The sequence below is a fragment of the Saccostrea cucullata genome, unplaced genomic scaffold (genome assembly GCF_032062105.1).
Source record: "Saccostrea cucullata isolate Sc308-1 unplaced genomic scaffold, CSIRO_AGI_Scuc_v1 ctg4900, whole genome shotgun sequence".
Classification (NCBI taxonomy): domain Eukaryota; kingdom Metazoa; phylum Mollusca; class Bivalvia; order Ostreida; family Ostreidae; genus Saccostrea; species Saccostrea cuccullata.
Window position 1 is genome coordinate 4,630 of NW_026936041.1, and position 63,322 is coordinate 67,951.

Sequence of the window (63,322 nt, forward strand, 5' to 3'; positions counted from 1 at the left end):
GGCGGAGATAAATGCAGATAAAGGATGTTACAATTGATCCAAATACCACTCCTCCTAAGGCGGTCCCCACATATGCTAACGATGAATCTGTATTACAGTAGATAAGGAAAAAATATCAGTCTTGTTCTCTGTAATGTATTGTGCCTTAGTTCTTTAAAAATTATTTCGCAGATTTAATATAGTATCATGTGTAAACATACATTAAAGACCAACCTGTATTGTTATTCTTTATCAAGAGTGAAGAGTCTTTACCTTAAAAATTCCATTAAGTACAACATTTAGTATATATCAATCAATATAATTATTAGATATTTTGTAAACTGTAAATTGGTATAGGTATAGATAACCATCGAAACGTTTCCTTAAGGACCGGCATTCAGATTTTGAACAACGTTTTGTTGTTGTCAACAAAGAGGTATTCAACCATCAAATTTGTACACTCAAAAGACAATGAGCTCTCAACATACAAATGATACATGAAGCAATATGCATAAAAGTGATTGGTCTCAGTCTCTTCGAAGCCTAGGATCCATTACTATTGCAAGAGATTTTGAAGACAAGGATGAGCAGCGACAAACCAAAAATCTTGTGTATCACTATGTTAGTATGTTAGTCTCTTTTCTAGACTGACCAATCTTCTAAAACAATAACAACGAAAAAATATGTCTAAGGGTTTGTTATTTCATTGGGTTTTTTTTCTAACCTATAATTCAACCAGAGTAAAATCAAAAGCTCCGGACGATCATGAAATTTTACTGCTACGGAATTAATAACATCACCCTTGTTGCATAGATCGGCACAGTGACTACATGATGCCAAGACATCCTATATGACGCATGAAAAATAAGATGTGGTTTCAATAGAAATATTGCCCTGTGATTTTATAAAATAGGGAAGTGATGTAAAAAATTAAAATTTCACCCTTTCTGAATTATTAAAATTCCATGCAGTTAAAACCTACAAATTGTTTTTCTTATATGACCGGCTAAATGCTGAATGTGACATCAAGAACTTGTACATTTTCCCGTATTTTCTACAAAAGTTGCAGAAAACAATAATTTTCAGTGGATTTAAAAAAAAAAAAACAGCACATGTATCGCTACAACATTTTTTATTTATGTTATTTTCAAAGCATTTTACAAAAAAATACATGTATTGAAAAATTAAAGTGGCCGACAGCTGTGGACATAAATTTCTAATAATAATAATAATAACCACAGAATCTGAATGAGTCAATTTGAGGCTTTTCGGCAGAACACTTAGAAATGTACTATATTAATGACGTCATATCACAGAATGATCTTCCATTATGCCAATTTTTAATGATATATTTTTATTATATTCATCTATTCAACTCATATTAAAGACAATTTCGTAACTATTTAAGAATATTGATTTTTTAGGGAACAATGAAGACGAAACTGTACCTTGTTCTTTACACTAGTGTAGCAACAGCACTCATTTTATTTGTAAAGAATCATTTGAGAGAAGAGACAGTTTGATGTTTCAGTGGTATATTTGATAACGAAGAAAGCAGAGTAAACCCGATCGTTTCACATGCAAAACATCTCCGGATGACGTGAGGCACCGATGCTCCGACACACAAATGTTTATAATTTCACCGAAAATTATCTAATTATCGTATTAATTAGAAATTTTGTACATGTATCACTGTTTCATTTGTTCTTTATAGAATGTTGACGAATTTTCCCTGAATTTGTCTCTTTTTTGGATTTGAAGTAATTGTCTCAATAATTTCTTAACAGCCCTCGTATTGTTATATCAGGACGATAAAAATGTAAAATAATATATGACGCGCAAAACATACTTTCGCTATAAGGTGGTGTATTTCTGGAACTCTTCTCTTCAGTGAATAACGAAGGGGATGCTGTCGACGAAATCTGTGTCACAATTAGCTTGTCATCTATAAAAAAAATAGGAGAAAGTTATGTATGTTACAGTTTTTACTATGATGTTATATTTTTTATTCCAAAAATTAAAAAAATAATGATATTTTTAGAGTTCAATTAATGAGGGATATTATCATTTGACAAGGTTAAACTTACCTGGTAAAATAGAACTAAAATCCTTTTTGGACATTTCTGTGCATCTACTTGTTTGAGGTGAAAAGAATCTCTCAAAGCACACTTAAATATTCAAAAGAACTTTTTAACCATATGCCTTTCGCTACGGTTATAATGTAATTAATAATTAATAATATAATTAATGCCGAACTCCCAATTAAATTGTATTCTTAATACAGGAGCATAAAATTATTCTCCTTAAACGGATTGCCAGTATTAGTATAACGTTTATTACAACAAACTGTAAAATATGTAGGCGTAATTTGATGCTCATTTTAATGTTAATGTTTAATTGTATTCAATTGTGAAAAATTTAAGCACACTGTTGAACGCAGCATAATTATTTTTCTGGTATCCAAAACAGTCTCATCTTAAACATTACTTGATAAAGTCATTGTTTCGTGTAACTGCAGAACTGTGGCGTTATGGTCAAAGACTGATATTTAAAACCATAACGCTACAGTTCTGCAGCTATGTTTCATGTTATATTATATATATCTGATATTCCAAAATCAAAGAAATCGTATTTCCAAGTGCTCCGTGAAATGCAATTTTAAATTTCTTTTTGTAATTTTTTTGTATAGATATTTTGTATATATATATTGATTGAGTCTATGCTTGGAGTATTTTTATTTTCTGTTGAATGATAAAAGAAAAATATAAAGAATTTTAGATACACCTTTTATATTACTTTTGCCGTTTTGATACATAATAATCTATCACAATGCATACTTTAAGATGTTGGAATGCTATAGCTAGACTTGACCTTGTTTAATTTTTACAAACCATATTTCGAATCACAAGCAGTGCACTTTTGACATTCTACATGTACATCGCGATCGTCTGTAAAATCGTCTGTGAAATCATCAGTAGACCCTGAGTCTTCTTCGTTAACATAATTGTTCGGAGAACAGACTGAAACACACACGTGCATTATATATACAAACATGTAAGTCTCGGTAAAACAAATTATCATCTAATAATACTCCAATATCGTTAATAATACCCAACAGAACATTCGTATATATCAGAGATTAATACATTACTGCCTCTCTCCAATTTTTTTTTTACAGAACACAGAGAGATAGGTACAGTGTATTAAGAATATTTTTTTAAATATGCTAACGATAAATATGGGCAAAAATAGAATATTTGAATCGGAAAAAACTTGCATTATGTTCACTGATGGGTATAGAATTTGGCATTGAATTAGAATCAATTATTTTTATCTTTTTCTTTACCCTTTGTGGGAATGCAGCTTTTACAACATGAATCCCCGTCGGTACATTTCACACATTCTATATGAAGTACATATAGGATAATTATAAGTACATGTAACATATACTTCTAAACTAATTTACATATGTAATAAACATAAATATTAAAAACTAACAAAACCATCAAAGCGTGTCATTATATTATATGAGAAACCAGTTTAAACTCCTGCATGTCCTGATTTGAATTATTATTAAGGATGTTTAACTCTGAATGCAGATCATTATCTTATATTACATGCACAGTTGTACTTCTTACCGCTGCAAATGTGGGTAATAGTTAAGGCTGCATCGGATAAAATCAGATTTCCGCACAAAATAAGTAATTTCACTACAAAAGATATTTTGTGAGGTTAAAAGTTGAAGCATTAAACAATAATATTTTTTTAAATTTTATTTGAAGGAATGAGGTTCAAAGAGGTGTATATATGATGTTATCTCAGATTGGCTGTTTTTGTTTAGAACAGCTTTGTTTTTCTGAGAATATACAGTAAAGTAGATGTAAGTAGTTACAAGAATGAACTAGAATTGAAATATATATAGTTGTTTCATCTAGTCAAGATCCTTATTCGGGTACAATTATTTGAACGTTTCATTTATTTATTTACTTCAATGTTGTCTTCGTCATTCTATTTATGAGAGGATATAAACTTACTTTCATGATAAAGAAAATTACCAAATGAATTAAATGAAATACTTAAATTGAAATTAGTCTTGAATTTACGTTCTATAAAAATATGAAAAATTCATCTGGATTTTTTTTTGTTCTTTTGTATCGCAATTTGCTGTGTTATTTGCACGGGTTGTAGGATTTCGAAGCGAAAGAAACTGAGTCAAAGTACGTTTATCTATGGAATCTGGATAGGGCCACGCAGTTTACTATCGCATCATCACACCGTCGAGGTTTAGATCGATATTGAAATGAAGTGATAATGCGATGACGATGAAGCGATGGTGCGACAATGCCATGTCGATGTTGCGATAGCACGATGGAGTAATAGTGCGATGATGTGATGGTGCAATAGTGATGACACGATGGTGCAATGAAGATGGCATGATAGTTCGATGACGATCGATGAAGAGATATTCACTGTCGTTCTATCGTGTTATTGCAACATCGTTATCGCATTATAGCACCATCGCATCATCGTCATCGCGCTATCGCATCATCACTTCATCGTTATCGCACCATCGCATTTTTAAGCTATCGCCCTTTAAGTCGATGCCCGATGGCGCGATAGTGAACTGCAAAGCATTGCTCTATCGTGATTCCATACTTTTCCCATTTTCTCATCTTAATATTTTTTCGCCAGAAAACATGTACCTACAGAATGAAGTATTATTTAAATAAATACCGGTATATGGATACCTATGAATCCACTTTACACTTTCTTATTTGATCAAACACCTTAATACCATTCCGAGGACAAGAGCAAGATTGACGCCACATTGCGTTTATGATCAAATATCAGAGTAAATCTTCGCTTTACATGTTTTATCTTTTTTGTATTGCCATTAAATACATGTAATCTATATAAAAGTTTTACAAATTGTCTGTAAATAAACAGTTTGTATTTATGCTAAAAATATTGATGAAAAATCAATGTTGTGCCAGGGGAGTATGCAACATGTTTTACGAGGAATGTATACTTCCTATGATCAGATCCTAAGAGGATGACCCTTTATTTTGACATATTATTGGTAGACATTTATCAGCAAACCAGTATTCAAGTGTATTTTACAAAGCATTGAAATATTAATTAGCCTCAATATGTTCCTTTCCTCGGAGTTGTGGTACGCTGCAGTGTTTGATCAAACTATAAAACGTAAAGTAGATCCATATACTCTATAGATAATGCTGTCGTCCGTAGACACATGTACACTGGCAATAAATATCCGTAATTTGAGAAAATGGAAAAAGCATGCACAATTATGTACCTTTACCCCGTTTCTTTCGCTTCAAAAGTCTATACACCACTTGCACAACGTACTGGTATTTTATAAATTTCAAATTATGAGGAATTAAAAAGCATTCAAATGCCGACAAAGATGCTTAAAAGAATGATAATAATTTTGGTTTTTTTATTATTATTATTATTTTTTTTTTTGCGCATACCATACACAGTTCAGTGACGTTTTGAAAGAAAAAAAGCTTATCTTTTAGATAGATTTTAGAGCATTTTTTCTACGTTTGAAAGCGACTAAAACTAATAGAAGATGAAAGCCATTGTTAAACGACATACAGATTAAAGTTAACTTTTCTCTCAGCACTTAAACACAAGTTAGCGAGTAAAATTTCAACAGACTTCCTCAAAACCGCTCAAATAAGCCAAACAGGCACCCTGCTAAAAATTCCCGCTTTATGGTTAGTTATGCAAGTGTATAAGAATCGATGCCACCAATAAGTTTATCGTTACTTGTCTTTGATTAAAAGTGCAAAAGTCATGTGTGTATATGGAATCCGGATAGGGCCAAGAAGTTCACTATCGCACCATCGAGCATCAACTTAAAGGTCAATGGCACGAAAATGCGATGGCGTGATAACGATGAAACGGTGGTGCGATAACGATGAAGCGATGATGCGATAGCGCGATGACGATGATGCTATGGCGCGATAATGCGATGACGATGGTGCGATAGCACGATTGAGCTATAGTGAATATCGCTTCATCGTCATCGTACTATCGCACCATCGTCATCGCACCATCGTGTCATCATACTGTCCTTTTTGACATAATTTATTTTATCAAATAAACTCTGCAATATGACTATTTTACTTTGTTACTTGTGATCATGGAACCACTATATTATGCAATTCCAATAGGGCCTTGGCCCCTATAACTGAACTCGATTGCACAATGGCTTTATACTCAAATGATGTTAAGCAAGTTAAAAAAATTTTGTGACTTTAGATTTATCCCCACTTTACTGAAATCAAACATATTTGAAATTACATCTACTTCGGTGTTGTTGTATAATTCACCAACTTTGGTCTTAGATTGTCCATAAGAGCAAAAGGTTTTGAAAGGGTGTGCATTATGTATCATTCATATTCCTTGTAGATGTTCATTGTCAACCCAATCTCTGTTTTATGCACCAAGATTAGTGGATTGCTACAACTCTTCTTCAAATTTTTCAGTGATTTATCCTGTAAATTTGGCATTATTACGGGAATTCTTTGACGATTCTGAATTAGAACATGTTTTTGGGGATAGTTTATTTCCTACAACAGTAAATATGTCCATTCCAGAATTGAAATTTTACAATCATTCCATAAATCAAATATTGGTAAATGATCAAAAAGCCCATTTGAGTTTGAAAAAAAAATGCTAAAGCAGCCAAAAAAGATGAGAAAATTTTCAAAACTTTGGCAGAACCTTTGATTGATGGTCAAATTGATATTCAAGATGATTGGTTAGGTACTTCTGACATTTTAACATATGTAGCATTACGTATTGCAGCACTGTGTTTAGGATGTTGTATTATGTTGGTTTTGAAATTTAGAAAACTTTCAACATCACTGTTAGTTCTACAACAAGTACAAAATGCTACCTCTGAAAAAGTTCCTTCTTTCATCTATGAAAAACTTGTAAATTCAACTCCCAATCAAAAAGACTTAAGTTCAACTTGGTTCTCAGAATTTACATGGATTCATGCTTTGGTCATTTTAAGTACAGTCCTACTGGCCATTTTAGGAATTCTTTTATACTTGGTGTACAATTCAAAGTCATGCAAAGGATCCATTTTAGCACTAGAATTAACTACATGTGGTGATAGTGTTATGGTCTTTATTACTAGATTGTCCTTGTGTCCTTCATTTTATACTATTACAACACCCCAAGTTGCAGATATTTCAATTACTCCTTTACTCAGCATGCAAATTATAGCCACATGGACAAATTTCAAAGTCACGGACAATCGAACCGACATGACCATTTCAATTCCAACAACCTTTACCCTTAACCCACTTACTCATCACAAACTCAAATGAATTTAGAAAAAGCCATTCAGTGCATATGTCATCTTACTACATAACAGTTATGCTTTCCATTTAAATAACCCACAAAAAACATGCTTGTTACTCTTAAATTTAAATGATGCAATGAAGAAAAGATTAACAATATTTTAGATTTTTTTTTTTTTGCATGTTTTAATTTTTTAAAAAAAAAACTTGTCTTGTCAACATTGCAATGAATCGCACAACTCAGTAGATTTTTTTTTTACCTTTTATGGAATATTTTCATTACAATGATCTCATTTATTTTTTGATTCTCTATTATTTTTTTTTTTGTCTTGTTGACTATTTTATAATATTAGTACATGTGTGTTTGTGTTAGAAAAAGCTCAGGGATCAAAATGAACATGAGATTATATGAGTTTAAGTATTGACTTTATGTATATGTACATGTAAATATTTGTCTTTTTTTAGTTCATGTTTTTTTTTTCATTTCCTTAGTTATTGTTTTAGACTAGTTTATAATGGCATAAAACAAATTATATTCACATATAGGTAGATTTTTTCTGTATAATACAAACAATTTTTTTATCCACGATGAAAATTTGAGCTTTCAGGGACGAAAGCAATGGTAGCAAGGGGGAAAATAGTCATATTGCAGAGTTTATTTGATAAAATAAATTATGTCAGAAAGGACAGTTATGATTAAAGATAAATTTCAACTTTGAATTTTAGTCAATATTTCAATTTTGTTTAACATGTATGTAGATAATGTAATATGATATTTGATATTATCATTTTATTGTTTCATAGGAATTATACAATCAAGATTTTATTTTATTTCCTGATACAATTTGAAATGTAAGTTGAAAAGTTGCTAATAAGTATTTTATTTGACAAAAAAGGAATGTCTTTGAAGAAAAAAATGAATACAGCTAATTGTCCAAAATAAATAAATCGTGTTACTCAGAATATTTGCCATGATGGATTGGTAAACTGTTGAAGCCTTTATATATATACAATTATGTCATTTTGTTGGAAAAAGAGTACAGCAGTAATTTGTAGATAGGTGATGTGTTTGTTGTACAATTCTTTATGGTTTCTTTTATCTTTTTTATCTAGTGTCAAAAATGCTATCACATAAAGTAGAATCCACTAACCTATTGTTAGGGGATTCACTGGTTAAGTGACAGGTCAAATACTAAGGTAATGGTCAGTTCATGTCACGTGATTTTTCAAAGTACGAGTTTTCGACTATTATTAATACAAATTAACAAAGAAAAACTAATTTGATGGATTAAAAATAATTTACGGCAAGTGTGGGTCTCCGAATGGAATTGCGCCCGCTCCTCGGCCATTTTATTCGGAGACGTTAATGAAGTTGTATCGTTTTTAAATCCATCCACGCTTTGCTTTTCCATATTACAGGTATGGTAAAATGTTTTATTTAGTTAATTTGTTTTTCTTAAAATTATAAAAAAAATTCTTAAATTATCATTTATTAACATTTAGCATTAATTTCTGAACTTTACAAAATTTGAGCTTTCATAATAATTATTTTAATACAACAATCTATTTTATAAGGAGATCAGAACAATTATATTTGCTAGTTCTCTATTTAGTTTCGTTGTATTTTTGTAGTTAGTATATATATAGTAGATATGTAGGTTTAAAGTTTGGCATGTTTTACGTCAAAATGGTTTTATGCCGGAAATATAATCATTATAACTCTCTAGTCGAAGGAGATAAATTTAAATGTATCCTGTATAAACAAATTTTCATGTTTTTAGTATTTCGGTTGGAAATTACATTGTTTAGATTTTTATGATACAGAGTGAGTATTTTTAATATTGCTTTATCACTCTATGAGTCACCAGATGTTAGGTAGGTTAGGGCACGCTTGTTTGTAATGCTTCGAGCAACTAACGATCATTTATTTTATTGTGCCTGGTGACTATTTACAATACATTCTATTCGGAGACGTTAATAAAGTTGTATCTTTTTTAAATTCATCCATGCTTTGCTCTTCCATATTACAGCACACCCAAACCTACATTGGACCTAGTGGCTGAAAAGCAGAATTATATTATCTTAGGGTTTCTCACAAGCCAGCGAGTTACATAATTCCCAAAATAAGTGCGGTCACCCAAAAGGGAGACACGACAGCACCATCGCGTCATCGCATTATCGCACCATCGTCATCGCATTGTCGCGCCATAGCATCATCGTCATCGCGCTATCGCACCATCACTTCATCGTTATTGCACCAACGGTTCAACGTCATCGCACTATCTCTTCATCGCACTATCTACCTAAATCTTGATGGTGTGATGATGCGATAGTGAACTGCGTGGCCCTATCCGGATTCCATATGTATATGATATTCGTGACGATTTTTTTTTTAGTTTTTGAATGCAAGACAGGACAATATTCTCTGTCACTGATATTACGCATGACGTAAAGTATTGAATGGCTTTAATATGACTGAGGTCAGCTTTTAAAATTGATTTTCAATGTTTCCAATGTTTTGGAGGTCCCTGTTTGCTCTGTTCCTATTTAGCATTGTTTAATTTTGGTCTTGAAAACTGTTCGTTATCTCCATATAATATTTTATTACATTAATTCTACGTTTACGTGTAAACTCATATGCATAGTTCCCCGTTCTTCATTACAAATATAACATCTAGAGAGAAAACAAGAAAAGGAATCAGATACATGTATTATCGAAAACCTACCTTGTATTTTGTTCATATTCGGTTTGTTGAAATTTTTTTCATATACAAGTTTATCTATCTAGTATGTACTTTTCCCTTCCCGTATGCAGACGATCAGTAACAATCAAGTCTTTATTAGTATTTAATGCACCAAATTATTTATAAATACATGTATAGACTGGTTTATCTAAAAAATAAAATTGATACATTCTATTTATCCAGTAAATTGGATTTGATTTAAATAGAAAGATATCCAAGTGCCTCTTTCCTTTCCTTTTCTTTAGCGCTACTGGTCAGATGCCAAAAGAGCTTATGCGATACTAAGCTTAAGGTATCCGGCGTCCGTTCGTCCCTCTTTCTGTCTGTTAGCTGTGTGTAAACATTTGTACTTCTCTTACATTTTTGTTTGATTTCAATATTACATGTACTTGGCACACAGGTAGATTACATTAAGATAAATAATTCTATTTATCGGTGTTTGATTTCGATGAATGGTGTTGACTTTTTTATGAAAAATAGAATTTTTTTGTGAAATACTTTCAAAATGCTATTCCCAATACAGTTTTAGTCTGATTCAGTGTTTCTTGGCACAGAAGTAGACTACACTTATATACATAATTCTGTTTACCGTTCTTTGATTTGGATGAATGGTGTTGCCGGGGTTACTAATAATAAAAAATTAAAATCTTAAATCTTAAAATGTAACTTCTTATACAGTTCCAGTATAATTATAATATAAAGCGACACGCACGAAGACTACACTGAGATGCATAATTGTATTTTTTTTTATTTTGATGAATGGTGTCGCCATTATAACTAAAATTGAAAATTCTGTAAAAAGTTTACTAAAAGCTACTTCTACAGTTGTAGTCTTCTTGTAATCTTGCCTCAAAAAGGGACTTGATCAAGGATCATTATTCTTTATTTATTGCTGTTTTAAAGTTTCAAGAACCAACGTTAACAGCTATTTCTTAACCTTTTTGTTAAAAAACAGTAGAACTACAGTTTCGACAGAGACTTCAGGTTATTAATAAACCTCCATTGGGCTTCCAATTACTAACATTAATAGAGAGCCAGTAAATGCGTGAATATTGTTTAAATAGTCGCCTTTATTTAAAAAAGTGATAACTTTTCATAAGAATGTAAAAATGATATAATTGAAACATCAGTTCATAAATATACATGAACTGCAGCATTATTCAACAACCTCATCTTCATCATGAATTGTATCAAGGCCTAGCAATAATAGAGATTTCTTTAGAAAAATACTAATTTTTTTTCATTCGAAAGAAGAACAAATTTTATTTTTAGAAAAGAAATCTTTTCTTGTTTCCAATTTTAGATCAATGGAAATTCTTCATAACCATCTGTCAGTGTTAAATATTCTAAATACATCCAACAGTCGATATGAAATTGAATTACAATACTCGGTTCCTGGATTCAAAAAATCCTTACACACACAGATTCACTGTACATATTAGGTTTTGGTAAATGCTCTATCAATTCTCTTTTTTATTTCTTTCTCCTTAAATTATTTCAGAAGAAAACTTTAAGAGTACTGCACAACAGAATTTTTGAGAAATGGTGTAAACTAGACATTGATGCTTAAATAACTTTCTAAGTAATTGAGGTTTTGCCATGTGACACTGAGCCGAGAGGACGTGTTTTGTCGAAGATCCGTGTGTTTTGGCTTATTTTTGGAAGTTTAGGTGCCTTTGTAGTGAATTTGAATTCCTACACTATTCCTATGCTTTCTACGCTTCTGTATATATGTTGTTCTTTTTGATTTTCGTGAATTTGATGGAATTATCTAACTTATTTAACTATTTGCTTGGATATCTAACTTGTGAGAACACCGTGAGTAGTGATCAGTGATTACCGTGTCCACTTGTTACCTATCCTGAACTGTCTATCACTCGTGCATGTTTGCAACGGTTCATTATCTTAGCAGTCTAGCCTGAGTGTTTGACCGTTATCTACTCAGCTGTAAAGTCATGGGGTTAATCAAACCTATATATTTAAAGGACAAGGAAGTGCAAGTGAATGCAACAAATGTTAACCGTATTTCTGATTATGACTAATCTGTTGAAGCTGATAAAATTGTGTCAGATATTCTCTGTGTTCAAAAAGACAGAAAGTTGTGGAGTAAGTCTATGTCAAAAACATTAAAGAGCAGATCGAAACTTCCACAGGAGGGTTTTGATGTTAGAACAAGCACAACAATGTCTATGACAACAACCCCTTCTCTGTGGGAATCAAGGACCCATCTGAACAGGTACTGAAGATAACTGTCAAAGGGGTCCTGCTGTCTGTAGATGGTGAGGAGATCATGAAAATGCTTAAACAATTCGATCTTAATTTCATAAGTGATCTGACGTTTGAGAAAATTGAACATACAGTAACACGGAAAATGACTGAGATTTTGAACGGAAATTGTTTAATTTATGTAAGTACGCTTTTAGAAGGAAAATTTCTCCCTCGTACATGCAGATGTGCTGGCTTGCAGTGCTTTATCTACCATTACGAACAGCCTTCTCATGCGTATTTTATAAAATTAATCAATATTAAGATCTCCGTGAATTCTTTATAATTTTTATGAGTTAACACGCAGATACTTTCAAATCAAATTAAAGGAATGTCCTATACACCAGTGGTATGTTTAACAAAAGTACGTACGACTTAGACCAAAAACTTTATAGATTGTAAATCTTTGTAAAATTGATAATTCTGTATAAAATTGGTGGTGTAAGATTAACTGCCTACATTCGTAGAAAAATATTGAATTCATTATCAATAAAATATACACATAACGTAAAGTATAAATAAGGAAGTTTTAAACAGAACTAAATGTTGGTCTTAGTCATAAGTTCTTCTGTAAAACGAGCCCTGGTTCCGTCTTTGCATGCAATTTTTTAACTTACGTTTATATTAATTCTTATTATACTGAAAATAATATCATATATTAGATAATTTGAAAACGTACCTTGTGTATTGGTCATTTTATATTACATGTTAATATAAAAAAAAAAAAAACTCTTCCTAAAACTCCTTCTGCATGAATTTTATATGTAGATATTAACGGAAACAGGAAGTTTAATTTTTAATTACATCTCATGCATCTGTGTTTATTTTGCTTGAGCTAAAGCATCAGTTGGGTTTTTTCCTCATTATAATTCGTTCAGCGTCCGCCTAGTCTGTCCGTCCCTCTGTAAATTTTAGACATTTTTTATTTCTTTTCAATAACCACTTTACATCTCAACCAATTCAACTAAGCATATTCTCAGCTTATTTTAGGGGATTGAGGGGGTGAGGAAATAGGGCCAGATTAGGTTATAATTATTAACAGCCAGTCCACGAGAAAACCATGCAAAATTCAAAAATTTGTCCAAACGGAAGGTTGCAACTTGGGAGTTTTTAGTGGCTTAAACTTTTCTACATAAAGGTAGAAGTCAGAATATCCACAAAAAAATGTTGAACCCTGCATCTATTTTTAGTAACAGCTCATTTGCATATATGTCGAAAATCACACAAAATTTAATGGAAAATGTATACAAATTGATCAAGTCAAAAAGTTACCTTTTGTCATCAGTTTATTTTCAAATTTTGTTTTATTTTCGAAGTCATGGTCCAATTAACACAATTAATGAGGAAAAACTTAATTCAAATGAATATTTTATTTTTTTACACATCTATTTATAGATCCTAAATAAATGAGTATGATTTTTTTAGCCATTTTTAGATGCTCGTTTCTCTCAAGACCAAGGTTGAAATTAAATTTAATTAATTGTTACTTTAAGAATGATCTACGGTCTACTTTTTAGTAAAATATTGAGCTTGGGAAATAATATCTACATGTTGTAAATTAACTTTGAAATACCATATTTTGCTATAATTTCACATATTTTAAATAACAGTCTTTTACCATATTTTTGGATTATTTCTATGGTATTTAAATGAAAAAGAGAAGATTCTTAATCTAATATATTTTCCAGAAGAGGAATAAATGATCTGATTTTAGCCCCTTGTTACCAATTTGTTGGAGTTAAATTGTTATCTCCCCTTGTTGGAACTCTTTAGTATTATTGGGTAAAAAGTGACAGGTATGTCAATATGGAAAGAAGAAAGTCATGTATGATTATTTTTTCTTCACCTAGGGAGTTGTTGTGGAGCATTATTGCACTAAGAAAGAGGGAAAACTTATTTTAAGATATTTGAATGTAAGAAAGAAACAACAACTTAGCTTGAATAAACAAATAGCAGGCCCATAGGAAACAATTTCAGTGTGGTGTCACTGGAGGAGGGACAACCTACATTATTACCTACCAAGAATTCCATAGAAAGTAAAAAAAGAAATAAAAGGTCATCAGATGTTTTTTTTTCTATTTGGGGCATATACATGTAGTAGCTAAGTTACCTATAGGGTTCTGTCCTCGGGGAATCTACATGTATTTCATGGTAATTACTAGTCCGAAAAATCTGACGTTTTTCTGGCGTTTTTACGATTTTGATATTTTACATGCCAGGAAAACGTCAGAACCGGCGCCATTACGTAAACCGGGAAATCGCCGCCTCCAACCGGAGGCGGGCATTCTCTGGTTGATTTTAGATTCTTGCGAACTGAATGAAATTTCAAAGTCAAAAGTTATCAATAATACAATACTTAAAGAACTTACCAATATAGTTTTTATGGTTCATTTATGAAATAAATAATCCGTTGAAAAAGATTTTATCACACTGTCGAGATTTGTCTTCAAATCGTGCATTTTAAAATCTTGAATGTCCTGTTACGAAATGTGGAGTGAGATTTTCTTTTCAGCGATACTGGTGAGTACTAGAGCCATTGTGCTTTTGATAAATTCTGATTTCGGCATTTAGGTTCGGTTCACAAGTCCAGTTGAAGACGGCGAAATTTCCAGTTTTCTTAATGGCTCCGGTTCTGACGTTTTCCTGGCATGTTAAATATCAAAATCGTAAAACAGCCAGAAAAACCTAAGATTTTTCGGTCTAGGTAATTAACAGTTACAAAATTTTTCCTAACAAGTACAATTGAACAGGAAATTAAATCAAATAATAACAGAATATTTTTTAATCAAAATATACATTTAATATTTTGTTTAAGGCACCTGGCCCCCGTTCAAGTTCTAGATCATTTAATTCACTCAAACCATTTCAGGTACATGAGGACAATGAAGAATATTTACAACATATAAATTCAGGTCAGAGGTACAAGTATATGATACATAATCAGAATATGAAAAGGAAAAGAAAAAAGAAAAACACATATGAAACGTGTAGTAATGAAATAAGCGAGGGGAAAAATCATGGAGGACTGACTAATTAAAATCATATATTTTAAATATAAACGTACGTAGTTTTCTTAGTGTCTTTAGCAGCTTGATTTGTCATCAGTTGAGAAAATATCAGAACACAAACAGGTATTTGATTGCATACTCTCAACAAATTCAAAAATAATTGGTGATTTCAATCTACATCTAATTTGTTTACTTTTCATAAATTTAGTGTGTTTTTGAGTTAACCAAACACCGTAATTCCTAGGAATATTTTTAATTTTACATTACATACTTTAAACTACTGTGTTACGTAACATTCATATATTGATAAAGTCAGATCTCCCATCAAAAATCATCATTCAAAAGGAGATGCCACCGATTTAGGTACCCCACTGATAAAGGATCCTCCACGATAAATATTGGCAAAATTATTCGAGGGAGGGTACTACCCCCCCCCCCCCCCCGCAAGAAAATATGAGTCGTTACTGCAGCCAAAACTTTGCCAGGTTGCAGTATAAAGTGGTAAAAATTAAAAACCGGCTATAAACATGATAAAAGACTGGATTCATATTCATTCAAAGTGGGGGGGGGGCTATCAAATTTTGTCAAAATTATTTTCAAAACATTATTAACAAAACTGTATAAGGCTTTGTAAATTAATATTTGATACTTTTTCTGAATCACCATAATGGTATTATTAATACCATTGCAGAGAGATAAATTGTATTTTTTAAAATGTTATTACCGTCTTCCTTGGAAGACGGTATTGTATAGTTGAAGTTTTTTACAGTCTTCGGACTATGCACTTCCTCTCTTTTGTGATTGGTAGAAAATGCATGATGAGAAAATTTTCAATTATTTCATTGGTTGAAATGCTGTTCAAGGCAAGGGAGATAACTTTCTGATGATCTAATTTTCGTACGACTTAACAATTTTGCAAGATTTTCAATCTTAAAAAAAATGACAAAACGAACAACAAAATCAGCAGTAATTAATTCCTAATAACATGATTTTTTGTATAGCAAAAAATAAAAAGATCTCTTTAATTTCATTATAAATAAAATTTGATTTTTATTGCTTGCAGGCTTTACAATTTGTTATTATTCTTTTCCCCTTTCTTGTTTGAAGAAGGAAATGGAATCGGCCGAGGTTTGCCGAAAGCTCTCGGCGAGTCAAAGTTTACGGAGATGACCGAGCGACAACCGTGGTAGGGCTAATGCCAGTAAAAAGCTAATGTAGAAATACAAAATCAAGAAATTCAAAAGAATTATACGGCCTGATAGGTGTAGATCAGTTTACAGTTTAAGTTTGTTGCTAAAGACGGGAAGCTTTTTAAAAAAGCTCTACTTGTATATATATCCACTGAAAACAGTAGGGGAGGGGGTATGTCAGTCGATCAAGGTCAGGATATTAAATATACGAGTGTGTCTAGTACCCAATCGTTTAACCCCATCCACCTCCCCACAATTTACATACTAATATTGAAATGGATAAAATAATGAAAAATTATAAGGGTTCTGGAGGGGTGTTGCTAAAACGAGGAACGGAAAACGTATTATATTTTTTTTATTTTTGATTAAATCACTTTAAATACACAAATTTATAAACAATATATTATATTTTATAAGTTCAGTCCCCCATTATTTAATTCAAGTTGATTGATTCGTGTTCATAAAATCTCTTATTCACGAAAATCGCAGTCATAGCAATGACGTAGAAACGATTTTGAAAGGGTCGGGGGGGGGGGGTAAAATTAAACTTCTCTAAAAAGAATTTGCCAAGCGAAAAAAGAAGACAATTGTTTGATTCGGGAGGTGGGATAAGAGTACACTCCAGCATCTTTCATTTTCTTAAACCCCTTTATGGAGTATTTTGTATAACATCTCTTGTCAGTATTTTTATAAGATTTTACCAATTTAAAATTGGCAGAAAGCAAACAACTTAATTACTGAAGGCTCAAATTTTATATGTTCAAGTCTCAAAATTTATATGAATGAAACTGAAATAGAGTCCGTTTGAATTTAAAAACTTGTAATTTCCCTTTTATTTATTAAAAAGAAACTAACTTACAAAATGTAAGGAGCATGAATATTCATATGATTGTTGAAAAATTGCAAGTAGGCCAATACAATTTATTATGCTTTTTTTCATTTCTAAACAATTGGCAAAATGCTAATCCTCATACTAGGGGTAATTTCTGACAATTTAGTTTAATTTAATTTTTAATTTTAATATTTTTCAATCTAAATTATTATTTCAAAGAAAATTGTTACATGTTTCAATATCTATCAACAACTGTTTAATTTAAAGTTCTATATTTGACTTTGTAACCCATTTAAATTTGAGCAATTTTTTTTCAAAAATTGGCAATTTGTTAATCCCCATATCTCAATTATTTATTATTTCCCAAGCTCAATATTTTGCAAAGATAATGTTTAGAGTTATATTTGTACAATAAAATAAAAAAAAATTAATTTCAAAGATTGGTCTGGGAAGATTTGGGGCATTAAAATTGTAATACTTTTGGCAATTTTTGAAAATTGGCATCATGCCAATTTTCAAGAGTTGTGTGCCCTTTGATATATTGCATATTTGATTATGAAAAATGTCAATTTTGAAAGAACATAGTCTTAAGTTACTTAAAAATACCTTAATGGAAATGCAAGTTAAATTTTGAGTAAAAAAAATCAAATGTGAATTTTACCATTATTTTTGAAATTTTTAAGTGCATTTGCACTTAAATGTGCAAAAAGGAGGTGGCGCTGCCTACAGCTGCCATGTTGAATGATGGGAATTTTTTTGGTCATTTTTTAATAACATATAATAAAGTCTAACTACCAACCAAATCTCAATAAGATATGACATCCTTCAATTTGGACAGTTCTGCATGGTTTTCTCGCGGACTGACTCTTAATTTGTTTTTATTTTAATGATTATATAAAGAACAAGGATCACTTTTGCCCTTTGTTGACCCTAGGAATTTTTGAAAATGTGAAACTGCTTAATTTTTGTTAACAATGCATTAAGTAACATTTAGTCCTTTTGGTGATTGCATGTCTATCAAAAATGACTTAATTTTCTGGCTAGTCAATGCATCATGACGTCACTAAACGCGTCAATTTGACTACATTATGAAGAAGACTACAAAACTGCCATGTTTTTATGCAATTTTACAATTTTTAATATTGAGCGCAACCTCTGATCTAAAAAGCAATTAATAAATGATAGAACTGTTTCTGCGAATTGCAAGTTTTTAGATTAGAGGATGTGCTCATATTACTTTTTTCTCTGAAAGTACTCAAATATACCTGTTTAAGGACAAACGATACGTTCCTTAATAATATATAGATTTTGTCATTGAAGCATGTTAACTCACAAAAATTGAGGTACCTTTCCAGGCATTTGTCAAGATACCAGAGGGTATTTTTTCATAAGGTGAAATTCATAATTTCAGGAAGTTTTATGAATCGTTCATGAACATTCATGATGTGTTTATGAATGGTTCATGACTGGTTCATAAAGATGGTTTTTGAACTTTATTCATGAATATATTCATAAAATGTAGTTCATGAACAAATGATGAATATATATGAATATTGGTAATTTTCATTTTAAAGACACAAAAAATGTAGAGTTCAGGGTGTTATGAATGTTCATGAATTTTCATGAAGACTAAAATAATTGACAAAAATGATTGACAGAAAACACTCATTACTCTCATAATACAACTTTTGCATGCAGATGCAATTGTTGAACAAGCCCCTGCTATAATTTATATTTAATAACATTCTTTCACCAACTGTACAATATTAAAAACAAACACTGCATCATCATTGACAGCATTTTTTTTCAAATTGATTACTTATGTCCCTTCATAATTTAAATTAAACAGTTATATTCATCATAATGTGCTTTAAATAATGTCGTTTCTCATCACACAACTTTGTTCAACCGAATTTTCTTTAACATCAAACTTTAAACAAGTTGTTGGAAGATGAAATATTCTGGAAAAAAAAACTTTGTGAGCTTCGTAAAAAAACGTTTTTATATATTCATCAACAACTAAAAATTCTCCTGTGCGTCTTCACAGCTCAGAATATTCAGTCTGAGGACGAGAGATTGTTAAACGGGACCGTCATGCATACGAAACTAAAATGCAATACATGTATAATTGATGACGTAAAAAATTCGAATTCTTCATTGATAAATCTTATTTTGATATAAAAGATTGTATTTTCAGTGAAAAATTATTCAGAAAGTGTTTGTTATATTTTTTTAAAACAGAAATCTTGGAAATTCGAAACTAACGTATTTCTCGGCTCTACCGTACATTTTTGAATAGGCGCAAACTTGAAACGTGCGAGACGTTGGAAGTGGGTATTTGTAGAATGGAAGGTCTATAATTTGCATAATCACTGATCTTTGTCAACTTTTTATGAAAATAACAGAATATGAAGAAGGAATTAAGACTATATATAGGAACGATCTACTTCATAACTGGTGAGTGACAAAAATGGAGGCAATCACTGAGTCAGAAATCTGTCTGTAAATGTTACTGTCTATTTGTAAAATAAATTAATATGTCTTTTTTTTTAATGAAAGTTTTGTCTAACTTTGCTTTGAGTTGGGATCCAACCATTATATCATACATTAATTATAGACTGAGACTCAAAACATTCATAGGCCTGATTGATCTACAAAATGGCGGTCCAAGAAAATTATGGCTTAAATTCCACTCAGAATGTTTTAATTTGGAAGTGCCTCTGATGCAAAATAAATGAAACTAAAATGCAAGAAAATACAAAAAAGTCTTATTTAATAAGTTTCACAATCATTGGTATTTTCAGAAATTTTTCTTCTTGAAGGAAAAAGAGAAGCACTTCACAAATGTTGATGAGCAGAAGACAAGAAACTCCGGCTGCCAAAAAAAATCTGAGCTCTTGAAAAAGAAAAAAAAGAAATGGAAATATGAATGATATTCAATCAAAGGATCCAAATGATGAAATTCTGAAAATTCCACATGGAGAGACAATAAGGATTTTTGAATTGACCATCACTGCTCGAAATGCTTGAAATCCCTTTAAGCTGTTACCCTGGTGCTGAACAAACTTTTCTCCTAGACTGGAATTAAAAACTGTTCAATTTTTGGCATTAAAACACACTTTGAAACATGCTGAGGAAGGACCCCCTCTCCTCTTGACCAAGTAAGGTTAAACATTCTGCAAGAGGTTGCGTTGAATTGAAAATTTTCATACTTCTACCAGGAATGAACTACATTATTCATTAACTATAGTTTAATATGTCAGAGTTGTCTATTTTAATTCTTTTAACGAAGATTTTGTTGCCATTGTTGGAAAACAAACAAAAATTCTGTGAAATCTTTCAAGATGCTGTATGATAAAACATCTACTTTTACTGTTTTTAGCATGACTTCATGCATTTTCATGAATAAACATGAATAATAATATTGCATTTTTCGTTTACAAATAAGCAAGAATATTCATGAATGCTAATGGTTCATGAAATTTATTCATTCATGAACATTCCTGAAAAAATTCATCAAATTATTCATGAACAGTTCATGAAGATCCAATGAATTTATTATTGGACATTCTTGAAATGATGAATCTTCATGAATATGACTCTTCGTGAATTATTCATGAAAAAAATATTCATGAATATTCATCAATTTTCTTTCATGAATAAAAATTCATGATTTGAAAATGTCCAATAATAAGTTCATAGGATCTTCGTGAACATTTCATGAACATTTCATGAATGAAATTCATGAAAAATTCAAGGAAATTCATGAATTATTCATGATCGTCTAGCAGGGGGAGGAACGTCTCGACTGACCTTGTTTTAAAATTCAAGAACATTGCAATCCCATAAAGCATGTGGTCCAAGACCTCAAGTCAAAAAGAAAAAAAAATGAAATAGGAAATGAAAGTACTCAGTATCTAATTTATGTTGATGTTTAAAATTAAACATAAAGTGGTATATCTACAGGGCCGTTTTATGCATAAACAAACCCGAGCTCTTTAAACGGGTATGGACACAGTTTCAACTGAATTTTTTTTTTACCAATTTTAATTTTTACAGTTCCTAACTATAGTCTGTCCCATGACCATCGTCGCAAACCACGGCCAAAATGTACGCTCCTCTCCCATTCTGGCCGTGGTTGAACGAGGTGAGAATTCTCCGTAGCTCATTAAAATATTGACCAATGCGAGTAAAGCATAGTCGGATGATGAACTTTATCGCGACCTTTCAATATCCAATCGCAGTATAGGAAATATTTATTGTATACTGTTGACGTCAGTTGTTGATTTCGATTGCGATGGAAACAAAACTTGCCACTGACTGAATATGACGTCACAATAGAGAGGCGTAAATATTCAAGATTACGACACTTTTTGTGATCAAGCAGCCACGGGTAGGAGAGAGCTATATATGCGGACTCCGGACCGTGGCTTGAGACGATGTCCCATGACCGGAACACTACTTTTTGCAAAATATCTGAAAATAAATAAATACCTTGGACTTCAACCTATGTCCGATTGGTAGATTGATTTTTTTCCAAACTTCCTGCATTTATCCGAACCTCGAGGTCAACCAGTGTAAACATACGGCGGCAAATTCAAAGTCTACGGGGATTTAACATGGTAAAGTCGTTCATTAGCGTCTAAATTACGGGGCCGGGAACCAGTTTTCGAAGGGAGTAGTCGTTCTTTGCAAAATAAATTTCCGAAAAATCTTTAAAAATTAAAGGAATTAGTTTAAATTGCTTTCATTGATAATATAACATTCACTTTGAATTTAAATAAATTTTAACAGCAATTAACAAGTTTAATTATAAACTTCGAGAAAATAGTCCGAATCTAACGAAGTACAACTTGTGGATAATGGATGTTGACATGATGATGCAAGCTCGCCAGTGTTTAAAAACGTAAGTTGTTTATTAATTCTATGGTATTTTTTGCGCTGTTGTTGTTTTACTAGCTAATATACACACACAACAAAGAAGTGTCTACAAATGCTAAAAGTTTAAATGTTTCAAAACGCGTGATATTGATGACATTAGATACAACGATTTCAGCTATTTGGTTAGTGTTATAGTGCTCTGTCAAGGTCTGTATGTAAGCCCATGTGTGAAAAATGTAAAGGGTATTTCTATGATAATAATAGAGCAAGAAGATGGTTAAAGAAATAGGTGAAATAATACCAAAAAAGAAAATTACTGCTGATTATCATAGTAAATAAAGTTTTAAAATTTTATTTCTACTTTCATTTTCAATTCATAACATTTCATGTACATGCATTCGGCAGATACATAACAAGCTAGAGATCTGAAGTGCATTTTTATTTTACAAGTCGCATGGTCCTGATTACACATTTATGGCACACAATGGAACTCAGAGCATCCATGATAGATCACGCTATTATCCAAAAGAACAAGGAGGATTTTATTGACTCGTGTGGAATAATAAATGATCATCATCTTAACTGTTCAGATCATCTTCCGATATTTCTGAATATACGTCTACCATGTAAATTTCCAACATTTAATGGGCGTAAGAGAAATAGTGATGATGACGTGTATGTAAACTGAAAACGAGTTACAAACGACCATGTGCTATTATATAGACAGTGTATCCAGGAAGGGCTACAGAACCTAGAAAGAAATTTGGTGGGAAAAACTGAAGGTGAACTTGATGAGTATATAGGGGACCTAACGAATGTCTTTTTGAACGCAGCCAAACGATCACTTCATAGAAAGAGATATCGTTCATATTTGAAGCCATATTGGAAATACGGAGATGTAAAGAAACTTCACGCTATTAATCGACAAAAGCGAGCAATGTGGATTGAACATAATAGGCCACGTGGCATGGAATTTCAATCCTACAGAGAATATAAGGCCGCACAAAGGGAGTTTACAAATGCACTTTCTGTTGCTCAAAAGCAGTACGAATTAGAACAACTGGATCAACTACAGAAAACAGCAGAAATAGATATGGGTCTATTTTATCGCACTATCAAAAATCGAAATAAGAAATCATGGACACCCCCATGGACTTCGGATCAACGGAGTGATCATACGCGATCCAGATATCATTCGAACAGCATGGTACGAACACTACAAAACATTTGCTGCAAAGACAAAAGAGCCGTTGTTTGATCAAAGGTTCAAAGAGCATGTAGAACTCTCTGTAATAAACATGAAGGAAGAATCCTATAGAAACTTTGATAAAGTCGGTGATATTATGATAAGGAAAGAAGAGGTTACAGAAGCAATGGAGAAAATGAAAAACGGAAAAAACAGTGCGACATTTAACTCCGGACACGACATAGTCCGGACTTTTTACTACCATTTCCAATTGCGATATCAAAAAAACATTAATATTACTTGGTGGGATTTTCTAGCAGTAGCACATAATCTCATGTTGAACTAACAAGCTTATCTAGTTTGAGAAATATTAAGTCCCAAATATCAAAATCCCATGGGAGAATGGTGGGATTTTCAGTCCCACCAATTATCCCACCATTATCCCATGGGAGAAAAAATCTCAGATGGGAGAAAAAATCTCAGATGGGAGAAAAAATCTCAGATGGGATTTTTTCTCCCATCTGAGATTTTTTCTCCCATGAAATTGTAATCATGGGATAAATCCCACGAACACTCATCAGTGGGATATTTTCTCCCACATACTGTCATGCATAGGATTTATCCCATTAAGTCCACTGTATGGGATATTTTCTCCCATCAATACTTGAATGTGGGATAAATAAGCCTTGCCAATGAAAAATATTACATAAATCCCACTATTTATTATATTAATAAATCATGTATGCTACAGATATTTCTGCCAGTATTTAAGAATGATACCCACAAATAACACACTTTAACTTATTAAGGGAGGGTCAGTGATTCTCTTGATTTTGACAAACTTGCTGAGTTCAACATATAGGATGACCACTATTATAGTAATCACTTTAAGATAATCATTAGCCTAACAAACCACACAATATAATTTTATTCCAATAAGCCTTAACGTTGCAGTTTGTATTTGTATTTTGTTTTCATAAGTTCATACCATTCATAACTGTTTTGCATCTCTGTTTATGATCAAGAAAATAAAAGACTCTTAGTACTAGTAAATGATAAGGAAAATGGAGAGTACAGGAAGTTTCAACTATGCTCTACCAGATTTCATCCGCTGCATGAAAATCAGTTTACTATTTCTTTATCTTTAATTATTACTAATATACAATTACATGTTGCAGCAGTTTGAATTTCCTCTGGTCTAGATTTCATTTATCTTTGTGCCCAGTCCAGCAAGTACTTTGTTTTTCCCCCTAAGCGCTGTTTCAAATTAAGAATAGTAAAATCATAAAACAGATGCTTTTTTTGGTTACTGTCACAATGATAACAGCAATAACATACGCCATACGGTTAATCATTCCCAGTTAATGCTGCAACTGTCCTGACCACAACCACAGGTCTTCATTTTTTAGAATTTCGAACCCGATCGAATTTTAAAAAATATTCAAGTATTCAAATGATGCTAAGTAAATTCAGGACAGGGTTTATATATAAGGTTTATATATATATATATATATATATATATATATATATATATATATATATATATATATATATATATATATATATATATAATTCTTTAAGTGTCAATATAAGTATAGTACTGTTGAAGTCAACAATAATGAATAAAACATGTTTTAATTGTGTAAACAGTGTATTTTTGCTTGCTAAAGGGGAAATTACATTTCTTCTAGCATGTAAATATGTCATAAGAAATTGAAAATATTGTGCTGAAGAATACTTATAAAAATCCTAAATGCTCAACTCTGGCCTAAAAAGAATGGACTTTGTGTAAAACAATTTCTAGTCATTTTTAACTACAGAACCCGATAAAATTTAATGTATGCTTTATTATTTTTTTGTTGTTGTAATGTAACGTTGCAGTTTTGTGTATTGAGCATTCAATTTTTTAATCTTGTAAATCTGTTTCTTTTTTCAAATTTAAATAATGATTGATTGCCTTTTCCTTACTTATGAAAAATTTGAGTTTGACACTAGGTACAGTCTGTGCTAAAGAACTCTTTCCTATATAATCATAGACGTCCAGCTTTAATTTGACTTTGTAATAAACAATATACCAAGGGTACTCCAAAAAATAACATTTTACTCCATAGAATTGGAACTGGGGGAATTAGCCCTGTTACTTTACTTGCAAAGATAGTCATTATTTAGGCATGATAATTGGGGGGTTACCTTATTGTGTTGGTTTAACCTAGCTTCCCCCTTTCAAACTGCTTCTGACTCTAGAAAACTTTATGCAATAAGCAAAAAAATTAATTTCTTGGTTCTCAGGCTCTCCCTCATCTCTTCCAAGGGTGCCTCATTGACCCTGTTTACTGCTAAATCAATAAAATATAGACACCAAATCACCTCCCTTATCAGTTTTTAAGGTTTTGTACAATGTATAGGGCTGCCTCATCATAATTTGGGGGCAATAAAAAAGAAAAAAAAAATGCCTCCCTCCCTCATCATATTTCTTGAAAAAGGGCCTGAGAACCAAGAAATTAACTTTGCATGGCCTAAGCAATTTAAACATCTATATTCCCTCGCTATTTGGAGGTTTTGATGGCAAACTTTTTTTACGGATTGTTCCTAAAAAAATCAAACACACAAGTATTTCTGACATTGAATTTTAATATTTTTGATATCATACAATATATAATTGATTTCACATCACCACAGAGAACATTGACAAAAACACATGCAAATTTTTTTTAACAAAAGTCTTAAATACCAAAACAAAAATCATTATGTGGCACATGTTTTCATGGTAGCAACAATAAAATTCAACTATACAAAATGATAAGTTTGAAAATAAAACATTCATGTCATCTACAATAAAAAATCTTAATATTTAATGAAATAAAAAGACAAAAAATAAGTTAAGATCTACAACAGTCTTGCCTTTTAATGATTAGGGCTCTATGAACCATATCGCTCATCTTGGTCTAGCTCAGAAAAAAAAAAAAAAAATCAAAGCAGTGTTGAGAAGTTAACATATATGTGATGTTGTCACTCTCACCACCAGGACTAAGGCACAGGGAAGGGAATACTGTCTTGAACAAAAATAAATTTCCATATAAACATAACTAACCATGGCTTATTTTTAGTACAACCAATTTTACTATTCATTATGTGAAAGGGAAACAAATGGACTTTTTACATCAAATCTTTCTTTCCAGATTTTGTTAATATTTTGTCAACAATGACAAATCTAAGAATTAAAATAAAGGAAGTTCATGCATAAAATGAAATAGTCATCTCATGGTCACACTTGCTCTTCACCTTCCTCTTCACCTTCTTCTCTTCACAACTCTGACCTACAAATAAAAAAAAACAAATAAATAAAATGAAGATGTTAACTTTCAATCAGCTCTACATGAATCTATTAAAATTGGTTTCTTTTCATTTTCTGCCATGAAGCCTGTAGCATTTGCCTACAGAAAATATGTGATGTAATCCAGATAATTGTGCAAGTTATTTTCTCTTTCCTAAATTTTAATAAGAATTTTTACAAAATTAATAATTACCTTGCAACGATATTTAAATGCTGGATGTAAGAACTGATTTATTCTTATACTCTAACTACATAACAAAACCTAAAAAAAAAAAACACAAATAACAAACCTGAGACTGTTTCCTGAGATTTGAAATATGATTGTCCAGGACCTCCATAGCAGGCAGTGAGACAGGATTCTCGTGGACTCTCAAGTGAGGCTCGAAGGAGCTGACCTTTGGGATCCTTGGCATTGGAAATCTTCTCTCCCTCTCAAGATGTTCCCGCCACCAGCTCACATGGCCATCGCTCAGCTTTCCACCATCTCTCCATTTCCTCAGATCTTCCTCCATGGCAGCAAACACCCTCTCCCCTTTGTCTGTCACTTGCTGAATGGGATCTGGTTCCCCATCAAATGCCTTGGCTAGGTCAGTGACTGCTATGGAGTGGTAGCTGTTGGACTTCAGTGGCCACTCCTTATAGGACATCACGACATCATCTCCGACCTTCGTGAACCTAAAGCTGTGGGGAGTGCTGTGGCCATTCAGATGGACAGGTGCCTGAATACCCAGCTGCCTGTAATCCCAAAGATTTTCAAGGTGGTGAACTGTTGGGGTTGGACTGTATGCCTCCTGCACCAATTGCTGTAGTCTTGCAAGAGTTGGCACTGCCATCCCAGATAAATGGACCGACAATCTTGAAAACATCTGGTCGACATCTTCATGGGTATGGCCCACCATGAGAAAAGACAACTTGACCTGAAAGAGTGAATGAAAATTAAGACAGATATACATATTTAGATAGAACCCTAAACATTCATTTTTTTTCTTATTTAAATACACAATGACAACACTTTATTCTCATGCAAACATAAGGTGTACTTTGAGCAAAATATTTAACTCCCCTAAAAAACAATTTTACTTGACTGTAGATGCAATTAAATGTTTACATATTTAATCAGAATCAAAAGCTTATCGATTACTTATTAAGTCTTTGACTTAAAAATTTCAGACTCCTTAAACATACGTTACCCTGAACCCCCCCCCCCTTTCACAATGTTACACCTCTGTTTACATTTAAAAAATGTTTACTAGAAATTTGCGTTCTATATAATAACTTTACAGTAAAATAATTTTTATCATAACCTGTAATAAAATGAAATTAAAAGATATAACTGTTTTATAAACATGATAAACTAGTTTCTTACCTTCTTAAATATTCCTCTTCTTACAAGGTTTGCCAGGAGTCCCATTAAGATGTAATTCTTGTTGTCCTTGGCAGAGTTGTCAGCCTGAAGGTACAACGTTGGTGGAAGTGACTTGTTCTGAAATCAAACATAATTTGTCAGTGTAATTTATTCTTTTGGTGACAGAGGAAAATATAATGTTAATATTTATTGTAGGAAAATGAATATTTTTATTTGACTTATCATTATAAACTAATCAAATCCAACTACTTTTAACTAATTATTTCCAGTTTCAGAACTGTAAAGCTCATCAGAGCCAGATCACATTTCTTTGGGTAATGTGTTTTCTTTTCACTTACCGTAGAAACATCTTCAAGAACCTTCAGCAAGCAGTTGATCGTAATGTTGCTGTCACAAGCAAACTTGTCTGTCCATGTGAAGACACTTGCTGCTTTCTGTCCGTGAGCAAGGACACCAGTCACGTGGTGATGTATCCTTGTCAGGGTGGCATCTCCCTGCACAAAAAGAATAATAATTAGTGTCATTTTTCCATGGGTTTTCACTAATTTGTTTTTTATTTAAATGTATTCAGTTGTAATTGTTTTGATAGCTTTATTTTATGGATACTCATCAAGGAAGATAAAATTAATTATTTTTCCCAATCCTTTCCCCCACAAAACAAATAACATCTTTATTTGGAGATGGAAAAAATAGGACTTAGCTTACCTTATGGTATGTGGGGAATCTTGGGAGAGTAGTCTTGGCTTGGTCCATGTTGTCAATGATCATTGACAAATATTTGTCTGGCTGGTCCAATGCCTTCTTACAGTGCTTATAATATTTCTCTCGTGCAATCCTACAAACATAATAATTTATTATTTCATACTGTTACTGGACAATCTCTATGTTATCATGGAATATTGGTTTTGTGGGATGCATTATTTCAATAAGACTTTCATATCATGATATGTGCAGTATCCAATACATTAAATTATTGAAACTTAAAATAGAAAAATTACACTTCACTTTCTAATAATTTAATTTTGTATATGGTCAAAACGAAAAAAATTTTTGTTTCAAACATCTGTTTCAAAAAGAAAATGGTTCAAGTCATTTTTAGAATTTCAAGTAAGTTGTACCTGGCCACTAGTAAATGTGCCCTTTTCTGGTCTTCGACCTTGAGGAGCTGCTCCTTTGTCAGTCGCTGAGACTTCAACTGACGGATCATCGCACATTCTCTGCACTCGGTGAAGGTGGTTTTCTGAAAAAAGATGATATTCATAAGTAAATCTTACCCTAAAACTATATATATAAATAACTAAAGTATTCTTTGTCTGGTGATTATCAAACATACATTTTTTCTATCATTTTTGTAAATTAAATTTCTGAAATCTTAATTTTTTAATAACCTTTACTATTTTTCCCTACATAAATATTAGGTTGTTGAATGTGAAATTTCCCCAGTATTCACTGTGAATGGACTAATCCCCATGCATTAGTCAAACAACTAAAACCTGCTTCAGAAGCTAATTTTGGGTTATCAGATCTAGGTTATACTTTACTATTGCAATAATATGTTGATGGACCAGTACCCATGTGTTATGGTCAAAATAGCTAATTCCTGCTCTGAAAGCAAATCCCGTGTTATCCATATCCTCTATTCTAAGTTTCCTTTTGCACTGATATAATATTAAATAAAACAGTTAGCAAGATCCCCCCTCCCCTGTTTTGAACATGGCTGCTTCTCAGGAAATAGTCCTGGCCTTAGTGAACTGAAATCTTTCTTACTCCCTCAATGTTAATTGTATAATATTATCTCAGGAGTATTTTTTAAAATCACTACATATGTACACCAAAATGTTGAAGGAAGTTACCTCTGAAGCTCTCATGTCTGGAAATCTCTCCTTCCAGACCCTCTGAAAATGCCGAAAACAGTATGGATCAGAGTGGCTGGCAACATACTCCTCGTATGTGTTCTTCTGGGTCAGGCAAGTGGGAAGGGTGACCTTTGGTTTGTCTGGGAGCTTCTCTCCTTGCTTCTCCCCTAAACTTCCCAAGTAGTTTGCCAACTCGGAGTACCGTCGGTGGCCATACTTCATCCCTTTTCTACCATCTGATGGGGGTGAGGGCAATTTCTTCTGTTCAAAATACCTAAAGAAAAAAATTAACGTTAAGTTTTCATGATCTCCAACTTAATTTATGCAAGCAGGTAAAACAATAAAATCAAAGTGATTTTGGTTTATTATCTCAAACCTTAATACAAGGTATTTCAAATTCCAGGGATATGAGTTTCGTTTCCCCATAAACAAACAGGTGGGAAAGTTATATATATATATTTATATATATATATATTGGATAATGCATCATCGATATAATATTTTATCATAACTACATGATTGTCAGGATAACTCTTTAACTCAATATATGATAAGGCGCATTTTAAAAAAAAAACTGAACAAATTATTAAAAAAATCATTGAATTTAAGCAAGAGATGAGGATAGCAAATAAATACACAAGTACATGCACCCAATCACTACATATTGGAATTCCAAACTGACACTGATTTTTTCTATTATTATATCTTGAATCCACTAATATTCAATAAAAGGTTTGTACCACCAAGAAAACCTTTTACTTATTACAAAGACTTAAATGGTTCCTTATTCGTGTAGACCCTTTTCCTATGATATGTTTTGCCTAGGAGTTATTCCCCTTAGCCGCCATGTTGAAGGGCGTCATTCACAGATCCCAAATCAATCATCAAGTTCATTTTGTCATACTGATTACTAACAGACGTAAAGATAAAACTATTTTTCTTATGAATATAAGTTTGTTTAAGCCTCTATTAATTCATAATTTTAAGATTGTAAATATTTTTCCCATATATACTTCTTGCATGCACCATGTTTAAAATTGATTGCTCAAAGAGGAAAATTCACTGCTTTGTCCTACAAGATGGCAGCTAAGGGAATTAACTCCTAGGAAAAATATCTCAAAGGAAAGGGGTCTATTCAAGTATGACATAATTCAAAAATGTTCAAAGTAGATCTGGTACATATATTGTATTGGTGAGCTTAATAAATCAATCAAAAGCATAAATGCTAAACATTTTTATTTTTCCATAACATGAAATGAATCTTAAAAGATTAGCAAGCATCACATCATTTTATTTATGCATGTTTGTTATGAACAACCTGTACCGCCTTTCTGCTGATATGGATACCTTTCACGCCACTATTGTAGGAGGGTTACAATCTCGAAACTTGCATATTAATGTGGAGTCTAACTGTATTGTTATAAAGACGATAAAATATTTACCTTGATCTGGATACTCCATGAACCAAGCGCCAGCATTCAGTACACACGAACCGTCCAGCCAGAACACACATTTCTGAAGATACAGCAATGCGATGATTCACGATCTCCCTGTTTTGTTCTGCAATCACCAAGTTCCAAAACTTTTCCCTCAATCCACAACACACATCTAATGGAATGTTCTCAATACACCTGGATGGACAACACGGCGTCTGTATATCCCTCTCTACTTTCTCTCTGCTGGTGTTTTCAATGCATCTTTTACCAAAAGAATTGCGTCGACTGGTGACATCCACTGGAAAACATAAATATACAACTGATAAATAATGAAATACAAGATCATATTTAAGCCTGTTGAAATATTAACTTTAAAAAAATTAAAAAAGCCCAATCTAATTTGAAATTAAAAAAAAACAGATTGCCATTTTTTTTTTTTTTTTTGGTGAATTTTAGATGTACATGTATGTTTATATAAACCATGCTGAGAAAAATTAGATCAAAATTTTGTTTCACTTAAAATTTTAATAAAATAAGATAAAACTCTGCTCAGAAATTAACAATTTATCTCTTTCTGTTACAAGGTTCTTTAAAATTGTAATGGGGGAGGGGGGGGGGGGCAATCATCCTCTACTACTACTCCTGGACCCCTGTCTCTCACTCTATCTAGGGGTTTCTTATCTCCTGTTGCAAGGCTTGCGTTACACAGCTCAACCTGAGCACAGGAGGGCTAGTATGGCACAGTGGTTCAAAACTCAATATTGTATAATCCCTATTAACCGCCCCGGGTGCTTAGAAAATTGCTAAAAGGGGGTGGTTATTTTGGTATTGTCTCTTTCTAAAATTTGTTATATTTTAATTTCAAAAAATCTTTTGAAAAAAAAAATAAATTCAAAGAAACACTAAAATATGTCTAACTTTACAGTGATTTAAGTGAAGATAATCCATAAATATGCTGAATGATACATTTTCCACCAAGAAATTGGATTATAGAAAGTTTCATTTTCACTTTATTCAAAACTTTTGATACGATTCTAGATGATTTTAATCAATGTATAGGGGGCCCTTATATTTCCTGACCATAAAAAAGACCTAGAGGGGCGCTTATAGGGGCAGGGGCATTTAATAGGGATTATAAGGTACTACTCTTTAATCTTATTTCACAACACACTAAATTATCTCCCCTTAATCAATAAACTCGGATAATACACCACTGACCAAAACCTATACCTCCAATTATTAACCCGCGCTCTCTAAGTTACACTAAATTTATTAATTAACGAAATCTCTGTTTTTCTTCTCTATTTGTCAAGCTCTTTACAACCTAGACCTAAGGAAGTCACTAAAATTCTTGAATACTCATTTATCTCATTACTCTGTTCTTAATCTCTTGTATATCCCACAATTTCTATCTTGTTGGAAAATCACTGTGATAAAATCTTGTAAATCTCTGTACTTTTTGAAATGAGACAAAATACAGTTTTACCAATTTATTACAAGAATTGTCTTTTAAATGAACAATCAATAAATTTGAAGCTCTGCTAATGCAGCCTGTCTATGTCACCTATTAGTCCTAACTTATCTGTCTAAAACCAACCTCAATGCAACTCACAGAACTCGATTCTTATTCTCAAAGCTTCCACCCAGACCTCCTGGATGAAAGTAAAAACCAATAACTGAAACTTAATCCCTTAACCTAATTAATTCCTAACAAATTTGAAATACCAGTAATTCCTTCAAATTTCCCAAGTCTGAAATTGAATTAGCAAAATTTAGAAGTACACAAATTTCCTTAGCTAAATGTGTAAATTACCTTAAAGTCATATATGGCGTATGTACAATGAAAATTATTAGACTAAAATTATAAGAACTTATTATTTGTATGATTACTTTATATAAAGATAGAACTTTTTCGTAAATTACAAAATCTAAGTCAGTTGCGTTAAAAAGATATCACAATTTAATTTGGATTCTCGGAATTTTCTCCGGCTCGGAAGAAAATACAAAAGATTTAAATAACACATTATAGAGAAGATAAAATTGTATTGTTAGGTGAAACGAGGTGTTCTCCGTGTTCAGAATTGTATGAAAAGCTTTAATTTAAATTTTATTAACTTTATTTCTTTACTTAATTTTGTATTTTTCAAAAATATATTTTTTTTATCAGTTACGCCATATGGGCTTTAACAATTTCAAGTATATCTAAAATTTAATAACAATTTACCAAAAATTCAATCAACCAGTAAATTTAAACCAAGTCCAATATTCTCAGTTAAAAATCACCAAAACCTGACCAAAACTTCCTATAAAATTCCACAAATATTCCAAAACTTCCTAAAAATCCTTAAAATAACTCTGGCTCTTCTTAAAATAAAACTAAAAAGTCATTATTAAACCTAAATTCAAAACGCCCAACCCATACTAACTCCTTACCCCTAACACACGTCCTCTCTAAAGAAACCGACCTAGCAGAAGAACAAAATTTCCTTGAATCTCTCTTTTTTTATACAATAATATGACGTAAGCAGCTAAGTCTATAGAAAGTCTAATAACAACATACAAGACAACTACTCTGAATAAAAGAAATATCCAAATACATTCTTAGATTAGAAAAAGTAGATTAATCTCCATTTAAATCGACAAATAACACAATTAACTCCAAAAATCCTAAAACTATCGTAACTTTTACGATCGGGCTCGATCTACACAATTTACGACCGACAAGATCGTAAACAAATCGACCACTACTGGCACTAGTAGCTGTACCAGTCTATAAACTGCCGATAATCAACTGAAAAGAAGTCCAGCTTCAAGAAAACATGATTTCATCCATAAATCTACGGTTCATCTGCTAAAGAAGACCAATCAAAGTCCCTCAAACATGAAGTAAACTAAAATGATACCACAATTTTACTACTGCTATGATCAGCTGATTTCTACGTAACTCAAAACATGTGCATAAACTATTTCAACTCATGTCAATCACTTAAACTTGTCGATAATCACCTATCAACTACATGCAAAGCATTAATCAGTACATATTTCTGAAATGTCAAATAATTATATCACAAATACAAGATGGATCATCTTAACTGTCCTACAATCTGACAATGTCAACAATAATCAGGTTCAATGAATAACTCTGTATAAAACTAATCTGTCAAATCTCTGGACTGCTACAATATTTAAACATGTAATTACAATTTTATTTATATAAGCACACAAGAATAGTCCAATCCACACTTTGCAGAAGTTGTTTCCTTTTTCGGGGTCAACCAAAAGGTCAAAAGGGAAAGAAACCCGATTTTTCCTCTTTATGCTACCAAATATTTGGATGTGCTGTGAAAAATTCATAGTGTTTAATTTTTTCTTCAATGTGTGGGTATAGCCCCATCTAAGGGCAATCAGTACACAAAAGGACTGGGAGAGTTTTTTAAAGAAAAAAATGACGAAGTTACACACCTGAAAACTACAAAGGCTACTGTATGGATTGTATGGGTTTATCCCCTAGATGGCGGCCAAGGGACAAAACTTTTGAAAAGTGTGGATTTGTCTATTGATAAAAATGCCATAATTTGAAAGCTTTCAACATAATAAAATTCCAGACCTAGCCGGTATGCAAGAAGATTAAAATATTTTAAGCACAATTTCACATCATTTTAACTGTGAACCATTACACATTGTATTCAATTATAATGGTTATCATGAGGGTACTCACTCCTGTTATGTACATCTGACACATTACGCTTAACAATGGAAAACATAATATATGCACCTACCAAGTAGATTGGACCTAATTAAGATGCAGTAAAAAGAATTAGATGCATATAGTGCTTTACCAAGTTGAAAAATGTTATGCTAGTAGTTTACACTTGATAATATTTATTTGAAGTTGGGTAAATCAACCAGAAATATTGGCTTTGAAGAGCTATTGATAGTATTATTTGTAGGGCTGTATCAATATATCGATATATCGATACGTATCAATATTCAAGAAAAATATCGTATGAGGCGAAATAGACACGGCTTGGGCTAGGCTAAGGCAAGGAATCTGCCTGGGTTTTAAAAAAGTTGTCAGGGTTCTGCATGTCCAAGACATGGACTTGGTGTATGAAAGTGAGGAATCCTCAGTCTATCAAACCTGTGTGAGGCACCAAATCTGTGTCCCTGGGAGACGATTTTTAACTCAAGCGTGTTTTGCTTCATACTATTTATTCCTGTCTCATGGCTTTTTACTGAGCATGCTCAATCATAACTTACTTTTTTTGAATATTGAATTGGAGAGTATGATATATCTGTATACCAAATTTTATTTCAGTATTTTAAATGGTTGCGAAGAAAATGAACAGAAACTGCAGATAATTGAAATTTTTCTAAGTCCAAGGGACATAACGCTGCCAAAAGCAGTGTGATCTTAAACAAAACAGAACTTAACCTAGATATTTATGTGATATATCTGTATACCAAATTTCATTTCAGTACATTAAACGGTTGCGAAGAAAATGAACGGAAACTAAGTTGACCGACAGACAGGCAGCAGCAAAGCAATATGCCCTCCCTTCTTCTTAGAGTACAAGATTAAATTGATACAGGGCGGGGTTAGGGTGAGAGTGATAGCACATCATTGAACAAAAGCACTTTAAAGCATGCAATTGCATATTTCTTAAAATATCAAACATATATCAATCTTACATGATTCATAAAGCGTAATTGGTTAATTTTAGCGAATTAAATTGATAATAAAGTGCCACGCCACAGCATGATACGCCCGTCAAAAAATTACACAATTATCTTTAACAGTTTAGACTGCAAGAAAATCACTTCAACCTTGATTCTAAGATTTCCATGATTTTTCCATTTTTTAAAAAAATATTTCTTTATCTATCCCCTATGCTGTAGGCATAATTATAACAAATATTACATAACTGACAGATTTCTATACTGTTTGTGTTAAACTTTGTCAAATGCCGGCCATCATAATAAACAATATCAAATTAGTCTTAACAACTTAATCTATGCCAAATTAATTTTGAAAAGAAAGGCTGGCCATCAAATGACATTTGCTATGACCAGCAGTTCTTCTGTCTAATCCCCAAAGACAGATAAGGCAGCGCTTGATCAGATAGCCTTCCTACATTGAACTACATTAATCTTTGACTGGATGCTTGTCTACTCATTACTCCCTAAATATTAATGGATTTGCAGTTTTTATCCTAAAACACTTTTATAAAATACTCCATGATTTCTTTTAGATTTAATGCCAGACAGGTTTTATATTTAATTAATATGGTCAAGTAGGCATGCTGATTCAACCACACCCCATAAAATTAGTTTTTAATTAATTAATATTATATAATATCAGATTATTAGTTTATTATGCAATATCAAATAAGTTTTAATTACTTTTTATCAAATTCATTTTAAAACTTAGATAGCTAGCCACCAAGAGCTATTTTTAATCTAACAGCTAGGCTGGCTGTCCATTTGCCCAATACCCAAGGGATAACACCAAACCTCCTCACACTAAACTCATTAATTTCTCTCTAATTTGACATGCAACTTTCTGCTATCAAAATTCTTCCTGACCAGTGCTTGATAATTATGCCCATGGGACAAACTGAATTCCTCTCATTAACACTGAAATTTGTTTAAGATTGCTGTAAAGTATATGATGAAAAAATAAGTTTTTACTTGATTTAATACTTTTTAATAAGGATACAACTCTATTTTTTACATTTTTAGGATTACGAAATTTAAAATTTAAAAAACTTAATTTTTAAAAAAATTTCACTAAAATTAAAGGTCACAGTGACCTTGAAATAGGTCGCGACACACCTTCTACCTAAGATGTATACTTTTGCCAAGTTTGATAGCTCTAGGTCTAATAGTTTTCTAGTTATGAGCCGGACAGGATTTTTCCATATTTGGCCATAGCATCTTTATTAAAGGTCAGAGCGACCTACTTTTGGTGCGCGACACACCGTCTACCCAAGAAGTATCAGTTGACAAAGTTTGATAATCCTAGGCCTAATAGTATTGAAGTTATAAGCCGGACACGAATGGACAGACGGACAGACGGACGGACGGACATGAAGCCTATAACATAATACGTCCCGTCTTAAGACGGGCGTATAAAAATTCATGTCTATACAAATTTTACATTATTTCATCATGTTTTTATACTTTTCATTCATTTGTCACATATTAGCAGTATGTATTGCATGTATCATTTAAGGACATTGGCATGTGAGGGTTTTCTAGAGGAAAGAATTTTAATATTTTTTTCACTTATTAAGTTTTAGGCCATATGCAACACACATACCTACTGATAAAATTTCAAGATATTCTTTATTTAAAATTATAGTGACAACAGTTGATAGTAGACAAAAATCAGCATGCATTACCAGGGATATTTAAAATACAATATGAAAAAGATAAAGATAAAAAAAATAAAGAATGATGATGAAAACTCTTGGATATTTGAAGAAAAATATGTAAAAAAAAAAAAAAATACTTAACTTTATTTTAAATGTTTCTATTGTCCAACATGTGTTTTAGAAGAAGTGAACATTAAACCATACCTAGATATTAAAATACACCAATCAGTTCTACCAAAAATTTGGACTCTTCAACTCCATTGAAAAGGACCATGAAGTTCAAACTACATTCAATTTAACAGACATAATGTGATCAGAAAAGCTCAGTTTAGCTTTCAGCTCAGGGGAGCTAAAAAATGGAGGGGTCGATCGACACTGCAGGTCTGTTTCCATTTAAAACTTAATTTTCTACCCATCTTGACCTTGGATTTTGTTAAATTTTTCATGAATGAAATGCGGTTTCAAGCAAAAAAAAAAATAAATAATTAAGAATAAAGAAACATGCTTTCACAGCATTTACTACCTCTTTACAAAATTATTTTTTTCCCACAATTTCTTAAAAAATAGAGTCTGTAGATCCGTAAACCAAAATAATTGAAAAAAAATTGTTCAGAAATTAAGCCTGTGTAGTCTATTAAAAGAAGTACATAAATTTTGATTTTTCTTACATCATCTTGAAAAAAAAAGCAAAATATGAATGTGTTTTGGCAAAACTGATTGACATTTTACTTTTTAAGAATTATTACCTCATATTAATATATAAATAAGTGAAGTAGCCTATTAAAACAAGTTATTTTAAAAAATAACTGGATTCCATCATGCCCCAACTGTACAGGAGGACAGACAGTGTAAAAAAAATTAGGTGAAAAATATTCATAATTTTCTAGACCAGTCAAAATACACAATTTAAAATATTTGAATGTAGCAATATATATCAATTGATTGGTATGTATGATAACATTGTTAAAAAGGTGTAGAATTGTTATTTTCCGGTATAATATTTTGTACCTTTGCATCCCAGGGTTCCTCAAGGTTCAGTATTAGGGCATTTACTATATCTAACTCATCTTCAGCTCAAGTGAGCTTTTCTGATCACATTTTGTCTGAAGTCTGTCTGTCCTTCCGTCTGCTTATAAACTTTTCACATTTTCGACTTCTCAAGAACGGCAATCCAACTTGCCACAAAGCATCCTTGGGTGAAGGGGATTCAAGTTTGTTCAAATGAAGAGCCACACCCTCATTCAAGGGGAAATAATTGGGCGGGGCTACAATGGCCAATCAATGTTTTTATATAGAAATATAAAAATGGACGACCAAAGTCTTACATAGAAATATATGGGAAAATTCTTAAAAAAAAAAAAAAATCAACTCAAGAATAGAAAAGCTTTAATTGATCATATTTGTATATGGATAGTGTAGATTAAAGTTTGTTGAAATCATGACCCTCCGGGGGTAGGGGGGATGGCCAATCAAAATTTGACATACAAATATAAAGGAAAATTCTTTAAAAATTTTATTCTCAAGAATAGCAAAGTCATAAATGATTATAATTTTATGGAAGCATCCTCAGGTAGTGTAGAATTAAAATGGCCGATCAAAGTTTTACATAGACATATAATTCTTTAAAAATCAAGAATAGCAAAGTCATATGGTTAGTCATGGGACTACTTTTGGGAATTTAAAAAATGCTTATTTCCTTTATTTAATCAATTGTTCAATCTTTAAAAATGTGTTGACAAGGGCAATAACACCTGTTTGGGTAACTTCATTCAGGCATTTTCTTTATTGTTCTTCTATTAATTTCCCTGATGTTCACAATCCAAAGTATCATCTGATAAGTAGCAAGTATTTTGGAACGTTCAGCATCATAATTATGCATTTTAACTCAGTTTTTACATAATATATGTATGATAGAGTTTTTAAAAAATGTAAAAATTTTATAGGTTGACATATGTTTCTGTTAAATTATGTCTCCAATATGGCAACCTATACATTTTTAAAATTGTAAATTCAAACTTTATTATAAAATGAAAATAAATTCAACTTTTTAACTTTTAACCATTAAAATTGTAAGGGTGGAAACAACTTAAACAAAAGATCTTCACAAATAAGAACGGTCTATTCAAAGTTATGAAAAGGGGGTAATTAAACCTTGTATTTTAAACTTTCCTTTAAATACAGATAAAAAATCCATCCAAATTAGTGTACTCCATCAGATATTACATATTAATCTTCAAATGCAATGCAATGCATACAACCGATATTAGCAGGAGATACAGAACTCCGATAAATCAATGTCCAATTGACTTATTGAATTATTATTTAATTATTTTTATAACATTTCATGTGTAAAATAAATAAACAGTGTTACAGCTAGGATCTGAAAATGGAGGGGTGCAATAGAAGGGCACTTTTTCGCGATATACGGTGATACCGTTGTCGCAAGTTTTTCTTACATCATGTAAATAGGCGTACCTCATTTCTTCACCCTACTAATGAATATATAATTCCTTTAAATATGATTTAATTGTTTAACCTTATTGATATTAAACTTTATAGCTAGTTTATGTAACAATATATAAATTCTAATTGAAAGGTAATTTTAATTAGAATAAATGTGACTTTTCTTCCATCGATTACTGTACTTCAGTCATTTTCTAGTTTTGATCAGAAATAGAATGTACTATTGATTATCTAATAACAAAGAGTGAAAACGCTAGTAATATTGTAGATTTTACTTTAGGAGATTTTTCTGTTTTTTACAATTAAAGGTGGTGCATATAAGGTTGTTTGTGGTCAAGAGCAATCAGGTAGAACGGTTTTTAAATCAGTAAAATGTCGAAGAAAATGTAACGCAGATAAATACATTTAATAACTTTGACTTGCTTTCTGATTGTCTGATTCACGTTTGATAGCACAGAAGTAGTAAATCAGTGTGTTAATAATTTTAGTAAAACATTATGTGATTTAATTCTGCCATACTGTAAAATTACACAGAGTAATAGATCTATCAATATGAATAGAAATATTAATTCAAAACATACTGAAGATAAACCATGGTTTAATGAAGAGTGTAAGACAAAGTACATAGAATATGAGACAGCTCTAAACCATTTTAATAAGCAGAAATCTACTGATAATAGATTAATATTAGTTAATAAAAAAGCGGCTTACAAGAAAGTTATGAAAAAATGTAGACACAATTATGAGAGACATCAAGGTAATAAAATCGAGTATATTCGGAAGTATAACCCCAAAAAATTTTACAAATTGTTTGAACGTAAGAAAGGGCAAGTAAGTTCAGATTTGCTAACAATTTCTTGAACATTTCAAAATTGCTTGAATGTAATACAGAAAACAATTGGAATAATGAATTTAATTTAGAGAACAATCATCAGTATTGTGAATTAGATCAACAAGAAATTGAATATGCTATTGATAAATTAAATCATAATAAAAGTAATGCAGAAGATTGCATGATTAACGAATTCTTCATCCATTGTAAACAAATACTCATGCCTATTTTATGCATGCTGTTCAATAAAATCTTTACGTCAGGCCATTATCCAGAGAGTTGGGCTACTGGGTGTATAGTGCCAGTTTTTAAGAAAGGGGATAGTAGAATTACACTTGTTAGTTGCATGGCTAAATTATTTACAAGCATATTAAATAATAGACTGATGCATTGGGATAAAGAGTATAAATAACTACAGACGCGCAATTTGGATTCAAGTCAGGTGCAAGTACCATTGATGCAATATTTGTTCTACAGACATTAGTTAACAAATTCTTAAGGAACAAAAGAAAACTTTATTGTTGTTTTGTAGATTATCAAAAAGATTATATCAATAGAATTAACTTGTGGCTTAAAATTATTACTCAGGGTATTCAAGGGAAATTATTTTGTATTATCAAATCTTTATATGATAATATTAAGGCATGTGTAAAATATAATGGTTTACTTACAGAGTATTTCAAAATTACGTCTGGTGTGTTTGAAATTTTATCACCATTATTATTTTATATTTGAATGACTTTGAACGTCACTTTATTACAAATAATTGTCCATCAATCGAACTGCAGATGATAAATATATTTTTACTGATGTATGCAGATGATACTGTTTTGATATCTGACTCAGCTGAGGGTTTACAAAGTATGTTGGATGCATTATATACATACACAACGGAGTTCTAACTGTTAATGTTGAAAAAACAAAAATATTAATTTTTCGCAATAGTCGTAAAATACTGGAAAATGAACGTTGGATATACAACGGTTGCAATGTTGAAGTTGTTAATCAGTTTAATTATCTAGGTATGTTATTTAATTATAATGGAAAATTTACTGAAACACAGAAACATTTTTTAAAAAAGCTATGTATGGCGTAAATAGTAAAATCAGGGATTTGCATTTTAACGTAGAAACACAATTAGCTGTATTCGAACTTATGTTAACAGTGTTATGATATTGAAGTATGGGGATTTTCAAGACATAGAAAATGTTCACTTGAATTATTGTAGTTTTGACAAAGCACTAGTATGATGCAATTTACTGTGAATCAGGTAGATTTCCACTTATACTTGAAAGGAAAAAGAAAATTTTGAAATACTGGGTGAAATTAAAAAACAGTGAGAATTGTATATTACAAGCATTATCAAGATATGGTTGAAAATAATGATGAATGGATTGTAAACATTAAGAAGGAATTCCAAAGGCTTGGTTTAGCTGACATGTATAATAGTGATTGTATTAATAATAATACTCTGAACATTATATTTCAAAGAATGTATGACTGTTATAAACAAGAAATTATGGCAAGAATTTGTAATTCTCCTAAATATTTTCTATTTCAACATTTAGTGGATAATGTTGCATTACAGACTTATTTAAGAAAACCATTGCATTCTAAGTATAGAATACCAATCAGTCGTTTAAGGTCAGCTCATGATTTAAGAATTTAATATTAGAAAATGTGAAATATGTAGGTCTAGAGGACGAATTTCATTTTGTATTAAAATGTCCTCGATATGAAGAACTTAGAATTAAATATATTAAGTGTTATTATTTTAAAAAACCATCAGTATTTAAATTAGTACAGCTATTGAGTTCTACAAATACTAAAGAACTATGTAACCTGGGCAAATTTTTGTATTTTTCTCATCAAGTAAGAAATGATGTTCTAAATAATAATTAAATGATATTGTTATGCAATTATTACATGTATATTGTATAGCCTGTACAAATCTTATGTATGAATATTGTTTACCTATGAGATGTAATGTCCCCGGTTCAAATAAAATACTGAAATACTGAAATGAAATGTAATGTAGTACAAATAATAATTTGTGTAAACTATCTAATGTCTCACATTTAATATTACAGTACATGAAGATCTAAATGTACAGTGTTTTATTACTGAATTCAAAATTGCTTAAGTTTGTATTTTGCAAACTACTTGAAATTAAATATATAGTAACAATATTTTTTTAATCATGAATACCATTTTCTTACATATTTTTCACAAACAACAGCAATTTAAAAGCAGGTCATCGTGACCTACTTTTTGAATTTTATGGCTAATCTTTTCTAAAACATTTAATCCCATTATTTCAGACACCGAGAGGTTTAGAATCACAAAATCTTGTAAGTTAATGCATCTTGGGGCCTTAAAACATATTTATCAAAAAGTAGGTCACTTTGCAGGCATTTGTTTCCAAATCATTTAAAACGCATATTTTGAATACTATTAGACCCATGATCATCAAACTTTGTTAGTTGATGTATCTTGGGTTTTCGGAGATTAATGACCAAAAAGTAGGTCATGGTGACCCACTTTTGACATTTTATGTCTATATTTAAGTATCTCAGGTACTTTTTGGCTTAGAATCATCTAAGCTTTGTCAGTAGATGCATCTTGTGTTTTCAGAGAATGACGATCAAAAAGTAGGTCACGGTGACCTACTTTTGACATTTTATGGCTATATTTAGATATTTTAGGTACTTATTTGGTTTAGAATCATCAAACTTTTTTATTTGATGCATCTTGGGTTCTCGGAGAAGGATGAAAAAAAATTAGGTCATTGTGACCTATGTGTGACATTTATGGCTATATTTAAGTATTCTAGGGTACTTATTGGCTTATAATGGCTAAACTTTGTCAGTTGTTGCACCTTGGGTTTTTCGATAATGTTGACCAATAAGTAGGTCACTGTGACCCACTTTTGAATATCTCAAGTACTTATTGGCTAAGAATCACCAATCTTTTTCAATTAATGCATCTTGTGTCCTCAGAACATTTCAATCAAAAAGTAGGTCACGATGACCTACTTATAGTATTTTATAGTTTACATTTAAATATCTTCAGCTCTAACTGGCTAAGAATCATCAAACTTTGTCAGTTGTTGCTTCTTAGGTCTTGGATGGATTGTATAGTTTATCAGAAGAGCAATTCAAGGCCCTTGGGCCTCTTGTTGATAGTATTTTATTAGACAGTATTTATAAGCTTTATGATAAAGTGACAGATACTAATTATTTGTGCCTGGATCGATAGATCCTAGGCGTATATTGTTTTTGTTCTGACTGTTTGTTTGTCCGCAAAATTTAACATTCGCCATAACTTTTGAACAATGAAAGGTAGAGACTTATTTGGAATGCATACTTCACTAATTCAGACCTCAAATGACACCAACGTCAATGACCTTGTGACCTTGACTGTGAATTATCTACATGCTAAAAATAGCTTTTTTATCTGCAAACTTACTTTCTTCTCCATGAATTTTGAACCCTGAAAAATAGAGACTTTATGCATACTTCACTAATCAAGTTCTTTCAAATGACACCAAGGTCAATAACCTGGTAACCTTGACTGTGACCTATAGACTAAAAATAACTTTTCAGTACCTTCCCCTTAACCTTTTAACCAAAAAAGATAGAGACTTCATATTTGGTTTGCAAACTTAACTTATCAAGCTCTTTCAAATGACAGCAAGATCAATGACCTTATGACCTTGACTGTGACCTATAGGCTAAACATATCTTTTTTCATACCTTCACCATAACTTTTGAACCATAAGCTGATAAGAGATAGAGACTTCATAGTTGGTGTGCAAACTCCACTTATCAAGTTCTTTCAAAAGACACCAAGATCAATGACCTTGTGACATTCACTGTTACCTTAGGCTAAAAATAGCTTTTTCGAAATTTTGTTGCCACCCGGCTCATAGTGTTTCACAAACACATCTTGTTTTTTTTCTCCATTTCTTTTTGAGAAATCTGTTTAAATAGAATCTACGGGTATTTTGTACTACCTTAATTTTTTTAGGCTGATGCTGGGGAAGAAGATGTCACTGTTCAGATTTCACCCATGAGGTTTTATGTAACTGACGATGCTTTCAAGTACCTCCATGGATTAGATGTGAAGGAATTTGTCGATGAATTCCACCTCCTTCTGAAAAGAAGTCAGCTGAGGACATTAGGTAAGTTTGCTCTAGTATTTAGGAGTAAAAGCTTTAACTGACAGGAAAGGTGTACATGTATAATCAAGTCTCACACATGTATCAGATACATAACAAAAATATAATCTTCTTTACAAAAAAGCATAATATTGAGCATGACTCAATTGATAAAGTGTTAATATCTGTTGATATATAGAATAAATTAAGGGATATGTTTTGTCATAAATGTGCATGAATTCAAATACATTGCACTTTAAAAATTATTAGGATAGTTCATTCAGAGGAGCTATTCTTGATCAACAAGATCATGCAATTCTAATGATTCTTGATATTGGCTCTAGAAATAAGTGTAAATCATTTAGAGGTCCAATGAATAGAAATTTCAGATATTTACTACAGAACCTAGAAAATAATTACAATTGTAATAAATGTATGGCATATTTCAATAACATTTTAAATAAAAAAAAAGTTTATTAAATTTTTTATATTTTACTCTGTGCAATAGTGAACAAAAATTTATACAACCATGCATGAAAGAAATATTGGCCAATCATTAAGATGATAAGGTAGAAAAAAAAATTGGATGATGCGGATTTAATTTTTTCCTCCAATTTTAGGCCCATCAGAGGTTCCAAAAGCAAGGCAAAGAAGCCAGTACAAGCATACCCGTACTTTCTGGGAAGAAGTGGAGGTAAGAACATTGAAATATTCTGAGATTACTTTACCATGTGATACAAAGTTGGTTGTGGGAGAGGGTCATAGTTATCAGAATGCCAATCTGTCTGTCTGTTTTCTGTTTGTACAATATTATAATATATGAAACAAGCAATGTATAAGAATACAAAAGAATTTTAAGAAAGGGTACTGTCAACTTTAGATAAAGGATAGAAATTTTAATTTATGAAGTATGAACATCAAACATTTGTAAAAATGTCTGAAAATTTCAGAATAGAGTGAAAGCCTGTAATTGGTACTCATTTCCTCCTTTACCACTTTATTCAAATGAATGTTACCTTGATATAATCTTTATTGCATAGAACCATCATGAATCTCTTTTATTATGATCAGATAGATATTTGAGGACCCCCCCCCCCCCCCCCCCCCCCCCCCCCCAACAACAACAACAACAAAAAAGATTGGCTTTGCCAATCAATTTAAAGGTGTACTCTGACATTTTGTTAATGTAACTATTTGAAAACCCTGAACAAAATTAAATTTTAGATGCATAATTACAAATTTAAATGCAAAATTTGCAATTTACAGTAACTAAGGTTTTTATTGTGCATTTATGAACTATCATGCTAGATTTTTTATGCATGAAATAATGTACATTGTACATGTATATGCTAGTTGATTGTAGTGTATAAATACTATAGCCTACCACTCGTAAAAGCTAAAAGCAGGTGACACATGTATTCCTTTGAAGTCTCTAGTTTATAATTACACAAACATGATATTTTTTGTATGAATGCAGAATTGGTCAATAATTCTTATATCTTTATTCAGCTTCTTAGAAATCTCCATCCAGAGAAGGGGTTGCTGGGAGAAGATGAAATGCTCAACACAGCAGCTAAAGAATGGAGACGGCAGGCAGAGTCTGCTTTGAATGTTCAGGAAGTATGTGACATGTTAGATTTTTTATGTTTTTTCTTGGTGATAAAAAGTGTAATATTAGGTATCAGTCATCTTTAATGAAATGGAATCAATAAACTGAATAGGTAAATTCATAAGTGTTTTTTTCTTAGTGATAAAAGGTGTAATATAAGCTATCAGTCTAGCAATAACTCTTCTTTAATAATATGGAATCAATAAACTGAATTTGTAAAGAATTCTTCTGTGGTGATATTATCTGTTAATATCATTTTAAATCTATCCTAAGGGTCATCTTGGAGGTCTGCTGAAGGAGGCAATTGCAGTTGCGTGTCTCAGCCAGCGCTGTTTTCTTTGGGCCGAGTCTGTGACCAAGGCTTATGCTTCCTGGAAGCTGAAGAACCAGAGCAACAATAAAGTTAACCGTATGCTGTTCGTGCAACTCCCAGGTCTACGAGACGAAGAGATGGTGTTCCACCTGCTACAGTCGTTCAGGAGTGGGGAGCTGAACAAACTGGAGTTTAATGAGAAGTTGAAGGAAGCAAAGGTGAGTGAATATTTTTTTTTCAGTAAAAAATCGTTGCTTCGTAAGAGCTTTCACTTTATAAAATACCTTGAAAGAGTGAAGCCATTTCTAATTTTGTGAATTGAGCAAATACAACGAAAGTGTATTTCAATGTATATTTGTTTAATGGACTTTTGGGCTTTAATACTGTCCATGCATATATTTAATCATATAATTACCAGAATAATACAAAAATGTATCATGATTACAAAGACTCGGTATGAATGTGACTTTTCTTAAATCTATTAACAGGTAGCAGCAAGCAGAGGGAAAAAAAGACAGTTGCCAGCATTAAATGACTCAGAGGTATTTTTAATGAAGAATTTTTTTTTTTTCAAATTATATATATATCATGGTTAATAAATAAAATATAAATATGTTTTCCAATTTTTAAAGAAATTGCAAAAAGTAGTTTAATTGATAAAGGGAGTTCTTGTTATGAATTATTGTGATTAATTGATTGATTTTAAAAGTATATTATGATTAATAAATAAAATATAAATATATTTTATCTAATTTTAAAGACGGACTCTGGAAGTTTGAAAAGAAGAAATGCCCTTCTTGAAGCCCGGATCGTGACCCTCCAAAGAGAGATGGCAGATCTTAGAGACAAACTGGTAGGTGGTTTTTGAAGCCACTTATTAAGATTGTAACAATAGTTTCTACATTTTCATTTTGTAAATAAACATCAGTGGTATTCTACCTAAATATTTGAATATGAAATAAATTGCTTTGAAAAGTAAGATATACTACTATGTAGATATATTATTAATAAATTTGTGTGAAATTTAATATTTTTTTTAAAAAAAATGTTTCAGAGAACACCCGAGACACCTGCAACGGATGTTTATGTAAGTACAGCTAGTAATAATCTCAGAATTCTTGTATAAATGAGTGAGAGTTTCAGTTAAGTCTATGCAATCTGATAGAGGTCATTCAAATATGACATCACATCGAGGAATGAGTTAACTATGTGCACTATTCTTTGATTTATATGTAATAACAAGAGGTCAACATATAAAGTTGTAAAAAAAACTACGTGTGTGCTTTTTGTGAACATGATTTGTATTTTTTTAATTTTTTTCTTTTTTATTTTAACAGACCTTTCACGGAAGTGATGATGAAGATGCTTCGCTTCCATCAGTGACCCCACCAAGAAGTGTAAGTTGATTTTCCATTATAATCAACATATTGCTTGATTGATTCTTTACGCCAAAATATTATAAAAGATTGGGTTTAAATAACTAAAACTTTAGATAGACTAAGTATTTTTGGGGATATGCTGATAGCCATGATTTCTTTATTATGTTAACATGCCAAACTCTGTAATGATGTTTTTCCTTTTTTTATTTATCATATCTATAGGAAGATGAAGAAGAGGCCCTCCAGACAAATGAGGTATGGATTTTGAAAATAATTTCTTAAATCATAATTGATTTCATTTTTCCTCAAAATACAATACTGGAACTATTGCCGTTTACAATTACATGTATTAGCAACTTCAAAAGAATCTATAGATTGTGTAATCATTTCTTTTATCAAATAGTAGAATAAATATCTACAATGTATAAAAAAAATAGTAGGATAGATATGTATAAAAGAAGGAAATTGATTATTTCTTTTTTTTAATTTTATTAATCATACATGAACTTTAGTAGGAAAATAAAATCTGAATATTCACATTTTGTTGCAGACTGATTCTGAGGAAGAACCTTTGTCAGATGACAGTATATCTCTTCTGTTACCGACCATCACTTACTCACGGTAAGAAATCAAGTAAATGTTTAAACAAATATACGATTTCTTTATGCAATTTAATTAAGTCTTAAAGAAAGATAAAATATCATTTGAATTATTTGTTTATGTAATGTAATTAAGTCTTAAAGAAAGATAAAATATCATTTCTTTCATTTGTTTTTACTACACAAAGTAATAATTCTCCTTTAATGCTTGAGTCGTTTACTCTTTACAGGAATATTGGGAAGAGGGTGTGCCAAGAAGAAACAGAACACAGAAACGTATGTGATTTTTTTGTTACGTACAATATACAAATATTTGTGGTGCATTGCTTTTATAAGTTGAATAGAAAACGTTATCATATTACCTAAACTGATAAAAGGTTTTATGATGAAAATTTGTTCCATTAAATGAGGTTATAAAATGAAAATAAATGATTGAAGAACTTGGAAGTATTTGAAATGTAATCTTTTTTGTTTAAAAATTCATTAAAAATGCATTATTCTTTTTAAGGGTCCCGAAGAAAACGGCTCAAAGACGGATGAGTCAAATGAGGTATATATTTCACTGATCATTGAAAATTTCATTGCATCTTATACCTAGTTGACTAAAGAAATGCAGATAATCAACTGGGATATTATTAAAAAAAATTATGGAGAACAATTTGTTGAAACTTTTATGAAAATCACTATGCATTCAAGATATCAAAGATAAATAAGCAAAACTAGTACTCTTCCTTTTTATTTGCAGTTTAGTACATGATTTTCTTGGTCTTTTTTCAGAGAGTTCTCCTGGATACCCTCTCCAGATTGGACGAACGGCAGGGAGAAGTAAGTAAAGTTTACTGAAAACTTTTATCTGCGTTGAAGGAACAAAGGAGATAAACAAAGCAATAACTGATATCTTGAAGGGCATTAAAGTTATAAGTATTTACCAAACAGTTTCAACTTTGAATTACAGGAATGTCAGCATGTTGAGGAAGAAGAAGGCGCTGGAGGAAGGTTTTTCACCGACGATGAGGTAAACACACTCAGAATAAAAAGCAAGGCTTGCACTTTTTCTAAATTTGGTTTAAAGGGGTAAAACACAATGCAATAATAATGTGACATCACAGTATGTGTATGTATTTTTTATTTCTCCAATGATATCAAACAATAATTTCTGTGAAACGATTAATTTTTCATAAACAGTTCTCAGACGTTTTGAAATTCCATTTGTATTTTGCTATACTAAAACTGGTATAATTGTCATTGTAGTTCTCTAATCTGCAGCCAGCATTACCAGTTTGGGCCCAAGATGATGGGGAATGGTAAAGACTTTCACCTCTTTAGCTTACCTGATTGATTATTTATGTTACGTAGTACAAATGTGCAAACAATTTCTAATATAACTATTTCATGAAATTATCAAAATTTGATTCATATTGCAATGTTGTATGAATGTGCAAATAATTTCTTGTAAAAGTACCTATCAAACTGATTTTTTTTTTTTTACATATTATGAACATATCAATTTTTTAACTTATTGTTGGCAATGTTGTATTGCTAAAAATCCTTGTGGAAATCTCTATTGAAATGAATATATAAAACCAGGCGTATAATGTAAAATACAGGCGTACACGAGGCGTAATCCTCCCGTATTTTTGGCCGAAATATGCAAATGAGTACGCCTGGAAATTCAAAATACGCCTGGAAATTTTAAAAATAGAATTACGCCTAGATTTCAAGCATACCCTTAAAAATACGCCTGCAAAATAAATACGCCCGTATAAAAGAAAATTGCAACATGAATTAAATATTAATTATATTACAGAATGGGAGCTACAACTATAGGTAAAGTACAATCAACTTTAGTCAAAGATTCCTATCAAACTGATTTTTTTTTTTTTACATATTATGAACATATCAATTTTTTAACTTATTGTTTCCATTCCAAAGGTTCAAGGCCAAAGTTGTGAAGAGTGGTAGCAAGGGGGTGAAAGTCCACTACATTGGATATGGCAAACAACATGAAAAGACCCTCGGGAAGACAGAAGTCAAGACATACCGCTTTGTAAGTAATTTATTCATCATTGAAATTCAAGCGCATTTCCATTTTACTCATGCGAGAAGAATCAAATCATTACATTTTATAAGAAAAACATTTAATTGTAAGTATTTATGATATTTAAAATGAACTTTCCTGTTCAACTTTCCTGTTCAATATTTTGTTTGGTGTCTCACATTCTGTTCAATTGTAAACATACTTTTAGTACTGGGCCACAAAAGCTGGTAAAAATTTAATCAGAATTTTTAAATAATTTCAAAGAAAAAAGACATAATGAGTCTCTCAGGAGAAGCAGGACTAATTAGTTACAAAAGAGAGGGAAAAGTCTTAAGGGTCTCTATGAAATACATCTAAATAAGAATAATTGATATGAAAGAGGAAATACTGTAATTTAATATCAATTATTTAATTATTCAACGTACTAAAGAAATGTATCATGATGATATTCATTTTTGATTTCAGTCGGTTGGAGAACGAGTCAGGGCCAGGTGGGAAGATGGCCACCTGTACCGGGGGACCGTGAAGAGATCGAAAGAAAAAGGTATCCCTTTTATTACACTTTTTGTAGTTGAAGGTATTTCCATATATTTGCTATATTTTTATGCCCCCGGATCGGGGGTATATTGTTTTTGTCCTGTCTGTCTGTCTATCTGTTTGTTTGTTTGTTTGTCCCCCAACATTAACCTAGCCCATAACTATTGAGTGGTTGGGGCTATGGCTTTCATAATTCATAGGTGTGTTACATGTGACATGACCTTTCTTTGGGTACCACCAAATTTGACCTCCTGACCTTGACCTTGGAGATTGACCTACTTTTACAAAAAAATACCAGTTTAACTTTGGTTTAACTTTGGCCATAACTTTTAAACAGTTGAAGCTAGGGCTTTCATCCTTCACATGTATATTTATTTTGACAAGATCTTTCACGGTAGAAATATATTTGACCTTGACATAAGAGTTTGACCCACTTCTTAAAAACATTAACCTTGGTCATAACTTTTGGAACATTTAAAAGTAGGGCTTTTATATTTCACAGGTGTAATTCTTGTAAGACCTTTCTTTGGGTACCACCATGTTTGACCTCTTGACCTACTTTTACAAAAAAAAATACCAGACTAACCCAATCAATAATTGTGTTACCACAGGGGGCATAGTGTTTCACAAACACATCTTGTTTCATCTTTAATTTTCTATTACATATTTTACAGTGTACACCATCCTCTTTGATGATGGAGTGACCTGGGACACAGAGGATGTGACCTTTTAAGGATCTCTGAAGGTAAAAAAAAATTCAAATGTAATTTAAATTAACATATATTAAAATAAAACATCCATCCTGGATTTTAAGGCCATATAATTTCTATCAATCAGACCATTACAAGAGTATATATCTACCAGAATTTAAAACCATTATTCTTAATGATAGCATAATTTTTTTAAAACAAATTAAAAAGAAGAAACCTGTAACTGTATATGGAATTTAATATTTTCAGATTTAACATACCCAGGAGCTTCTCAACTCCTTACAAAGCCACACCTGTGCCTGAATGTTTGCTGCTTTGATAAAAACTTTTCTGTTATTTATTTTTAATGGATGTATTTATTTATATGATATGGAAAAACTGTGATTAAAACTTTATATGATATTCTTTTGGGGTTTTATTTAAAAATCTGATGACTTCAAATTGTAAAGGTATCATTAAAAGAGCTGAATCTGGACTAAAAGATGCAATATTTGCACTTTAGATTTATTGACACTTTGATTCAATGCAAAAAAAAAAAAGTAAAATTACCATCGGGTTCGAAATGTCAAAAAAATAAAACCCACCAAACCACAACATTGGGGGCCAAGGCAAAGTAAAAGAATTATGAACTTAAAAAAGTCAGCTACTGATCTAAAGTCGTTGTTTGATTCAAATACATTATAATTAATGATGAAGGGCTGTTGCCTCTTGGAGCATAGAGCAGAAAATTTGAGTAGAGGTGAATTCTGACTTGATAACGTTTTTTTTTTTAACTTGAACAGTATCTGGCCATCATTTATTTTAGACATAATTTTATTTTTCCACCATAATGTTTCATTGAAAATGCATTTTTCTAAAACATTTTTGTATCATTTGATGTTCATTTATTGACTTATATTTTGACTTATCTTAAATGGTTTTTTTTTTCTGATATGACATGTAGCTCAAGTGTGAAATAGGAAAATTGAGACTCTATAAACTCATGAAAGTACTAGAAACATGAGTCAGAAATCAAAATAATTTTAGGTAAGGATTTTTTGTATTCACAATTTCATAATTTTTTCGCAACACCTTATGGATCATTAGACAACAATTTAAAAATTTTCTGCATGATTCACTAAAAAACATGGAAATTGAAATTAAATTTTTAACAGAAAAATGGATTTCACTGAAATTTATAGTGTAAAAATGCAATTATGACTCACTTATGGCCAGATACTGTAGGTAAAGCATAATTATGTTAAATGAAACCTTGAAGAACAATGTTGTTTGGAACAAATTTGGGAAAGTTTCGTTTAAAAACTTTGTGTGTTTTCATTTACTCTAAAAGGAAAAAAAAATTGACTTTATCCCACATTCAAGTACTGGTGGGAGAAAATATCCTATACAGTAGAATGTATGGGATAAATCCTATGCTTGGCAGTATGTGGGAGAAAATATCCCACTGATGAGTGTTCGTGGGATTTATCCCATGATTACAATTCCATGGGAGAAAAAATCTCAGATGGGAGAAAAAATCTCAGATGGGAGAAAAAATCCCATCTGGGAGAAAAAATTTTTTCTCCCATCTGAGATTTTTTCTCCCATGGGATAATGGTGGGATAATTGGTGGGACTGAAAATCCCACCATTCTCCCATGGGATTTTGATATTTGGGACTTAATATTTCTCAAACTAGATAAGCTTGTTAGTTCAACATGAGATTATGTGCTACTGCTAGAAAATCCCACCAAGTAATATTAATGTTTTTTTGATATCGCAATTGGAAATGGTAGTAAAAATGGTAGTAAAAAGTCCGGACTATGTCGTGTCCGGAGTTAAATGTCGCACTAAGCGACAAAAGCAACCTGCGGCTAGACCATTTATTCTTGGCCAGGAAAACATCAACTTACACTCAGAGAATGTTTATGCTGGGGTCGTCCTTACTGATAGGTTGCGAAATGATACAGCAATTACACAAGCATGCAGGAAGGGCAAGCGCATATTAAACTCGCTGATCAACATAGGAGTTCATGATCAGGGTATACATCCCATGACCAGCGTTAAACTATGGAAAACAGTTGTCATGCCATCGATCTTGTATGGATGCGAATTATGGGATGTGATCTCTAAAAAGTCGATCGAAGAGCTGGAAATTGTACAGAGATACGCGGCCCGTCGAATTCAAGGATTTGACCAAAGATCACCTACTCTGTGTACCATCTTTTCCCGTGGCCTGGTTGAAATGAAAAGGAGTATAGATAAAATCAAGTTGATGTTCTTGAAGAGACTTTGTACAACAAGCTATTCCCTGTTCTGCAAAAAGCTTTTCATTGCAAGGTTGTGATCTTTTGGTTCGACGATACCAAGACCGAAGCGTGGATTCCTGGCTGATATTCACTCCATAATGAGGGGTTACAGCATTGATTTCTTTTTCAGGGAGTATCTTTTGAATCGTGACGTTCCACCAAAATACACCTGGAAGCAATTCGTAGGAACTGTAGTTGACACTGCTGCTGAACGTGAGTGGAGGGAGAACTTGAATCAAAGAAAAGAGCTTCGCAGATATGCAGAAATACATGAAAATTTATCAACTCATCCCCTTTGGCTACTCGGTTTGAAGCTTCCGAAACACACATGGAAATTAGCCTCAGTAATTAGACTCTCGTCTGACGGCCGACATCGTTAAAGAGGAGGTTAACTGCAAATTGTGTACGCGTACAACAAGTGATATTGCATTTCATTTTCTCCTTGAATGTCCAACGCTATTTGCTAGCAGAGACAGCTTGATGGACGAAATAGTAAACGCGATAAATGTCCAATCTTACGTTAATCTCACAAATAATAGTGACGACGTAATCGCTGATACCATTCTTGGATCAAGGCGTGGTTCTATCGTATCTGAGGAGGAGTGGGAAATGTTTATGATTGCTGTTGCAACTGGCGTTGCGCGAATGATGACAGAAATGAACACTCACTTACATGAAGTATAAAACTTCAAAAAATTGATAAATTATGTACATAGTGTTTAAATTATGGACAGTAACTTGCGTAATTGAGAAATTGTGTATATATTTCCACATTTTTGTTTCAAAGTTCAAATATTGTTACATACTTAATAGTTTGATGCATTGATCTCTGCAGCAGAGGAAATAAAGAATGTCTGTCTGTCTATGCAAATCATGTATATTTTTTATCAAGTCTTTGTCAATTAAACAGGATTGTCAATGAGTTCTAATTGTCATTTATGTACATGCATGTATATTGATGAATTAATTAGCAGAACCAGACATAAGGTAGATATCATCTGAGTACAGACTTTGAAATAAAATTTATATTCATGTAACACCAAAGAGAAATTTCAATTAATACTGTCAAGCACATACTCAGAGTTCAAATTCTTGGTCAGGCCATCTTTCAAAAAAATGTTTGATTGCCCTGTCCCAACCAACTGGCTGAAATGACCCATAACTTTTTTTTAATCTCCAGGAATCAATTTTTTCGGGGGTATTCTGGAGAATAAATTAATAAAATTTATAATTAAATTTTCTGAGAATAATTTTCTCACCTACCTACCAACTTAATCCTGAGTTGGGAGAGGGCAAGTGAACACTATTTTCAAGCTGCACATAGCCTCACAAGCATCGTTTTTTTTTCTGTAAAGTCATGTACTGCTTAAAATGTGAACATAATTTGAAAATTTCTGTTTCCTTAATTCCTAGAAGATTATCATCTAAGTAATTGTGTTTAAAACCGTAGGCCATGATTAAAATATTTTTGTTTGATGTACTTTGACACATATTTTTCAAGAAGGGTAGGTAGGTAGCTTTTTTTGGGCTTAATAGTATTGATCAAATTGATATTAAAGTGTCATATGCCAGTTGCATAAAAGTAGCTGACCACTCTTTTATTTAGATACATCTTAATAAAGAAGCTAAAAGCAAGTGACACATTTGTTCCTTGGAACACTCTAGTTTATGATGAAAATCATCTCCTGTTATACACTTTTATGACAATTTCTCTTCTTTCAGCAATATTAAGCTTGATTTAGACACTGCAGTATAAAGAGAGAAGCAGACCAGAAACCTTTGGCTAAGCAAATATTATGCATAACAAAAGTAGTAAGTCTACTATAAAATTCAAGATACTCAAAATATCCTGTCTCTTTTAAATACAGTAGAGCCTCATTTATCCGACCGCTTTGGTTTCTAGTTAATTTGTCTGGATATGTGAAGCGTCCGCATATCTGAATTATCTGCTACATGTAAATAAGACAAATTATTAAACGTTAAAAAATTTTGTTACGATGAAAAATCGCCTGGATACTGAAGCATCCAGTTGTCTGGCGTCCGGATATCTGAAGGTCCACTATACATGTATTGAGAATGAATTTTTCACGCTCTGAGCACCTACATGTGTCTACATGTTACAATTTTCCCTCTAATCTATCAAGTGTATATTTTTCTCTCAGTATCCTTAATCTTCTTCCCATAAACCACTGGGACAGAAAAGCTGAAATTTATGTGGAAGCATCCTCGGGTAGAGTAGATTCTAAATTGTTCAAATTATGACCCCTGGGGGTAAGGTTGGGCCACAATAGGGAACCCAACTTTTACATTGAAATACTCGGTATACATTAAGAAAATTCTATTAAAAATTTCTTCTAGGGGATTACTGGGCAAGTAAAGCTGAAACTTATGCGAAATCCTTGTGGGGTAGTGTAGATTTTAAATTGTCAAAATTATGACCCCTTGGGTAGGTTGGGGTCACAAAAGGTATAACAAGGGGTGAATCTTGTAAAGAACTGCATGGTCAAAGCTTTTCATGTAAGCGATGTGGCCCATATGCCTCTTGTAATATTTTTGTGTTAAATGCTATTGCAATACATGTATACAGGTATGAGTGATAGTCATGATATTTTACAGGATTTTCGAGGAAATATTAACTTCAAATCTGTGTCAAAGCACCTTTAATAATGCACAATTTCACCATTTGAAAGAATAAACATTGATCAAAAAATGTAATAATGACTGAAGCATAGAATATTTGATTATACTTTTATTACTTACAAAATGATGCTTTTATATGTTACATAATTCACAAGAGTGCGAAGTTATGATGACCACGCAGATTCGAGATATTGTAACAAAGACATGCCTGCATGAAGAAGACCGTTCACTCAGTTTTTCAGAATAATGTGTCAGATTGAAATTCATCTTATGTTGGACAAAACAATCAGGACATTCTTCTGGATCACAGCTAGTAAGTGTTTATAGGAATGAACAAGATTTTACTCTTCCTACGTACATGTATACTTCAGATTGGAACCTGAAAATGAGAATTAACCAAGTATGTGTATTTTTAATAAGTAAACAATTCATGTTAATATGATGAGCATGATCTGAAATTTTTAACGTATCTTCAAATTTCATTTTGCACAAATTTAAAAGTATTTTTTATGCACTGAAATCTTTTTGATGAATTAAAATGTTTTATCATTATTTTTTTCAGGCACAAAGTATTGACAAAACCAAAGATTACCTGGTAGTCTGCCAATGGAGTGATCATTGCCATTCATTGGATGATCTAGACAACACCATTTTCCTCAGAAATTTTAGGATAGAGACTTGATCTCCATCTTCATTCATAGATGACTGATGTCGACATTTTCTTACTTCTGTTTCATGTCTTTTCTACAACATGGACTCCACACTCCAGCATCAGTGGGCGCTGGACTTTTATAAACATTTATTCCTCTGAAGTTCATGTAATATCCTTAAATATAGGACGAACAAATCATTTATCTTGTAAAATATTTTTAAATTTTACTTAATAAAACAATGAAAACAGTTCAAACAAACTGGTTTATCCTATAATCTAAAACTGTTTTATGTTTGAATCAATTTATAATTTTAAAGACTTATTAAAAACCTGTTAAGAAACTTGGATCCTCAGACAGGAAGGATAACTCTTTAATTTATAATTTAATTCAGAGTCTCAAAATGAAGCTTGAAAATTCAATCTTTTTGTGCAACAATTTTCATTTTATCATGATAATGTTTATAACTTCTCAATGTTCTTTAAGGTTGTTTGAAGTTCTCAGAAAGGTCTAATAATAAGTTGCAGTTTTTAGTTTTAACTTATAACGTAAAACTTGGATAAATAGCAAAGTCAATGGGACCCATGAAAATTCTTTGCTGTAACCATAATTTGTTTTATCCATATGAGGAATTCATTACATTTACATTGTTGGGGATCCAAGATAACTTTGCTGTATCCATGAACTCACAATATCCGTGTTTGTACTAAACAAGTTTTACTGTTACAGTAAAAGTACGAGTATTTCAAAATTACTTTGCCAATTTTATCCAGTTATAATAAAATAATTCCAAAGTATTTTGCAATTTTAAAAACAGTTTTCTCAATATTCTAGCACAAATAAATAATTTTTAAAGATTCTAGTCAATTTTTTTTTATATAAAACCTGTCTTTATTTCTTAAATATAGATTTATTCTTAATTCACACAAATTATAACAGAAATGATTTCAAATAAGAGGGCGAGCCAACACTACTAAGTCAAAAACGTACTGACATTCCCATTTTTTACTGACAAACTTAGAAAATTACTGACAATGTGCTGTCGTTACTGTAAAACTTAGAAAATTACTGACCTTTTTACTGCCGGTGCTGATAAACTTAGAAAAGTGCTGATAATCTTAGTCGGTGCTGATAAACTTAGACAATTACTGACCCGTTTACTGTCCCTGCTGAAAAACTTAGACAAGTACTGACATTTACTTATAATTACTGTCCTTATTGTTCTCGCTCTCGGGGAGGCTGCAGAGGTGTGAAATTGATTTTTTTTCTTTATTTCAACATAAATTATTATTTCATTTATTTGTTTTTCATATAATTTTTAAATATGTCCAGAAGAAAAGATTGAAAAAAAGCTTCTTTGATCGATTTATAGAAAATTTATTTGTAAAAAAATATTTTCAAGAGAAGGGATAAAATTTCAAAACCGTCAAAAAGATAAGTAATTAAAAAATAAAAAATAAAAATCTTCGTTTAGTAGTGAGATATGAAATTTTACAGAGGTTCTTTCCTTTTTATAATAAAACATTTTTTTATATTACATGCAGTTTATAAAATTTTCTTTATTAACATTAACTCCCCGATTTTCTTTAATATTGATTTAGAGAATTAAATTTGATTTAAATCAAAGAGTTAAACTGTTAGATTAGATGTGTTTTATTCAATTTTAATTTAATTTATTTAGATTAGTATGAATAATTTTAATAAACTCATAGCTCGCGGTGAGGCTGTGGGTGCCCCCTTTGAGGAAAACAGTTTCTTTTGGAATTCATATCATGTAAAAATTTTTATAATGTGGAGGCCGCCTAAATTTGATTTTGTGCAGTCAAACTTACTCGAATCCAAGCATTTGCAAGAAGAAAAAAAATTAAAAGGCAGACCAGAGATTTGAATAAAAAAAAGACTTTTTATTTCATTTATTGGGCAGGTGGAGGGGGGGGGGGGGGGTACGGGCCTGCATCGATCATTGATCCTTTGACATTTTCATTGATTTAGTTACTGTCCGCATTATTCATCTGAAACAATGTACATCTTTAAGCTGATTTTCGAATCTGGATTTCCTGGATCCCCACCCGAAAGTATTATTTTAATTCAAATGTATGTAAAACCATGACATTTTATATTATAATCATTTGTCTATGCATACTCCTGAAACAAAACGTTGATAGAATGTTCTTTTCAAATAGAGTGTCGGTAGACGTTCACATGGATCTAGTTTCTTTTCAAATTTAAATGGGGGGGGGGGGGGTACGTGCGAACTAAATGTAGAACAATGAACATTTATTTATTAATTTTACTGAAGTAGAGCACACAATACTGTCGTGTTTAAGTTTGTACTCTTTTTTATCTGTTTAATTAAAAAAAAAATTAATAAATTTAATTAACTTAATCAATCGACGTTTCATAGCTTTGTTCGGTATCGAAACCAGTATCATGATTTTACAGTAACACTGCGCTTTTTATTCGTCCAAAATTATTCAAGTCTTTAGCTGGTATCCAGCCGAATTACATAATCTTTCACGGAAACTCTGTGAAGCACCTGTGTGTAGAAGAAACCGGCTGAGGCGATCCGAGTGTGTACGGTAGCGGGTAAAGAAGACAATAGGTGTCACTGCAGCATTATACAGAAGACCACTCGCCGGATTTCACTGGAAGTTAGTTACGCAACATTACGGCGACAGGTAGACTCTTCAACACAGTTAGAATTTGAGAAATTCAACACCAACACATACGTAATATAAAACTGCAATCTACAATCCTTCAACTTCTTCTTAGATTAAATAAATTATTTTTTTTAACTATACCGATGTAAGGTAAAATTAACGATTAATGAAAAAGAAGAATGATGTGAAAACAACCGGGGAAAGGCACACACTTTTTAAAGATTTATGCAAGGATAAATATATATAAGAAGGGGTACATTACATCTAGTTTTGTAAAAGAAATTACTGGTTCCTAATATTTTTGTTAAGTCGTGTTAGTGTGGGTGTGGGACAGTGAAGTGAGGAATTTGTTTGATTATCAAATCCAATAAAAAATAGTTCATAGTATATTTTCTTAACTTTTTATCAGTAATTTAGAATAATTAAAAATAAAAAACAATTTATATGCGGCAATATCATCACAGTAAAAAAATCAGCCGGAGTTAAACTATATTTTAAACTTTGCCTGGGTCGATATTGATTTTTTGGAGAGAGAGAGAGAGAGAGAGAGAGATGAACGGCAACTCGTCACGGAAGATTGTGGGCACCTACAGTTAGCGAATAATCTTAATCTTATGAAAAAGAAAGATGTTAATAAAATCTGAATAAAATATATCATGACGGGTATAAATTGATCAAATGGACAAAGAAATTTGCATCATTAAAAAAACTTACACATTTTTATAAATAACAGTGCGACATTTAACTCCGGACACGACATAGTCCGGACTTTTTACTACCATTTCCAATTGCGATATCAAAAAAACATTAATATTACTTGGTGGGATTTTCTAGCAGTAGCACATAATCTCATGTTGAACTAACAAGCTTATCTAGTTTGAGAAATAGTAAGTCCCAAATATCAAAATCCCATGGGAGAATGGTGGGATTTTCAGTCCCACCAATTATCCCACCATTATCCCATGGGAGAAAAAATCTCAGATGGGATTTTTTCTCCCATCTGAGATTTTTTCTCCCATCTGAGATTTTTTCTCCCATGGAATTGTAATCATGGGATAAATCCCACGAACACTCATCAGTGGGATATTTTCTCCCACATACTGCCAAGCATAGGATTTATCCCATACATTCTACTGTATAGGATATTTTCTCCCACCAGTACTTGAATGTGGGATAAAGTCAATTTTTTTTTCCTTTTAGAGTAAATGAAAACACACAAAGTTTTTAAACGAAACTTTCCCAAATTTGTTCCAAACAACATTGTTCTTCAAGGTTTCATTTAACATAATTATGCTTTACCTACAGTATCTGGCCATAAGTGAGTCATAATTGCATTTTTACACTATAAATTTCAGTGAAATCCATTTTTCTGTTAAAAATTTAATTTCAATTTCCATGTTTTTTAGTGAATCATGCAGAAAATTTTTAAATTGTTGTCTAATGATCCATAAGGTGTTGCGAAAAAATTATGAAATTGTGAATACAAAAAATCCTTACCTAAAATTATTTTGATTTCTGACTCATGTTTCTAGTACTTTCATGAGTTTATAGAGTCTCAATTTTCCTATTTCACACTTGAGCTACATGTCATATCAGAAAAAAAAAAACCATTTAAGATAAGTCAAAATATAAGTCAATAAATGAACATCAAATGATAAAAAAATGTTTTAGAAAAATGCATTTTCAATGAAACATTATGGTGGAAAAATAAAATTATGTCTAAAATAAATGATGGCCAGATACTGTTCAAGTTAAAAAAAAAACGTTATCAAGTCAGAATTCACCTTTACTCAAATTTTCTGCTCTATGCTCCAAGAGGCAACAGCCCTTCATCATTAATTATAATGTATTTGAATCAAACAACGACTTTAGATCAGTAGCTGACTTTTTTAAGTTCATAATTCTTTTACTTTGCCTTGGCCCCCAATGTTGTGGTTTGGTGGGTTTTATTTTTTTGACATTTCGAACCCGATGGTAATTTTACTTTTTTTTTTTTTTTTTTGCATTGAATCAAAGTGTCAATAAATCTAAAGTGCAAATAATGCATCTTTTAGTCCAGATTCAGTTCTTTTAATGATACCTTTACAATTTGAAGTCATCAGATTTTTAAATAAAACCCCAAAAGAATATCATATAAAGTTTTAATCACAGTTTTTCCATATCATATAAATAAATACATCCATTAAAAATAAATAACAGAAAAGTTTTTATCAAAGCAGCAAACATTCAGGCACAGGTGTGGCTTTGTAAGGAGTTGAGAAGCTCCTGGGTATGTTAAATCTGAAAATATTAAATTCCATATACAGTTACAGGTTTCTTCTTTTTAATTTGTTTTAAAAAAATTATGCTATCATTAAGAATAATGGTTTTAAATTCTGGTAGATATATACTCTTGTAATGGTCTGATTGATAGAAATTATATGGCCTTAAAATCCAGGATGGATGTTTTATTTTAATATATGTTAATTTAAATTACATTTGAATTTTTTTTTACCTTCAGAGATCCTTAAAAGGTCACATCCTCTGTGTCCCAGGTCACTCCATCATCAAAGAGGATGGTGTACACTGTAAAATAGAAAATTAAAGATGAAACAAGATGTGTTTGTGAAACACTATGCCCCCTGTGGTAACACAATTATTGATTGGGTT

General features: G+C 31.7%; 3 protein-coding genes across 4 annotated transcripts in view; 1 reads left to right on the forward strand and 2 right to left on the reverse strand.

Annotated features, from left to right (window-relative positions):
* Positions 1–13,143, reverse strand: part of LOC134244643 (uncharacterized) — a 16,581-nt gene extending 3,438 nt beyond the window's left edge. The window contains exons 1-8 of the mRNA XM_062726898.1: positions 13,011–13,143; positions 3,618–3,689; positions 3,326–3,382; positions 2,871–2,999; positions 2,067–2,147; positions 1,829–1,924; positions 214–252; positions 1–87 (exon numbers count right to left, since the gene is read on the reverse strand). The exon at positions 1–87 is cut by the window's left edge and continues 26 nt beyond it. Coding sequence (XP_062582882.1) covers positions 1–87; positions 214–252; positions 1,829–1,924; positions 2,067–2,147; positions 2,871–2,999; positions 3,326–3,382; positions 3,618–3,689; positions 13,011–13,026 — 577 coding nt within the window. The 5' untranslated portion in view covers positions 13,027–13,143. The remainder of the gene's footprint in view (positions 88–213; positions 253–1,828; positions 1,925–2,066; positions 2,148–2,870; positions 3,000–3,325; positions 3,383–3,617; positions 3,690–13,010) is intronic.
* Positions 13,144–25,752: 12,609 nt separating this feature from the next.
* On the reverse strand, positions 25,753–31,945 carry LOC134244644 (uncharacterized). The gene is made up of 8 exons (XM_062726899.1): positions 31,427–31,945; positions 29,982–30,258; positions 29,247–29,368; positions 28,834–28,963; positions 28,467–28,622; positions 28,129–28,245; positions 27,053–27,679; positions 25,753–26,745 (listed from the first exon to the last, which is right to left on the reverse strand). Exons 1-8 carry the CDS (start codon positions 31,495–31,497, stop codon positions 26,719–26,721), a joined length of 1,527 nt encoding a protein of 508 aa, XP_062582883.1. The 5' UTR covers positions 31,498–31,945; the 3' UTR covers positions 25,753–26,718.
* Positions 31,946–34,222: 2,277 nt separating this feature from the next.
* Positions 34,223–52,830, forward strand: LOC134244645 (uncharacterized). 2 transcript variants are annotated; one of them, XM_062726900.1, is made up of 20 exons: positions 34,223–34,306; positions 45,122–45,275; positions 45,872–45,945; positions 46,761–46,871; positions 47,134–47,391; positions 47,662–47,715; positions 47,934–48,026; positions 48,228–48,260; positions 48,511–48,570; positions 48,775–48,807; positions 49,103–49,173; positions 49,382–49,427; positions 49,660–49,701; positions 49,929–49,976; positions 50,107–50,166; positions 50,403–50,455; positions 51,084–51,198; positions 51,655–51,733; positions 52,401–52,471; positions 52,686–52,830. In XM_062726900.1, exons 2-19 carry the CDS (start codon positions 45,164–45,166, stop codon positions 52,457–52,459), a joined length of 1,401 nt encoding a protein of 466 aa, XP_062582884.1. In that variant the 5' UTR covers positions 34,223–34,306; positions 45,122–45,163; the 3' UTR covers positions 52,460–52,471; positions 52,686–52,830. The 2 variants fall into 2 exon arrangements, with proteins under 2 accessions (XP_062582884.1, XP_062582885.1); XM_062726901.1 differs by lacking the exon at positions 34,223–34,306 and having other exon boundaries at positions 44,200–45,275; positions 47,662–47,707; positions 47,932–48,026.
* Positions 52,831–63,322: the final 10,492 nt, after the last annotated feature.

Coding starts and splice junctions, on each gene's coding strand:
- LOC134244645 (XM_062726900.1), top strand. CDS start 45,164: ATGAGGTTTTATGTAACTGACGATGCTTTCAAGTACCTCCATGGATTA. Junction 48,808..49,102: donor AGGCCCTCCAGACAAATGAG/GTATGGATTTTG, acceptor ATTTTGTTGCAG/ACTGATTCTGAGGAAGAACC. Junction 50,456..51,083: donor GCCCAAGATGATGGGGAATG/GTAAAGACTTTC, acceptor TCCATTCCAAAG/GTTCAAGGCCAAAGTTGTGA.
- LOC134244644 (XM_062726899.1), bottom strand. CDS start 31,497: ATGTGTGTTCTGGCTGGACGGTTCGTGTGTACTGAATGCTGGCGCTTG. Junction 30,259..31,426: donor CATGGAGTATCCAGATCAAG/GTAAATATTTTA, acceptor TTTTTTCTTTAG/GTATTTTGAACAGAAGAAAT. Junction 28,246..28,466: donor TTCTTGAAGATGTTTCTACG/GTAAGTGAAAAG, acceptor GTTTGATTTCAG/AACAAGTCACTTCCACCAAC.